The sequence below is a fragment of the Mercenaria mercenaria genome, chromosome 13 (assembly GCF_021730395.1).
Source record: "Mercenaria mercenaria strain notata chromosome 13, MADL_Memer_1, whole genome shotgun sequence".
In the NCBI taxonomy this organism is placed as follows: domain Eukaryota; kingdom Metazoa; phylum Mollusca; class Bivalvia; order Venerida; family Veneridae; genus Mercenaria; species Mercenaria mercenaria.
Genome location: NC_069373.1, coordinates 81,863,405 through 81,935,493, shown reverse-complemented (window position 1 = coordinate 81,935,493; position 72,089 = coordinate 81,863,405). Strand labels below are relative to the sequence as shown.

The window sequence follows — 72,089 nt, the reverse complement described above, 5'->3', positions numbered from 1 at the left end:
AATAAATGTGATTCTGTATTTGTGCATACTTTTATCAGGTCGTTGTAAATAAACCAAATACATGTTGTGGTTTTTTTACACCACCCCTTATTCTAAAAGCTGTATTAATCTGTTTTTGTATCCGTTGATTGCATCATCATTTCCCGAAGGTATGACCATCTTGCTTTTGAAAATCTATCAGCAATTAGATTAAGTCCAAATTTATTGAAAATTAAACGTGGGAAACCCCTAGAATTAAATTTGTTCTACAATTACCCTACCTGGGTCTCCGCCAGCTCTAAAAATTAATTCATCATCATCCGTTAGCTGCAGTGTTATTTGAATTTGACTTGGAGGTAAAATATTAGTTTCTAAACCCTGAAAAAATGAATAATTATTTAATGGAATCTTAGCATTTACCTCTTACCATCTTCGATTAATACCTTTTTATTAGCAAACCCCGAATTATAAACCCTTGACCATCCTGCCCCTCAGCAACCAGTAGTATCTAAATAGATAAATTCATTTGTTCCAGTTGATTTTGCATAATCTTCAGATAGTTCAACCAAACTCTTTACATTTACTACTTTATATTTAAAATTATTACAATCATAAACAATTTTCCATTTTGTTTTAAAAACTAACTGATCAATTAATGAAGCTGCATTATTAATTAAAGCAATTTGATCTCCACCACATAATTATTACCGTTAGCAAGCTTATGTAAATTTAAAACTTACTTTAAAATAAGCATTAAACCAATCAAAAATGAGCTTCTATCATTAATTGTAAAGTGATATTCGTTTTTTTTTTGTTGCTTAACATTATTTCCCAAGACAGAATTAAAGCTGTATCTAATTGAATAGGAGTTAATTCATATCTTTCACAATATGTTTTGTTCTAAACATGTATATATTATATATTATTTTATTTTTTATTAAAGTTAAAACTTTAGTTTTTTTTAAAGTTAAAACTTAGCTTTTTTTAAATTAATCTGTTAATACGTTTACGCGTCCCGATCCTGACAATATTCTATTTATTCTCATATGAATATCCTCCTCTTTATCATTATTATTTTTTATAAATTTTTTCTGTTATTCTTTTCTTGTAATTCCTTAGCAATTAAATTACCAAAATGCCGGAGCAGGTTTTTTTAAATTTTTCAAAAATTTTATTTACCTCTAAATTTCCAACTTCTGTTCCAACCTTTTTTGTTTCCACTTTCTAACGCAGCTTTTCCTGCTGTTTTCCAGAGCTTTTTTTCCAGCTGTGCAATTGAAGATCAACTCCGCTGAAAACAATTTCGTTAAAGTGTCAAAGATACCTGTACCATGTATGATTTCTTCTTCAGTCTGAGCATCAACATAAATAAATATTCCTTTATTTTTGTCATAAACTTTCTTGTACATTATATAAAACTAAAATTTATAATTTCATATTTCTTTTAATATAAGTGTAAAACTTGTTTCAACCTCATTAAAATTAAATTTTTCTACCAAATACATCTGTAATATATATTCTAATTGAATTTTAATATATTTTATTAATTTCAGAATATCCACTCTTTGTGGTTCTTTTGTAAATGGAAAGCTCTTGTTAAATCTGCAGTACTTAAAGCATAGATAATATCACTGAATTACCATCAACAAGTGAATTATCAATAAGATCACAATGAATGTAAATTGTATCCACAGAGTTAGTTATATTTGGTGTTGTAGTCCCCATTCAGTTTGTTTAAAGCTTTTTTCTCAAATCCAAGCAATGTTTTGAAAATTTGACATTCCTAAATCCAACATAAAATTATCTTTAATTGAAATCAAAATCTTAAAACTACTTAAATCAAATTCCAAACTTATTGGAGCAATGTCTGATTTTATCAAATTTTATAATCATCATTACTTATTAATTTTTCCCTAATATAATTATTAATATCTGTGTTAACTGTAAGAGCCATTTGTAAATATATATTCTTTCCAATCCTTACCATTATTTAAAAAGAATTCTTTTATTATCATATTCATCACTAATATTATGCCAAGAATAGGTCTAGTGGGTTTAAAACCCATCCAAACCAACAAAAATAAGTTTTATTTTTCTAAAATTAAAGAACGACTAAATCTATTGTAAAATCACTCGGAGTATTTTTTTATCTTTAACTGTTTCAGAACTTAATACTATTTTTTGTTCCATTTATATATAATTAAAACTAAAGTTTTTAAAAAATTTAATTAAAATTTTAAAATTTAAGAAAAATAATTTTTATATAACATTTCATGTTCTTTTGGTAAGAGTGAATTCATTTTTAATAGTTCATCAATTATTCTAATACCTTCATTTTTTAGTTCTTCATTATTATTTCCAGCATCAATTGAACCACAAATTAACTACAACTTATTAACCAATTCTTTTGGATTACATGGACAAACGTCATAACCTTGTCCTCTAATTACTTTTTTAAATTTCATAGATCTTTTATTGATAGGTAATCCTGACTTTTCTGTTAAAATTTTTTGAATATTTTTCTAGAATGAATTTGAATGATTTTTATTATTGTTATATCTTTTTTAATCAAATCAATCAAATCATTATCTACTTCAGTTTAATTACTTCTTTTCCCGGGTTTTTTGATCCTTAGCAATTAATTTGTTGTGACCATAAAGTTTATTTTAAATTAATAATTAAATTACCATATTGTCCATTTGGTGAAACTTTATATGGGGTTATGATATCTTATTCCTTTTTCCCATATACTTTTTTCCTTGTTTTAAAAAAATTTAATGATTACTCTCTATATTTTTATAATTTTCCGACTTTTTGCTATAATTGCTTCCTTTTTCTTTTAGATCGAAATTTGTTTTTTTTTTTTTCTAGTTATTGCACCAATTCATTACCCATTTTTTTTATATCCTTTGATGCCTTTTCTATTATATTTTCTATTTTTTTTCTCTAGCATTTTTTCATCTGGATCTTTAGATTTGCTGTGAAAAAAAACAAACACTTCTTGTGGCGTATAATATTGTTTTTCATCTAAAAGATCTAAATCAATTTTCTTTATTAAAATTAACTGTAAATTCTTTTGGTCTTGCTCCCAATTCTTTTCTAATTCTTCTGATTCTTCAGGAAATTCTCTAGTGTCTTCAAAACCCTCATCTTCGTCATCCAAACCCATATGATCTTTCGGGCGGTAATAATCGTATTGGTTCTTGGAATAGCTCTTCCAACCCTTTTAGATTTTCTGCTTCTTGTATCTTATCAGCAAACTGTTCTGGAATTAATGCCCGTTGTTCTTTAATTCCAGGAAGCTTTTAACTGACTTGACAATTCTTTTTTTTGACTTTCTATTTTTTCAGTAATTGGCTTTTAAAATTTCAGTATACATATCCCGATTTGTAGCTTTTTTAATTTTTTCTCTCATTATTTTTTTCTCTAAGAGCTCTCATCTTTTGCCCCACTAATTTTTTTTCTTATTCTTATTTTAAATTTAAATTTTTATTGCATTTATATAATAACGTAAATAAATGTAAAATAATGTAAAATAAAGTAAGATAATGTAAGATAATGTATTATTATTATATATAAATGGAATTCCAATTATGATACAAAAAGTGATAAATCCAATAACTTTACACAATTTTATCCTTTTTTGCCAGATTCATGTTTTAGAATGTTAATATGTGGATCGTCTGGATCTGGAAAAACAAAAACACTAATGCTATACTTCGAAAACCTCTTATATTTTTATATAAATTATACTTACATGCTAAAAACCTGAACAATCTAAATATCAGGATTTTAATTAACTTTAAATGGAATTGCAGAAAAAAATAAAATAAATCCAATGAATACTTGAATATTCAGCTGATCCCAACCAAATTGAACCATGCGATAGCCTTGAATCAGAACAACAAAAAGTAGTAATATTTGATGATTGTGTATGTGAAGATAAAAAAATTCAAATGAAATAACAAAATACTTTATTCAAGGACGTTTACAAAAACTGTTGTTTATTTATTTAAGTCAGTCTTACTATAAAACACCAAAAGATATCCGAATTAAAATGTTCACATTATATTTTATTTGAAAGTCCAGGTAAACGAGAAAATGATATGATTTGTAAAGAACAAAATTTAACCCTAAATCTTTTTGCTAATGCAACAAATCAAAAATATGATTTCTTATATATTGACAAACCAAGGAAGTTTTTTTGAAAAAACTTTACTGGGAATATATAATAATTATATAATGGAGTTTTTAATAATATAGAACAAATAAGTGAACCTGGTTTGTATAGGTAAAGTTAAATTTGATAATTGATTTAAGTGATTATGGGTACTAAAAACAATTCAAAAATCTTAAAAAGGAAACGGAATCGTATCTCACAAAAAAAAGGAAGTTGATAAACACAAAACAGAGCATTAGATATGGGAGGGAATGAAAAATCAACCTAGGAGATTCCAGATAAACCCAACGATGCAGTTTCAAGACGATTCATGTTTAAAAAAGTTCAAAGTGTAATAGATAACTATAATCTTGAAGACATCAAATCTATAAAACAAACACTAGAAGCAGAAGTAAAGAATATTGAAGAATTAACAAAAGACTTAAAAAACAATTCATTATTAATTAATCAATTACAAGATAAAATTGAAAAAGAAATGAAAGCTATGGGTTTATTTTTATTAAAGAACTTGAAGAGAAATCTGATTTGACAGATGACAAAAATAAAGAAAGTATTTAGAACCAATTTTGAAAAGTTATACAATCAAGTTCAAGAATTAAAAGATAGTATGATTAAACCCTGAAGAACTAAAAGACAAGATTATTGAGGCTGAGAAAAAGTTACAAAATATGTATCAGTTTGAAATCAGAACAGAAATAAATAAACTAAATACGAAAACTGAAAATAAGCATAAAGATTTATTAAAATTAATTTCAAATAAACTTGCAGAAATAATCTGAACTGGAAAAGGCAGTTTCACAAAGGGGTGATGATCATGACACAGCATTAGATAAACCTTTAAAAAAGAGCTCAACCCCTAAAATAGATGACTTTAAAAAAACAAATTCGAGTTTGGATTAGCACTGTTGACAACCGTCATAATTTTTAAAATATGCAGACTTAAGTAATATTACAAAAAAAAATACAAGAAGATATTAATGAATTTAATGCTAAAGTTGAAAAACATAAAAAGAAAATGGACTTTGTAGTTGAAAAATCATTTAAACAAGGAGAATCAATCACGCTAATGCTAAAACAATTAACACAATTAAAGATCAGCTAGAAAATTTTTAAAAAACAACTTCGGAACTTGATTAGTACTGTTGACACACGCCACAATTTAAAGTACCGGAATTAAGTACACTTACAGGTTTATTACAAAAAGATATTTAAAGAATTTAAAGATAAATTTAATGATAAAATTGAAAAAATAATAAATGATCTGGACTCTGTAGTTGAAATATCAGCTAAACAAGGAGAAAACAATCACTGCTAATACCCAAGTAATTACTGCTAATACTAAAGCAATAACCCCAAAGTTGAAGAAATTACCACAAATACCCAAGAAATTACAAAAGTAAAAAATGTTTTTCTAAAACAAGAAACACAATTAGCTAGAACAAAAGGCGTTGTTGACATTTATCTGGGTTCTGAAGTTGCTACAACAAAACGACTTGATGATTAAGCGAAATAATTCTTCAACTTAAAAAGAAAGATAAAAAAATAAAAGAAGATTGGAAAAATTAAAACGGAATGAGTATTTCTTTTTTTAATACAACAGTGGTTATAACACAGATCCATGGAAATACAGTACTTAAAGGATACTTAAAAATGAAATGTATTTTAAAACCCTATGGGGCCTGGATGTATTCAACATATGAAGTTTTAGTGGTTTTAAAAGAGGCCAATCATATTTGAATACACTTAATTTGAAACATAGCGATGTCATAAATTATGGAGATTTTATACACATAAACCAACAACTTTAAAGTGGTTGTACCCAATGTACTTTTAGAAGGTGTGGGTTTTTAGTCAAAAAGCTGGAATTTATATTTAAAAGATATCATGTTTTTATTATCGGAGCTCGGACCTTTAAATCAACTGAGGAAAAGCTCAATAAAATCATTTTTATATTTAGGTGGTGGGATGATAATGATGAGACCATTCCCTTTATTTCCCATTAACAGTGTAAATATTTGCAGCCGAGGACTATAACATTGGATCAGACGGAGCACTATGTATAAGAAAAAAATTTAAAAAATTTTTCTAACAAAAGGAACAATGTTTTACATTCATCCTTATGACGATTCTCATCTACAGAAATAAATTTTAACCTTTGACGGATAGTTACATCAAATTCTACATATTGGAGGAATTTTACACAAATTATAAAGAAAGCAAACTTTTGAGGTAATCTTTAGTTTTTATTAAAGTTAAAACTTTAGTTTTTTATTAATTACTGTGTTTTTATTTAACTAGAATAATTAATATAATGGGAATATTCCATACTACTCTCAAAGGCGTATGTTCAATCATGCATATGCCTATGGCATACTCAAACGGTTGAGTGATTTTCATAAACATAAAAGTATTATGATATTCAATCATGCATATACCTATAGCATACTCAACGGTTGAGTGATTTCAGTTGTTTGTACTTAAATACTTGTAATACTTGTTTAATAGTTGTTAAAAAATGCAAAAGCCGTGTTGTGTACATTATTTTAACCCCCACGGCCAGGTAGAATTTATTACGTGCACACCCGACGCCGGGTGAACATTAGTCTTTTCCTAAGAGACCTCATCTGTAGGCTCCCATACAGCTGTTTTTTCTTAAATCATCAAACCTGCCCGGTTTTGCAGCCAGAATCACCTTCAACCCCATTGTTCGTTGCCTCTCGAAAACCCTTTGAAACTAGAGACAAGAACGAAGTAAGGGAATTCAGTGCAATACAACATTGACGGAAGAATTCTTTATGTGCACAACCAGTCAATGTCATAACAGCAGGCTGTAACCGTTAACAGACAAGGCGACCCCGTACACAAACCATAAAGCAAGCTACCTTTAAACAGACAAGGAAACTCAGATCGACTTCCGGAACTAAGCGTAACACAACTCACTCAATGATATAAAAGTTGAAAAACCCGGGTTTTTATATAGTGTATATCTTTATTATAATAGTGTTATGGTTTTGAAATTATCATAATTTTATTTTTCATGTGTTATAATTTATTCAATTACTTTTTGTTTTTAAAAAATAACAACTCCTAAAGTAATTTTATCTTCCAATATTAATTAAAAAAAATTTGTATGAATTTCAGTTATCAAAGGGAGATATTACTTGTTTTTTTTTTTTTTAATTTCAATTATTAAAAAGGGGGGTAGATTTGTAAATAACCCGACCTTGTTATATTGCTATATTTAGCTTTGGTTTCCCGGTCTATGTTATTTTTAGTTTGAAATTTTCCCTTTTTTCATGGATAATTATTAATGTATTTATTGGTATTGTGTACATTTTGTGTCATTTCTAATGTCTTTAACAGTTTTTTATCTATGTAGAAGGATTACAAACAAGGAAGTAAAAGAGTGATTTAAACAGAAAATAAATGTGGTCTAAATTCAACCACATTATATTTTACTTCCGTATGTTTTTATTAGGTCAAACTTATTCTACATTTTGTCTCTCGGTGTAGTGTTTAAAGATTATTTAAAAGTTTTAAGTGGAAACTATTTTTAAAAAAAGACATATTTTTCTTCATTTAAATCATCTTTAATTAAATCATCTTTAGTTAAATCAGAGGTTTTTAAATGGGTTTAAAAAACCCGTGGATTTTTAAAATTTTCCAGCATTAGTTGGTTGGAACCGAGGATTAAAGGTCAAATGGGGTTATACTGTTTCAAAAACATCATGTTTCTAACTACTCACCAACGCTAAATGTCGCATTTCAGGTCCTACGGAGTCCTGTTTAACTCAAGTGACATGAATACGAAGCACAACAATGCGACACGTTGTGTCGTTAAAAAAACCGTCAGAATATAGAAATAGGCGTTAAATATTTATATATGTTTAAGTCCAGGTATCCTTTATTATAAATTTATCGCAGTGCCTGACGTAGCAAATCATGTCTTCACACATATTCATTAAAACCTGTATACGATCAACAACTATGGTTTTAGCAATACTTGAACAATCGCAGAAAGTCAAACCCTTTCTATAAGTTAAAAATGCGTTACATGTCCTTTATATGGTGGTATGTTTAGGACACACATATTTTTTAGATAATATGTCGTATGCTCGAGATAATATGTCGTGCTTTTGAGGTAAGATTTCTTGCACTCAAGATAGATGCCGAGCGCTCGAGATTAGATATCGTGCGCTCGAGAAAATAAAACAAAACATAAGGGTCATGATGGTTCTAGATCGATCACTTGGACATATATTAATACTCTTGTTAAAGCAAACCACGGGTACCAGCGGCCAACTCATTTCATATAGTATGAACAGTTGAAGTAAAATGGTTCCATGATGATAAATTGTTTAGACAAAACGTATAGAGAAAATATGTCATGGTCATGGCAACTTGGCTTTTTATAATCATAACATACTGCCTTTAACAACACTGAAAGAAAAAAATATTGTTTGTGATTATTCTTATTTCAAACAAGGTAATTTGGCAGAATGTATTTTTCCCGATGATCAAAATTGTTTAAGTCGGCTCAGCGATGTATGGGCTTATTATTTTTTATGTTAATAAAGTAAATACATCTGGTGTAAATAGATTGTTCGATTTCAGAATACATTATAACTGCAGTCGTTTAATGAACATGGCTATTTTTTGTATATGTTTGGCAAAACACTATGTCATGTGAACATTTAACTAAGACTGCTCACACTTTGACTGGTCGCTAGTAAACGGGACTTGTTTCATATCTTCTTTAACGCAAAAGCTAGTCTAAGACATCTTAGAGTTATCAGTTAGTTACGGGTTGTATTTCTTTCTTGGTTAAGGTTATAAGGCGATTATCCGGTTTTAATTGCGAAGGAAGAGCCTATGTGCCCCTCCATGCTTTATTTTAGGCACGAGCGGTCACCTATGTGCCCCTCCATGCTTTATTTCAGACACGAGCTATCCCCTATGTGCCCCTCCGTGCATTATTTCAGGCACGATCGTCACCTATGTGCCTCTCCGTGCATTATTTCAGACACGAGCTGTCACCTATGTTCCCCTCCGTGCATTATTTCAGGCACGAGCGGTCACCTTAATATTTTTATTTTTACTTAAAGTTTATTGAAATTGTCTCTTTGTTTCACACCATCATTCTCCCTGCCCATATATCCCCTCACTCCTCAGCTTTACCCCCACACATGAACTCCCTCACCCCACCGCATCCCCGAAAATACTAGTCCTATTTCAAAGTAGTTTGTGACCATCTGTCAAAACTCTCCAAGTAAGCTATGAAACTCAGGTGAGCGATCTAGGGCTATCAAAGCCCACTTGTTTCTATATAAATCAGCAAATAGTATAAAGATAATTGTTCGTACAGCATTAACATGTTAGGTGTGCTACCATCAAGAAAGTATACAAGACTGTATAAGTATGATTTCAGTCGGGCTTAAAGCTAACACCATTGTTCTATTGAACATTCACGTTTATTATGAATTGTTAATATATGTTTTAATTTTAGACAGGCAGTGCGACATTTAGCGTTGGAGTTGCGACATATAACGGTGGACACTTTCGTGCGACATTTAGCGTTAAAGGTGCGACATATAGCGGCAGATGATTTTGCGATATTTAGTGGTGGTTGCGACATTTAACGTCAACCTTGCGCCATTTAACGGCGGTTTATTGAAACCACCATTACCAATTAATACTTATCTCTATGATAGAGATTTTTCAAACACTTTCATCTACGTCTGAGATATCTTTTAGGTCAGACCGACACAATTAGATACAACTTTTGGTGATGGAGAAAGACCTAGGTCCCTCCAGCATTATTTCAGGCAAAGACAGGCACCTTGACAAAACCACTGACCTTCCCTAAGCCAATTGGATGGCTTACTCAAATGAAAAGGTTCCACACCCCATGCGAGGTTTCGAACCCAAAGTAGGTTGGTGAAAGTGAATCAAAGTCTACGACCTTAACTACTCGGTCATGGAGGTCCTTTTTATTTATGTAGTAGTATGTAAGTAGATGTAGGTGGCATCAAGTTATTCATAGTGTATTGTTTACATAATTTCATGTATTTTAGTGCTTTAAAACGAAAACGATTCTTTTCGAATTGATATCCCATAACGAAGAAAACTTATTTTAATTAATAGATTTGTTGATTTGCACGTAATGATTTATAACTTTGAGAACTCTTATTCCGACAAATTGTTACAAAAACACAAAAAGCTGTTTATGAAACGTATACAGTCAAAGTTCGGAAACTATTTCCAGTCCTGAAGTAACTATAGCCTTGACAGCAAAACATTTGAAGACATCTACTGACCACATGCCTTTGAAAGTTTTAATGCTTTAGACCCTGATCAATCAGAAATCGTTTGTCTCGAAGTAAGCATGACGTACTGGCCCTACGGAAAGTAGTCAAAGTAATGTTTAGTGTGGTAAATGTAAAATCTGTATTTACCGTCGCTTTGTGAAAGTATCAGCTATGTAGAGGTTTTTGAGCAATCCTATTTTAAGAACAGTTAAAACAGTTACCTTACCCGGTAATTTGTTAGGCAGTGGTGATAAAATGCCTTGCCCAATGACATACCACAATGCAAGAAACCCGGAATAAAATCATTACATTCACGTCATAGAAAAGCGCCTTAACTATCTCGACCAATGAGACCTTACTGAAGACATAAGAAAGGGTCTCAAAGGGTATAACAGGAAATAAACACACAATACATCGTAGAAACTATAGTTTTACTGTCAAGGTACCAAAATAAAATAGGAATCAAACAACGACATCGTCGGGAGTTTTACGTTTGAGTCTTCTTCTTTTTCAGAAGTGAAACAAAATGCTTTCGCTGTAGAGGTTGCCTTAAAAATTTGTCGCTTCGAATAACATAACATTATATTCAAATTAGAATATCACAAAAATTAATGCTCATTAAACATTACTTAAGAAAGAACTACCACCATAAGCGTACAAACATTACACAGACAAGAAGCATTTGCTTTGGTAACTTAATATCCTGAGTATGATAACTAATAGAATAGTCCAAAAACTTAGTGAACAATCACAAATACGAATATTAAAACAGAAAAGCAACGTTCTGCAAACTAAGTACTACGAGTTGACAAAACATTGGTTAAATGCTTGGCATTCACAACAACATTTCCAATCTTCCAATGAAAAAAGTAACCGTTAAGTTCAGTACCAAAGACGTCAAATTTCTTGGCGTTCATGCTTTTGGCAAACATCTGTATGTACTTCTTTTCCGGTAACACCTAATTAAAACCAGCAGAATATCATTGATGTATAAGGAGTATCAACAGCCCTTTCTGTATAGTGGTCCCTGGGTGATTACAACAAATAAAACATTTTCTGTGTTTGCTGTAACGTGGCAGTTAAATTGCCCTCGTAAATGATCTGAGAAGGTTTACTTTACTGTCAAAACGGTGACCTTAGAGAATTTTTTTGACCTTTTTCTCTCTTATTTTTTTTTGTTTCGTTTGAGGCCCCAATGGGAAACCCCTTTTATTTTCCCCATCACATGGTTAGACATGGGTCGGGGAACCATCCCATGCTAACCATAAAATACACACATACAAAGGGAGTTAAATGTAAAATATAAAAACATAGGAAAAAACGATTCCCCCAATAGTAAATTATGTAATTATTTTATGGTCTAAGGCCTCAACACATAGTACAAAACATATACTACTAATAATAAAAAAAGACAAAGCAGTCATATTCACGTACAGAAACGAAATTTTTCATTATAATGGTTTTTATATAATTATATTTATACGCAACTACTCACAAATTAGCTTTTGTATAAGAGACCAGTGAGCTTTATTTTTCCCAGCTTTATCTGTTTTGCTATTAATTTGAAGAGGCAAACTTTAAGCTATTTTCTTAACCCCTTGCAAAAAAATGTATCTTTTTATTTCTAGCTCAAAATGTAAAAAGTTTCTGGCTTTTATTTCGTATATCCTAAAACAAAATATTTATTATCTACGTAAAAATTTAACATCAAAGCGTTTAATTATATTCGTTACATCTCCAAGTAAAGATTGTTATGGGTGCACCCCCAGAACAAATGAAGCATGGTTTCTTTTCCTAATTTGCAAAAAAAACATATTTTCTGTTTTGGATATTTTCATTTAATACAACAGAACGTTTGTTCCTCAAATTCGATGAACAATTCTTGTTTGCACCCCATTGTAAGTAAGGATCATTAAACTAATTTCAAAAACCAAGCCACGAATTACTTCCCATTTGAATTTTATAAATTTCAAAAATATTTCTCTCTTATTTTTAGTTGTCTGTAAACTTTGCCGTAAAATTCAGACCTTATAATAATCAAAATTTCTAATAAAGGCAGGATAGTTTAATAGATCTTACAAATAACAATACTAAAATCTCTAGAGATTAAATTTTTATATTGGTCCTAATCATTTAAAATATCCTTTTTAACGATACAGGTTCAAAAATATAAATACGCAAGTAAATAAAATTTTTAAAAGGGGTATTTTCGTTTTTATGCTGTAAAAAATGATCGATTCTGGAACTTCAATACGGTACCCAATAATTTAAAAAATGTAAATCAGCCTTGGCTACAACAGAATAAATTTCGTTTTTAATCTAAACATTAATGGATTTGTTTTCGGTAACTAGGGTATTTTTATAATTTGCGGTATTTTATTCCCATTACTTAACAAACATACTGTTTCACCTAATTCTTTTTTTCCCAAGTAATTTCCCTTTTTAGGTAAAACAATACTTTAATAATTACTTCCATTTTAATCACACATTAATTATCAGCTGAGGTCTGGCGTTTGGTAACATTATTTTCTGGACAAGGATTTTCAGCTAACTGACGTTTTAACTTGAAATTTGTTTTCACGATTATTTCATTATTCCCCGAAAAATAACACTTCTGGCTAAAATTTGTCATTTGATAGGCAATTTAAGGTTGTTATGCGTATAGATAAAATCTACGCAAAATATACTTGAATTGCGGTGTAATACAGTAAACAGTACTATCAATATGTATACGTAAGAAACAGTCAATACAATCTGAACAATACAGAAAAGAGTTATTCATTTGTTTTGATTTAGATGCTGTAAATAACTTTAAACAAGAGGACCATGATGGTCCTGAATCGCTCACCTATCCCCACATGACCCAGTGTTGAACTGAGTATGACGTCGTTATTTCTATTATTTGACAAAGTGACCAGTTTTTGGCACATGTGACCTAGATATCATCAAGATAAAAAAATTTTTGACCATTTTCATGAAGATCTTTTTGAAAAATAGGTCTCTAGAAAAGGGCACAAGGTTTTTCTATATTTGACCTAAGACTGTTTTTGAAGGCACGTGACCCACTTTAAACTTGACCTAGATATCATCAAGGTGAACATTCTCACCAATTTTCATGAAGATCTCTTAAAAAATATGGCCTCAAGAGAGGTCACAAGGTTTTCTATTTTTTTGACCTACTGACCTAGTTTTTGACTGCACATGAACCCCGTTACGAACTAGATATCATAAAACTGAACATTCTCAGCAATTTTCAAAGAAGATCCATTGAGAAATATGGCCTCTAGAGACATCACAAGGTTTTTCTATTTTAGACTACTGACCTAGTTTTTGACTGCACGTGACCCAGTTTCGAACTTGACCTAGATATCATCAAGATGAACATTCTGACCAATTTTCATGAAGATCTCTTAAAAAAATTTGGCCTCTAGAGAGGTCACAAAGTTTTTCTATTTTTAGATCTACTGACCTAGTTATTGACCGCACGTGACCAAGTTTCAAACTTGACCTAGATATCATCAAGGTGAACATTCTGACCAATTTTCATAAAGATCCCATGAAAAATATGGCCTCTAGAGAGGTCACAAAGTTTTTCTATTTTCAGATCTACTGACCTAGTTTTTGACCGCACGTGACCCAGTTTCAAACTTGACCCAGATATCATCAAGGTGAACATTCTGACCAATTTTCATAAAGATCCATTGAGAAATATGGCCTCTAGAGAGGTCACAAGGTTTTCTATTTTTAGACTACTGACCTAGTTTTTGATCCACGTGACCAGTTTCGAACTTGACTTAGACATCATAAAGTTGAACATTCTGACAAATTTTCATGAAGCCCCATAAAAAATATGGTCTCTAAGGGTCAAAGGTTTTTTTTTTTTAAAACCCATGACCTAGTTTTTGCCCCCACTAAAATTTCAAACTTGCCTAGATTTTATCAGATGAACATTTGCCCAAATTTTTCACAAGATCCATTGAAAATTGGCCTTAGGAGGTCAAGGGTTTTTTTCTATTTTTAGACCACGACTAGTTTTAACCCCAGTGACCCTTTCGAATTTGAACCTGATTATAAAAGGTAAACTTTGCCAATTTCATGAAGATCTCATGCAAAATAGGGTCTAGAGAGGTCACGGGGTTTTTCTATTTTTAGACCCATTTGCCTAGTTTTTGACCCCACTGACCCAGTTTAAACTTGACAGATATTATCAAGATGAAATTCTGACAATTTTCATAAAGATCATAAAAAATATGGTCTAGAGAGGTCAAAAGGGTTTTTTTTTTTAGAATGCCCGTTTTTGATCCCGTGACCAGTTTAAAACTTGCCCTAATATCACAATTTAACATTCTGCCCAATTTTTCATAAAGATTCATGCAAAATATGGCCTCTAGAGAGGTACAAGGTTTTTCTATTTTTAGATTATGACCTTTTTTTTGACCCTGTGCCCCTTTTCGAATTGCCTAAAATATCATCCGTAAAATTTCCCAAACTTTCATAAAGACCCCATAAAAAAATGTACCTCTAGATGGTCACAAGCAAAATTTTAGCACCCGAGGGACCCCGGACGACGGACGAGGGGAGCCACGCGATCCAAAAGTCCCCTTGTACTTTGGACGGTAGCAAAAAGGGGAGAGAATTTCTTAAGCTTAGCTTTCAATCATCCCTTGTCTATATATTAAAAATTATAAAAAATTTTAAATTTTTATTGCTGTGCGATATATATGGGGAAAAAAAAATTTTTAAACCAAAAAAAGTTTTTTTTTTAAATTATGAATTTATTTCAGTGTGATGGTAAATAAAAGTAAAGTCACATTTATTAAACTTTTATCAAATTTTCCCGTTTAGGTGAAAAAAAACACCCATGTCCCGGAGGTTAACATGTACGGAGGTTGAGCTTTCTTCTTGAAACAGCAAAAATTCTAGGAAAATTTTAAGGTAAATTATAAAATATTTAAATTCAATCCCAATTTAACCTTCGTGTGGAAATTTTCTCTTTGCTCAATTTATCATTTTAATTTTATAAATACAAATTATTATCATTTCATTTTATTAAAAGTTTTTAAATAAATGTTTAAAGATTTTAGGTAAATTTTTGGTAACCCCAAAATAAACTTTAGAAACGTGAAATAAAAATAAAATATTTTTTTTTTACAGCGAAAAAAATATTTTATGATCATGAATCTTACTTTTCATTCGTGTGTCCACGGGTGAAAAAATGTGACCCCGCGGGCTAAACCCCGGGGCCTGGAAATCCCTTTCCCGATGCTTCCGACTGAGCTCCCCGCCCGCTACACTTTTTTTCCCCCCCTTTTTTTAATATTCAAGTTATACCGGAATATTTCCCCCCCTTTTTGAAATTCGCCCTCGAATTTCGGGGTTTTTATATAAACAATTACGGCCCCGTCGGAGACAAACCCAGTGTAAAGCCGTCACGGCCCCACTTTGGGGGAAAAAGCCCCGGGGTGAAAAAATGTGCACCCAGCCCGGGACTCAAAACCCGGGGGCTGGGAATACCGTTCCGATTCTAGACTGAGCTACCGCCCCCTAACTTTTTTTCCCCCGTTTTTTAATATTCAAGTGTATACTGTGACGTGGTTACCCACCCGGGGCCCCCACAAACTAAATAATAAGAAAAAAATTTTCAGTCTAACTCATAAACAAAAAAATTTTATTCTTTAAATAATAAAATAAACATAAATATAATCATGTGTTATTCTTATGGAAATAAAGATTTTTTATCCCGTTATTGATGTGTTCAGGGTTTAGATTGTAACAAAATTTATAAGAAACATTTGGGGGACCATTGCTGGCTCCCTGGGCATGTTATTTTTTTATAGATTGCAGGCATATAGAAAATCTTAGCCCTAAAACAATTTTTAAACCGGGGGGTAAACCAACCTGGGAAATTTGGAATGAAACCCCTTAAATTCCCCTTGTAAACTCTTAACTTGAAAACCCCTTCTTTTGCAAGGAAATTTAAACTATCCTACCAATGAAATTCTCCTTCCCAAATTTAAAAGGGGTCATTTGAGAAAAACCCAAAGATGTGTTATTTTGGGAAAAAGTATGATTTTGACCCCATTCCGATTAAACTTTTTAATAGTAAATGCAAGGTGAAAATATTGTTATGGAAAATTATTTAAATTTAAAATAAATCAAGATCTTTTTTTATGATTTTAGGTTTTATTAATTTTTAATTAGGGAAAAATCCCCTAAAAAAAATGTTATGAAAAATTTAAACCCGTACATCAAAATGTTAAAAATTTTCTATGTGCAAAATGAAAGAAAACAGAAAAGAAATTTTTCATGGTCAAAAAAAACAGATTGTGGTACATTTTTTGTTTGTTTTTTTTGGGTTTAAGCCTTTTTTCAACGTTTTCAGTCATTAAAGGCGGGCAGTTAACCCAACCGTTTTCCCGGATTCTGTACCGTCAAACCTTTCCCAATTAACTGCCAAATTCCCCACATGGATCGAGGGGGCAATGATTTAAACACAATGTGTTTATCAATAGTCCGGAGAAAATAATCCCCCGCCCCAGGTCGAACTCACACCCCCTATCTAGACCAAATCTTACCTATGAGCTAAGCGGATTGTGGTAATAAATGAGAAGTTTGGGTTTTAAAAATTTGGAGAGAACAGCAAAATTTTTCTGTGAAATTTTGTAAAAAGCTTTACCCAAGATAAAACATAGTTGATCGCTACTTGCATATAGTTTTAAAAAAAAAATACATTTTTGGGGGATACATTTTAAAATTGAGAAAATATTAACAAACAAAAAATGGGAAAAAAAAAAGCTTTTGTAAGACAGCCCTCCCTATTTTGATTGACTAAAATGAATATATGTCTCAATTAAAACCTCTATTTAAAAAGGAAGATACACCCAAGGGGATAATTCTGTAAGAACCAAAAATTTGGTTATTGGATTGTTACCAACATGGAGATGGGAAATTATTTTAATTTTTAACTTAAAACTTATATTAAGGTTGTGTCCCGAAAACGAAATTTGTCAAAAAATTTAAGTATGAAAGGGGGCATAATTTGTCAAAAAACAAATTCGAGTTTGGAGATTGTTACAAATGCGATGTGAGATAAAAATATAAATTTAAGTTTCAAGTCTATCTTTATTGTACAAAAATATATCCGAAAAACCCGATTTCTTTGGGGTTTAAACTAGTGATAAAAATCAAGTCCCTTTAAATCTTAATGCAAATTTGGCCCAAATTTTTCCCCCCTTTTAATTAGAAAATCCCGGTTTTAAAATTTTTGGGGCAGACAAAGGCTATATTTAAAAGAATAGCTTTTAAATTATGTTTTTGTTTTGTTGGGTTAATTTTCCCAAATCCTGGGTTAACTTAAAAAATTTGGTTAATATAAATTTGGTTAAGTTTGCAATCAAATTTTCTATTCCAAAAAATGCAAAAATGAATTTAAATGAAATTCACATTGCTTTGCAGTTAAAAACTAGTTGATAGCATAAGTCCAAAACTCTGACTTTAAATTTTGGCCAATCATGCCCTTTTGGGACTCAGAAAATCCGGTTAAAGTTTTCATGCAAATAATACATTGGAAATATATAGCTATATAGTTTACTTAAAGGGTTAGATTTTTTAAATTTTTTTTTCTTTTTTTAGTCAATTACAACACACTGGGGGCAAGGGCCCCTGATTGAAGTGTTTTGGGAAAATTTTGCCCCCCTTTTATTAAAAAATACTGGTTAAAGTTTTGGTCTGCAAAAATAAAAGCAGTATTATTAATGAAACTTAATAAAAAAGATGTTGCATGAGTCCATAACTGATTTTATTTTGGCAGATAGCCCTTTTAGCTTAAAAAAATTTGGTTAAAGTTTTGGTTGAAAATTTATTGTTATTTTACAATTAAATTAATATTCCTGTTCTGTGACAAAAGATTTTAACAGTCGGCACTGGTGTTTCGGCAGCTCTTGTTGTAAAAGTAAACTTTTTGATTTATTTTGTTTAATTAAGACCTTTTTGCTTAAATCAAATTGTTTTATTTTACTGCTGTCATTTCATATTCATGATATTGTAATACTTACTATAGAGTACAATTAAAATGTTCTTTGATGTTTCTTTCTGATTATCCTTTTCCTATTATTAATTCAATTTAGCTCAACTTTGCCTTGAAAAAAATCATGACTAAATGATATAAATAATTTCATTCAAGTTACCCCTTTTCTTTCTATGTCACTGCGTGGCTTTTCATAAGATCCACATTGTGTGCTGTCATTATGGAAAAAATCAAATGCAAATAGTTAAGCTTTTGCCACTAAAACATCATTTCCTTTTAAATATCCATTTACAACAGGGCTCTTGGTTTGGTCTTATTTGTTCATATTTTAAACCCATTTCTCCATTAAAAGTGTAGTTTATAATGATTTAATTCTTAAAAATAGATAAAAAAATCCTCTGATATATATGTATCCCTTTTGTATGAAAGCACATTCCTGTTGTCTGATAAGCCATTACAAACTGAGGGCAGGCCATAAATCGGTAAATTAGCTTCGGCTCATTAAATGATGGTTAGCACATGAACCCCTTAGATAACATGTCACAGTGATAGCAGCTGACTATAACTAAAAGATATTAATGGGAATTTGTCTCACAAATTTGTGAGACACTGGTAGCCAACTTTCACCAGTCCCTATGTTCGGAGCCAGGGGCAATAAAAAATCTCAATGTAGAAACAACCTGCTGGAGTTACTTCCCTCCTAATGAATAAACTTATATAGGCCTGTATATGTAAATAAGAACAAACATAGGGATGGGAGCCTGGCTCCCTGGCTGCATGGTTATTTTTTATATAAATACTGCAAGCAAAATTAGAAAATCTTAAGCCTCTAAAATAGCACATTTAATCTGATGGCTGAACCATACAGCCTGGTGAAAGTTGGCCAGTGTAACCCTAGATTACCCCTGTAAACTGTTAACTACTGAAAACCCTATCAATTGTAAGGCAATTAACTATCCTACCTAATGACAAGTTCTCCTTACCAATTAGATAAGGGTCATTTGAGAAAACATCCAAGATGTTGTTATTTTCTGGAAAAGTATAATATTGAGCCCATTCATGATTGAATAGTTTAATAGTAAATGTAAGTGTGAAAATATTGTATGTGGATATTTAGTTGGAATTAACATATACTCTTGGTCTTTTTATGAATTTAAAATTTTATTAATTGTTAATTATGGAAACTCCACTAAATGAAAGTGGTATGGTAAAATTAACTCTTACATCAAAACAATTCAAATGTATTCTATGTGCATAAATGAAAGAAAACGGAAAAGAAAGACAGCGCTTGTTTCATGGTCAAGAAAAAACAGACTTGTGGTACATAATTGAGGAAGTTTGGGTATTAATATTTTGGAAGAGAAGTACAGCGAAATTTGCTGCAGAAATTGTGCTAATGACTCGACTACGTATGACTCGCGCGTTGCATATCCTAAAGTTTTTATATAAAAAAGGTACATTTATATGGGGCATACATTGGAAAATTGTAAGACAGCCAATGCTCGACTATTCGAAGTATTGTCCCAGAAGCAGGAAAATATTACCCTAGATGTTAAAATATATTTAGAGTTTCAATCCAGAGTCTGCATTAGTTTTGGGTAACTTGCATGCAAAACTTTAACCTGATGTTTTATGTTCAAAAGGGGACATAATCTGATGTACATGTCAGAGTTATGGGACTTGTTCCAGTGAGGTTGGTAATTGATTTAGTAAAAGAAAAAAAAGTTTCAAAGCTATATGCCTTTAAGTAATAGCTGTATGTACTTGCATGCAAAACTTTAACCAGGATTTTCTAAGTATAAAGGGGGCATAATTTGGCCAAAATGCAGGTCAGAGTTATGGGACTTGATGCTATCAACTGAAGAACGGCATCGACCGCCATTTTGTTTAACTTCTGGCGCTGTTATGACCTTGAAGCCCCGATGCACACACGGAGATAAGATTAGCTAATATTAGATGGCGTGGTTTAGTTTACTTGACACGGAGATCTCTCGGTAAAATGAAACGGGGCGTTTTAACTATAAGTCGGTTATAGATCACTTATTGATATGCTAATGAATTAAGTAAAGACTCACGCAAAATATTTTTGACACCGTAAGACTGTTAAAGACACAGTAAAACGAGTTTAAGGTGCGCCGTGAAGATTGATAATTTAAATTAATTCCTACAGAGAGTTCCCTAACATATGTTTCACGAGAAGGATGTCTCTTGTGCGGTTTTAGTCTGATACCAGACTGTCTCTCGTCCCTACATTTGTAAGTTTTCTCCAGTAGAAAATGTATATTCAGCCAGAGAGATTCAGACCAGTCAATACACGTAGTTGTTATCGGGATACAGCTCGAAAATAAGTTGCTCCGAAAACATCAACACAATTTTCTAAGTAAGGAGCTTAACTAAGAGTTAACTGACTTGGTTATGTAAGTATACATGACGAGAAGACTTTCAATCCAATATATATAGCTGTTACCATGGTACAGAATGATAGATAGTTGCACACAAACAAATAAAAAAAATGCGCAAAATTACATCAGGATGAAAGCAAACGTTATGGGATCTATGTCATTCAGTTGGTACTACCATGGAAAAGAAGTGTGTGAAGTGTTTTAGTTGTGATATCTACTCACTGAGTTACTAACTTGCTGACAATCGTGAACATAATTTTGTTTTAAATGGCTATATACAACAAGAGGGCCATGAAGGCCCTGTATCGCTCACCTGACCTACTGGCCTAAAGATCATCAAGATTAACATTCTGACCAAGTTTCATTAAGATATGGTCATAAATGTGGCCTTAAAAGTGTTAACTAGCTTTTCCTTTGATTTGACCCGGTGACCTAGTTTTTTACCCCACATGATCCAGATTCGAACTTGACCTAAAGATCATCAAGATTAACATTCTGACTAAGTTTCATGAAGATACAGTCATAAATATGGCCACTAGGCTGTTAACAAGCTTTTCCTTTTATTTGACCCGGTGACCTAGATTTTGACCCCGCATAACCCAGATTCGAACTTGACCTATAGATCTTATGATTAACTTTCTGACCAAGTTTCATAAAGATACAGTCATAAATGTGGTCTCTACAGTGTTAACAAGCTTTTCCTTTGATTTGACCTAGTGACCTAGTTTTTTACCCCACCTGACCTAGATTTAAAAATGAACTTTAGATCATCAAGATTAACATTCTGACCAAGTTTCATTAAGATATGGTCATAAATGTGGCATCTAAAGTGTTCACTAGCTTTTCCTTGATTTGACCCGGTGACCTAGTTTTTGACCCGGTATGACCCAGATTCGAACTTGACCTAAAGAACATCAAGATTAACATTCTGACTAAGTTTCATGAAGATACAGTCATAAATGTGGCCTCTACAGTGTTAACAAGCTTTTCCTTTGATTTGACCTAGTGACCTAGTTTTAGGCCCCATCTGACCCAGATTTAAACATGACCTATAAATCATCAAGATTAACATTCTGACCAAATTTCAGTAAGATATGGTCATAAATATGGCCTCTACAGTGTTAACAAGCTTTTCCTTTGACTTAACCTGGTGACCTGGTTTTTGATCCTACATGACCCAGATTCACATTGGACCTTGAGATCATCAAGATTAACATTCTGACCAGGATTCATGAAGATACAGTCATAAATGTGGCCTCTACAGTGTTAACAAGCTTTTCCTTTGATTTGACCTGGTGACCTAGTTTTTACCCCAGATGACCCAATATCGAACTCGTCCAAGATTTTATTGAGGGTAACATTCTGACCAAGTTTCATTAAGATTGGGCCAAAATTGTGACCTCTAGAATGTTAACAAGCTTTTCCTTTGATTTGACCTGGTGACCTAGTTTTTGACCTCAGATGACCCAATATCAAACTCGTCTAAGATTTTATTGAGGGTAACATTCTGACCAAGTTTCATTAAGATTGGGCCAAAATTGTGACCTCTAGAGTGTTAACAAGCTTTTCCTTTGATTTGACCTGGTGACCTAGTTTTTGACCCAAGGTGATCCAATATCGAAATCATCCAAGATTTAATTGAGAGTAACATTCTGACCAAGTTTCATTAAGATTGGGCCAAAATTGTGACCTCTAGAGTGTTAACAGTCAAATTGTTGACGACGACGACGGACGACGGACAGACGACGGACGACGACGGACGACGGACATAGGGCGATCACAAAAGCTCACCTTTGAGCACTTCGTGCTCAGGTGAGCTAAAAAGGGGCATATATACTCATCAAAATAAAATGGGCGGAAATCTGGTAAACAAACCTACGGCCAATATTAGCGACCAGTATTGATTTGCCGAGTGATTTCCCTTTGACTGTATCAACAGTCAATACACGAACAGGTGACCTTGCACAATGTGTTTGGTACACTGATTATTACATTTTCCAAAGAACAGGACAGCTAACATCCTTTCACATAAATGTGTAACTCTGACAAAAAAATTGTAAGACAACCAAATTGCTTTTTTTCAAAGTATACTGCATGAATTTAACAAACATTCGCATATTAGAAATTATGAAAATCACTTGACTATTTTCAACGGGTAATGTTAGTTATATGTACATAAGATTTAAAACAAACTGTCACTAATAAGACATTGGTGCATTATAATAAAAACTACATTCTGATTTACTACATGCGTATTTCACATGCGTCTAAATGAAGTAAAACAAATCATTTTGTACAAACTTGTTCCAGGAAGGACAAGATTTTCTTTCACTATACTGACTTAAACATACACCAAAACATCATTTTTGGCGTCCTCGCTTTAAAAAAGTTCTTGGCAGGATACTCCGGCCTTCCACCCCCTACGAACTTGGAAACCGGCCCTAGCTACGCGCCTGTGTATGTTGCATCAATACATTTTAAAAATATAAACATTACCAATATAGCAAGTGTTTTGTACAGTTGAACAATTTATTGAATAAAGGAACATACCTTTATACTCCATTTTCAAGCATATTAATTTAAGACAAAATACTTTTAAAATTACTCATGGAAAATTTTCAATTCCATTCAATCTATTCATTTTCTATCAGTACCTAAATAACATACACGTAAGATTGCAGGAGAACAAGTTTAAAACAAGGGGTTTTCTCATTAGATTGTTTTTTAAATTTGGCTTATTTTGAGAACATAGCATAATGCTTTTTCTTTTCTTTTTTTTTCTGAGTTTACGCATTTTAAGTTCTTGCACCACCAATGTTATTTAGAATAAGAGAGTCCAAATTGGAAGCAACATGTATATATTATAGCAGTGTGTAGTAACCTAGGATGGCCCATGAAAGCTAGAAAGCTTATTTCCAATGTCGTCTTTGGCTAAATATACTTACTAAAATGAAAACATATTTAAACACATCAAAGACAAATTTTGAAAAGACTTTGGGATTTGAAAGCTATGTAACTTAAACTGTTTCTGTAATATATTTGTAGATCATAAACACATACAGCTATCCAATGTGATTAATACTCAAACTATGTATTAGACCATGTCGACAATGCTCACTGTTTTTCACTGCTACATCTAATAGATGTTTCTTCACAGAAAGTTTTAATTGACCAAATTTGGTTATTTTCTTCAGTTCATCTGGAAGTGAATTCCAATCTTTTATTGCACTAAAACTGAAAGATACATTTTCTTTCCCAAATGATTTAGGTAGACTAAAATTATACTTAGCCCTTGTAGAATAAGAATAAACAGTTCTGACAGGTACACAATTTTCTTTCATATATGAAGGGCAATATTATTGACAATTTTGAATACATGGTTCAAACGTAACTGCTTATTTCTATTTTGACATTTTAGCCAGGCTAAGTTGATTTACACTTCCACAGGACCCATGCCATTTATGAATCTAACAATCTTGTTTTGACAAATTTGTAAGAATTTGTAAGAAGATATCTCTAAGACCCTTGTTTAAATTTGGGTACCAGGAAGTACAAGCATAATCTAAATGACATTGAATCAAAGCAGAGCATAAATACTTTCTAGTCTTAAAATCTAAACACTTTGCTTGTCGACACAAAAATCTAAGTCGTGAATTTACCTTACTAATAATATTATCAACGATGCTTTTTTCTGATAATGAGCTGTCAATTGTGACACCTAAATATTTTACAGACTCAGAGGTCTCAATCGTAATGTCCATTACAAACAATGTTAATTTTTTTTTACTAGTTTTAATTTGCGTTTTGAGCCATAGATAATGCACTCAGTTTTACCAAGATGAAGCGATAGTTTGTTGTCCACCAGTCAGTTTGAACAAGACTTTACATTTCAATTTCCTCTGTGTAAGATCGAAATATCTTATGTTAAAGAAATTGAAATGTTGTTTCAATGTAAGATCGAAATATCATGAGGAATTTGAACTGTTGTATCAGTGTACGATGGAAATATCTACTCTAGAGGAGACTGAAATGTTGTTTTAGTGTAAGACAGAAATATCTTTCACCGAATGAAAACCAGGTGCAACATTTTCACGAGTGACGAAGTCACGAGCGAAGAAGAAAGATACTTTGTTCATGGGTGAATAACATCTTAGTCATACATATCTGTAAATAAACGCATCTTTTAATTTCATATAAGTTAACTTAATTTTACTCATTTCCTTACCAGTATTTTTCACAATGAAAATACCAGATAGATTTCATTGTAATATTCCTATAATACATTAAAACATGTAACAAAGGTTTAGCATATAATAAAATCTGAAAAGTAGACAACAGGTCAAGTACCCTCATCTGAACAAATTTGCCGGCCTTATACTGTTCTATATACCAAGTTTGATGGAGATCCGTCACGCGATTCATGAGAGAAGTCATTTAACCGTTTGTTGTTGTTTTTTGCGTTTTTTAGGTCTAATGGCCCATTAAAGGGGGAAAGTGTCCCCATTTGAATAAAAAAATGGGATAGTGCATTATAATGATGCTACAGACAAATCTTGATGAAGATCCATCAATGAGAAGAAATGGTTTCAAGGTTTTTTCCTTTTAGCTCTAGCGGCTCATACCCCATTTAAACAAAACTGAGAAAGGGCCTAATAGTGATGCAACAAACCAAATCTGATGAGGCTACATCAAGCTGTTCATGAAAAGAAGATCTTTAAAGGTTTTTTATGTTAACATCTAGCAACCCCTAAAAGGGACGAAGTGCACCTATTTGAACAAAACTGTGAGAGGACATTACACTGATGCAACAGACCAAGTCTGATGAAGACCCATCATCCGATTCATAAAACAAAGTCGTTTAACTGTTTTATGTTTAATTTTTTAGCTCTAGCGGCCCATTAAACCATTAAAATAAATTTGAGAGAAGACATAACAATGATTCTACGGATCAAGTTTGACGAAGATCACCAAGCGGTTCATGAGGAGAATATTAAGTATTTATAGCTTTAGCGGCCCCTAAAAAAGGACAAGCATCCCAATTTGAATTAAAATGAGACAGGACCTTACACTTATGCTACATTACTAGTCTGACGAAGATCCATCACTTGAGTCATGAGGAAACGTTTTTTAAAGGTTACAACACACTAAATAGCTGTTCTAAAACTGACAGATTTCTAACGGCTGCAGCACACACCGGGACCCATTTTAAATGTCTGTAACTTACAATTGTCAGTGCTAAATAAAAATCAAAAGAAAAGTGAGGGTAATGTCTGATGCAAGAAATATATTTTCAGTCAAAAACACAAACTGCAAAATTAGTTAGAAAATAACCCAAATTGTAGTGGTGGGGTATGATCTAAGTTTCCCTGACAAATTCTGTCATGTTATTTTTTTTTCATTATGAAAATGCTACATACATGTCGAGCATAGATCTGTCATGCGATTTCAGCTAAAAAATGCAAGGAAAACAAGGAAAATAGCTCTACCGAGCAAAACAGAAGAAGGACTATTTGAATCCGCGATTACGCGACTACCATTTTCTTTCGCGCCATTTTCCTATTTAGTGTCTGTATACCTAAATGTATTTCTTTTTTTTTTTGGCTCTAGTGGCACATGGAAGGGGCCAAGTGCCCTCATTTGAAGAACTTTGAGAGATGACCTTATGCAGATGCAACAGACAAAGTTTGATGAAGATCAATCACGCGGTATATGAGAGTCTTGAGAAGTCGTTTTTTAGCTCTAGCAGCTCCTAGAAGGAGCCAATTGCCCTTATTTGAAAAAAAAATGAGAAACGATCCTACAATGATTCTACAGACCAATTTGAAGAAGATCAATCAAGCGATTCATGAGGAGAAGTATCTGAAGGTATTTCTATCTATAGCTTTAGCGGCCCCTACAAAGGGCCAAGTACCCTTATTAGCATAAAATTGAGAGCGGACATTACACTGACGCTGCAGATTAAGTTTGATGAAGATCCATAAAGCGGTTCTTGTGGAGAAGTTGTTTAAAAAATATTTCTATTTTCAGCTCTATGAAATGGAAAGTGTTGACAGACAACATCATCACACAGTATGTCCCATCCTTATTTCAGAATGGACGTAATATAACAAGTACAAAAATGGAGATAATTTGAAAATTACGATAGACAAAATTATAGTTGTGCTGTACGCACCTAATCTCACTGACATACATGTATATCATTGTAAAAAGTCAAATTCATTATTATAATCATTATCATTATTCTACAGTCACTGAAAGGAAATAAATTATTAAACTTCATTGCACGCAATGTCATGATCAAGTGTGGACACCCTGCTGTGCTAATAACTAGTATTACGTAATCTCTGATAAGTAGCAGATAATTGTTTACTTGGTTTGAGGGGAGGGGGCACTTATATAGTAATGCAGCTAGGCCTATAAGGATTCTTCTCTACTTTAGCCCTATATATATATATATACATATACGGAAAAGTGATAGCCCTCTCTGTCGGCCTTGTGTCTTCATGATTCAGAATTACTTGACGATCATGTTGGTGGGGTACCCAAGGAACATTTACGTGATAATTTTCTGACAAGAAGAATTGTTAAGGTCCTCACTATAAACATATACGGACAAGTGACCACGGTCCCTGGTGGCAATGTATTTTTACGAATCGGAATAATTTGAAAGCTTCTGGTAGCCTGTCACCCAATGAACATTTCTTTGAAATCATTCTAAAATCAGAACAGCGGGTTCAAGGAAGATGTCGTTATAATATGTTTCTATTTTTTTGCACTGGCCGCCATACATTTTGCCGGATTAAAGTAATTTAAAAAATCTTCGTAAAGGGTTATCCAAGGAACACACGTGTAGTAGGGTCATTTATCCCCATTGGATACCTCTATTCCTAATTGTCCCTCATTTTATAGTTCATTGAATTTTAGTTCACGAAATCTCGTGTTCAGGGAGATTTCGCGGGACTTTCTGAAAGTTGGTTGAATGGAAAAGGCGTTGGATATCGCTTGGTATCAAATGTACTTTTTTACAAGTTTTACTGTTCATCTCAAGCTCTTTTTAGTCTCTGCAATTGGTCATCTTACAAAGGTAACTGCTGGATTGATTTAAACCCCTTTCATAGAAATATCTTTAGATTTTGATAGTTTCGGTGCTGCAGAATTTAAGTATTGTATTGTGAATTCGCGATTAAAGATGGCGGTCTCAAATACAACTTTTCATATCTTCTCATGTTTGGAAATATTTAACAAGCATGTTATTATTAACCAGTTGTTCATTTAACAGCAAGTTCCAGCACAGCACAGTAGAAGTTTGTATGAATGGCAGAGTGTTTTGTGGTTTACAGTTCGGAGTACTTTGTGGTTTACAGTTCTTACAGAACTGGTAAGTGTAACTATTTAGTGTTATTCAGTTACCTTTCTGGATATAGTTGCAGCTGTATTTGTTTGTAACATATACCTTTTATACGTAGGCATTTTAATATGTTTTATTAGTGAATAAGGAATACTCGGACCACTGTGCTTAACTGTTGATTTAATAATACATAAATACAGCCATATTTTGTATATTGATCCTATAAGCCCAGTAACCGGTTCGAACCAGAATACAGGCCGTACCGCTTTATTATGCAACGAACCATGCCGGCTTGAACCGGTGAGCCCGGTTTCTAAGTCTTATGTATATATGTATGTTAAGAGAGACTGAATGCTTTGTGTTTATTAATTAATAATCAGCTCTCTCGCATTATATTATAAGGCTCTTGGTTGTGTATTTTCAGAGCCAGGGTTACGAGGATTATGAGAGCTATGAGGATTATGCTAAGGACAGCTTTGATAGTACTATAAGTGATGAATCTGAAATGACAATGATTGTTGTAGAAGTAAATATAGTTATAGAAGTGAATAAATTAAATCCACGTCTGACATCTCGTTTGTATTTAAATAAAGTAAGGAAAACCAACGAGATTACACACGCAACATGTCCAGATATCATTCCAGATCTGCTAGAATCCCTAACCAACAGTACAACCACATCTCCAGTAGCAAATCTGCCTACCAACACAGACTCTTCCTTGCAACTGTTGTCCTTTGGAACCGCCTGCCTCAATATCAGTAAATCAGTCTACGTTGGACAGCTTGAAGGTTGTTCTAGAAACAATAACACATTCTAAACGCCAGACTTTGTTTTATCAGTTTTTAAACAGTGTAGACCGTTACTCAAGGAACACGTATTTATAATCATTTCAAAATTTGACTAGCGCTTGAAGATTTTTTCAAATATTTTAGCTTTGGCGAGCCCTATCTGCAACCAGTTGCACTCATAAATCGTAGTAAAAAGCCCATAAAATCATGTATACTTTCTGGTGTTTTTGTCTCTTTGGTGTATATATTGGTCTTGCAAGTACTTTAATTTTATTGTGGTCACGTGATTATCAGAAGTGTATGACGTCATTCTCCAAAGGAGCTGACATGCTGAACTTTGCGTGACAAATGTTTTAGTCATAGTGATACCATTTCTTTATCTGCTTTCTGTGTAACTGCAGTTCATGCATTTACTAGAGATTTCTGAGGCTGGAATGATTATTTATTAATTTTCGTGCAATAATGAATATAATGATTTAGTGCGCTACCTTTGTGTTCCAAAATGGCGTCATGTATATATCTTCTGAACTTCACAGTATCAGCATCACGTGTACCAGGTGTGTTGTGAGAAACGGTGCAGACCAGTGTCACTGTGTGTATAAAGGGTTAAGATCCACTAGATCTGTAAGTAAACCTTTTTGTAATCTTTGTGAACATCGTACATGTATTGTATACATTATGTCATGACATGGACATTTTAGGTATTAGACCACTGTGATTTTATACATATAAATGAGATATTTATCAGAACACAATGTTTTATTGAGAACATTCAATTTACAAAGCTACAGGATTATCGATTTTTCAAATAAGGCTTATCAGATGTCGCGTATAGGCTAGTACAGAAAGTTCGATATGACCAATTTACTAAGTATGTAAAGGTATTTAATTGTTAATTTGGTGATGTTTGTCATTTCAGTGCCTGGAATGTATACATCACCTTAAAAGACATCTGATGAATGATAGATAAATATATACCATATGGACTGATAGATGAAGTATTGTTATTATTGAGATTGTTGAATAATGACAATAAAAGACAGAATACAATATATTAGTAACACCAACTAGTGTCCTGTTTTCAGCATTCGCATGCTTACAATGGAACCAGTTGAGGCCACGACGTATTTAAAACTTTAATCAACACTATTAAAACAATTACACCCCAGTGACCTTGACATTTGAATTACATTACCCTAAACCAAATGACATCCGTCCCCTTAACAAGATCAATCCTCAATTATAAGAGCAGTTGTTAAGAAGAAATTGAGAAGTTCACCATATAACATTAACCATTCTGACCCTAGTTACCCTTATGCAAAAATGTGTCAGTAGTTCAGAAGATTTAGTGCCCGGTCTGGTATAAAACTTCAAATAACTCTAACCCGGTATTATATATAAGTTCAAATGGTCACGAACTTATAGATTTTATACGTTATGTAAGATCAATACTCATGTAGATATATACTATGATATAACATTCCTATACAACCTTCCCAGGTGAGTTTATAGATATTTATACGTAACATGTTTACTAGCTAATTTTCTATATAAGCAGAAAACTATCAGTCCATCTATATACACTTGAGATTGATAAAAGTATTGAATACATAAACTGGTCATTTAAGGTATTAACTCTTGCCGCACCAGATACATGTGTCAGAGTATTTTGAGTTACTTCAATGGAATACCTCGTGACAACAAGAGCGCCGCCAAGCGGGGCAATATACGCCCGAAGGCTTACATCATAGGATGGGAGCAAAATTTTAAGAACTTGACTGTTAAAGCCCCAAAGGAACAACAAAAGGAAAACTTCAAAAAACAAATCTAAGTCCACAAAAAAAAATTCAAAGTCTACAAAAAAATCCTTATCAGGCACAGGTATGTAAAAATACACCTTAAAATTGGAGGTACCATCCATGTTGTACCACAGAAAAGTGGTCTCGGTTTTTCCCTACGGCCAATAATAAAAAAGTTTCAAAATAAGCTATTTATAGTAACATAAAAGGGAAGTAATTCAAAAAAAAATTATTGTAAGTACAAAAAAAGAGATCTGCCAAATAAAAACAAGAGCACTGCAATGCAGAGCAATATACACAAAGCAAAGTCATATATGACCTTTGACCCTTAAGTGTGACCTTGACCTTGAAGCTAGTCATCCGGAACATGCGCTCTGCACATCGTTGCAATGTGGTGAACATTTCTGCCAAGTTTCTTTGAAATCCTTCCAGCAGTTCAAGAGTTACAGAGCGGACACGAAACAAACTGATATGACTTTTGACCCCTAAGTGTGACCTTGACCTTGAAGTAAGTCATCCGGAACATGCGCTCTGCACGTCGTCTTGGTGTGGTGAACATTTGTGTCAAGTTTCTTTGAAATCCTTCAAGGGGTTCAAGAGTTACAGAGCGGACACGAAACAAACTGATATGACCTTTGACTCCTAAGTGTGACCTTGACCTTGAAGCGAGACATCCGGAACATGCGCTCTGCACGTCGTCTGGGTGTGGTGAACATTTGTGTCAAGTTTCCTTGAAATCCTTCAAGGGGTTCAAGAGTTACAGAGCGGACACGAAATTGCTAACGGACAGACGGACGGACAGACGGACACCAGCGTCATAACATAATACGTCCCTTCGGGCGTATAAAAACTGATGCATTATTAGAACTTGCTTTAATATTAACTTTAACTGACCATATCTTTTGAGGTACCTAACCCTAAACCAAAAGTTGTCTGTCTCTTACTAGGATCTCTCTCAAATTGAGATTTGATTATTACAGGGACAGGAGTTAAGAAGATATAGTGAAATTGAAAAGCCTGTCATAAAACGTTAACCAGCCCTGCTACAATATTTGATCCAAATGACCTTGAGCTTTAGGTTACACGACTCTAAACTTTCAGATGTCTGCACCTTACAAAGACCGACTCGTATGTGACGTTTGATGATAATAGGGGCAGTAGTTAAGATAAAATGAAAGTGAGAAATTTGCAATAAAACGTTACCAGTACTATTACAATGTAGACCTTACTGCCCTTGACCTTTAGGACGTCTGGCCTTACGCTATCAAATGTCTGTCTACCTTATGTGAACTTTGATGACAATAAGGAGAGTAGTTTGCCATAAAACTTAAACCTGAATGCAACGCCGACCTCTGAGTACAATAGCCCTCCTTATTATTCGAATAGCAGTCGGCTAAAATGGTAGCTATCGTATGCAGATCATTAACTGTGCTTGACATGACATTTCATTAAGTATATTACAAAATGACTTACGAGTTCCAAAGAAAAAGTTAAAGTTTCCAAAGAAAAATCGAAATACGTTCAGTGTTAAAGTATTATATTTCACTTATATTTCTTATACAGATACGCGTCTGTTCTTGGTTTCCCTATTGCATGTATATTTCAGCAAGTCAACAGGTGTACGACTCCAAAGTAGTCGCGCTCGTTTTATGACAAAACGCTCGTTTTTTACAAATTAATTATTGGTATCCCGTTGATTGGACCAAATTCTATCAGCGTACACCAAAAAAACAAAATGTTTCTGCAAGAAATACCATAAATTCTGTCGATGTTTTCAAACCACTGCGAATTTGCTGTTTTTCCCGTCGATCGCCATTTTTGGAATGGATTCCGTAAACCACCTGACTGATTTTTGGTTTCCCAAGTTTTTCCGTTGCAGAAGTTTAATACTACGATAAACGTGAAGTGTGTGTTGTTTTTTCTACAGGGACCATGGTAACGGTATATATAAAGGTAGATAAAGGTTTTATTTATTTGCAAGTGTTACATTTTCCACATGTTTCATTCAACTCTAATTAAAATTTATTGACCTGAAGTATTGATTCATCTATTTCTAATCAAGGATTTTCCGAAAAGGCGCGTGCGCGCATCTGCGAGATTCTCGTCGGCGACAGTAAATAGATAACAAGAGGGTCATGATGACCCTATATCGCTCACCTGTTAAACTTGGCCTTGGAATCATCAAGATAAACATTCTGACCAAGTTTCTTGAAGATAGGGTCATAAACATGGCCTCTAGAGTGATAACAAGCTTTCACTTTGATTTGAGCGGGTTACCTAGTTTTTGACCCCACATGACCTAATTTCAAACTTGGCCTAGGAATCATCAAGCTAAACATTCTGACCAAGTTTCATGAAGATAGGATCATAAATATGGCTTCAAGAGTGTTTACAAGCTTTTCTTTTGATTTGAGTGGTGACCTAGTTTTTGATCCCACATGACCCAGTTTCGAACTTGGCCTATGAATCATCAAGATAAACATTCTGACCAAGTTCCATGAAGATAGGATCATAAATATGGCATCAAGAGCGTTAACAAGCTTTTCCTTTGATTTGACCAGATGACCTAGTTTTTGACCCCATATGATCCAGTTTTGAATCTGGCATAAGAATCATCAAGATAAACATGCTGACTAAGTTTCATGAAGATAGAGTCATAAATGTGGCATATAGGGTGTTAACAAGCTTTTCCTTTTATTTGACCTGGTGACCTAGTTTTTGACCACATATGACCCAGTTGCGAAACTGGCCTAGAGATCATCAAGATAAACATTCTGTGCAAGTTTGTATCAAATCAAAGCATAAATGAAACCTCTATATGACTGAAAGGGCCAAAATAGAAAATTAGTAACTCTAGAACCCATGATGGAAACTCTGGAACCCATGATGAAATCTGGCCAGTTTTCGAAAGGAACCGAGATATTATGCCAATAAAAGTTGTGTGCAAGTTTTATTAAAATCAATTGCAAAATGTGGTCTCTATCGTGTTCACAAGCCAAAAATAGCAAAAACAAGGAGCTGCGTTCAATAAACGCTTGATGCCCCCGGTGGCATCCTTGTCGATACAAAGCAACCTAAGTCCAAAACGAGGTCAAGATCAAACTGATGTCAGGTGAAGTCCAAAATGAGGTCAAGGTCAAGGTCAAACTGAGGTCAGGTGATGTTTGAAGATGAGGAATGGTCACCGGTTACATCTGTATTAGTATCAATTCATTCTTGTAAGCGGTATTGATGCTAGACGAAACGGTCCCATTTGGTTAACCAAGAGACGGCCCATATAAAGCAACCTAAGTCCAAAATGAGGTCAAGGTCAAGGTCAAACTGAGGTCAGGTGATGTCTGAAGATGAGGAATGGTCACAGGTTACATCTGCATAAGTATCAAGTCATTCTAGTAAGCGGTATTGATGCTAGATGAAACGGTCCCATTTGGTTAACCAAGAGATGGCCCATATAAAGCAACCTAAGTCCAAAATGAGGTGAAGGTCAAGGTCAAACTGAGGTCAGGTGATGTCTGAAGATGAGGAATGGTCACAGGTTACACCTGCATAAGTATCAAGTCATTCTAGTAAGGGGTATTGATGCTAGACGAAACGGTCCCATTTGGTTTACAAGAGATGGCCCATATAAAGCAGCCTAAGTCCAAAATGAGGTCAAGGTCAAACTGAGGTCAGGTGATGTTTGAAGATGAGGAATGGTCACAGGTTACATCTGTATTAGTATCAATTCATTCTTGTAAGCGGTATTGATGCTAGACGAAACGGTCCCATTTGGTTAACCAAGAGATGGCCCATATAAAGCAACCTAAGTCCAAAATGAGGTCAAGGTCAAGGTCAAACTGAGGTCAGGTGATGTCTGAAGATGAGGAATGGTCACAGGTTACATCTGCATAAGTATCAAGTCATTCTAGTAAGGGGTATTGATGCTAGACGAAACGGTCCCATTTGGTTAACCTCGTACGGACGGACGGACGAACGAACGGACGGAACGGACAGGACGATCACTATATGCCTCCTGCATCAGTAGATGCCGGGGGCATAAAAATTCTGCAATACAAAATGTGCAGTTGGAGTGTTTTTGTATGTGTACAAACTGAGAGTTGAATGAAATAAACTTTGAACTTTGGAGTGTCCTGAATATGGTTTCCCGACAAAATTAAAAAATTATAACACATTGTTTGTATTGGTTATTTACAAAAATTACTTTTATAACATGCAGAGTAGCCATAAAATATATTCCAAATTCAATTTTACTGTTTATGCACTTAATACGTGACAGAGGTTTACGTTAAGGTAGTAGAATCAAAATATCTTTAATAATGTACGCATGTTTTTTCGTGTTATAACATCTGCAGAATCCCAAGGGATTAGCCCGGTAGGGCGAGGGTACCAACGATTCCCGAGGGATTCTGAAGATGTTATGACACGAAAAGAACATACGCTAAGGCTATTCTAGCATAAAACGCGTAAAAATCAAGTAAATGAATATATTGCTTCCTCAACGTCATTAAATTTCTATGAAATGCGCGGTAAAGTCTACGTTGTTTTTTTTTTCACGTTGACGTCATTTCCTTTAGAATTATCCGTTTTGGGGCCGTAATACGTTTTACGCTTTGTCACGGAACGCGCATATATGAAAATGTGTTTCACCATCATTTTAATTATTTTGCAACAAAGACTGCCTGGAAAAAATGAATTTCAAAAGTATATAATATATACGCAGTCTTAAAACTTTTCTTTTGGTTCACACTATTGAATTGTCGAAATAACCCGAAATCCATCAAATGGAAATTTAACAGTCTATACAAAAAAGAACTCAAAGCCTTGAGACGCCTGGTGGGGCGGATTTGATAAATTTATTTTCTGTTTCACGAGCTAGGATAAAACAAAATATACCTAATTTACATTTTGTCTATTAAAATGTCATGCCACGTGTACAAAATATAACTTCTTAAAAAACAAACAGTGTGCATGCAAATCAAAAACAAAACTTCACTGTGAAATACCAACATTCTATACCTTAACTTTATAAAGATCTCACTTATAAATTCGCTATAAATAATACATCAGAAGTGTATCACATGAATAAGGATGTGATTAGCCGATCGGTTAAAGTCTTCTATAGGTAGAGAAGTGCCTTCCGGACCACAGTAAAGTAAACGAAACAAAATGGCACACCTAGTGTCCTACGAAACATTTGTGAAAAATTAATGGTTTTTGCTATTTACAAAATGTTAGGTAAATATTAGAATAACACCATCAAAAACTTCTCATTCTACAATTCGCCGACCATCTTTTTAAAAGATATTTCTTGTTTTGCTCTGCAGAGCTATTTTCCATATTTTCTTTGCAATTTATTTGACATGTAAGTAGCATTTTGAAATAATAACATGACAGAAATTGTCATGGAAACTTAGATGATACACCACCACTACAATTTGGGGTCTCATTTTTAGCTGATTTTGCAGTTTGTGTGTTTGACTGAAAATATTTTTTCCTGCTTCAAACATGAGCCCCACTTTTCTTTTGATTTTTATTCAGCACTGATAATATTCTTCGTAACAAAAAGTTACATAATATTATTCACTAAAGCAACATATAATTTCTTTAGTGTTATAAGTGTTACTTACAGGAAATAATTAACTCTAAAATATAGACACAGCGATTGCAGTTAATGAAATTCAGCATCACATTCTTCAAAATTCAAAACTTTCGAAAATGTTACCGTCTTTCAAAAAGTGTAATGTTACAGTCTTTCAGTGTTTACATGAAAATAACAATTGATATATATATGTTACATCTTGGACTTTGGTACGAAGAATGTATTGAATGTTGAAAGCAAAAATATCGCCTTTTTGCAGGCGTCGCTAATAATTTTAAATGAACACACGGTTGCAAAAAAATCTTAAAAGTTTTGTTCTATTTGATTTCTGTTAAATATTTGTTACTATGATCACAATACTGTACATTCTAGTCGTTCATTCTAGTCGTAAGAGGGCCCCATGGAAGATTAGCTTTGCTAAATGGGTTACCCTCTTTAAATAAAGAATTTATTTACTTACTTACTTACTTACTTACTTACTTCTATTTGCTTACATTATAATAACACAATTACTGTGAGAATGTGATGCAGTTAGTCAGTGTAAAGGCAAAGTTCTGTTTCTTACTGGTAACATAGCAACTGCAATATTGTTATAACGTTGTCAGTCTTGCAGAAAATGCAGATAACAGTCACACGGTACTTCAAGTAATATTTGTAAACCTATTTAATTTTTTTTTTGCAACTGTCAGATTGTTACAGTGCTTGATATACATACTCTACAGAAAATTAATTGTTGTTATACATGAACGTGTTGCTTACTACACATTACTGTTAATTAATAAAGGCATTTTCGATTGAAAATTGAAACAGTGTTCAGAAAGTAAAATGTGGCCTGTTGTTTAAACTGTCATGATTCATAAATGCAAAATAAAGATATTTTATAAATACCACAGTTATATCCTTTTTTTTAACTTTAATTATATACTGTCAATGAATTACATTTTGTTTATAAATGCTATTACATGAATAAATATTTAAAGAACACGTGTGCATTATAATGCAACACAATTAACTGATTTTTAAATCTGCCGTTGATACTGTCAGAACATTTGCATAAAACCCGGTCAATGTCCATGAGACCGTTTACATGGGGTAAAGGGTCACAATTAGGTCAATATCATTGTTTGTTGCACCGGTGCATGCATGGTATAAAATAAAGTAACAAACATTTAGTCATGAAACTGCAAAAAAAATAAGTTAAAAGCATGTTACCTCGTTAGTTTGTATCAGTGTGCATTGTATCAGTGTGCAAGCTCAGACCAAATGCGGGTTTCCCCTACACAATGCGTTGGATCTATATTTAGAAATTAGGCCATTTAGGCCATAACAAATTAAAATTGGGTCTATGTGTAGCGTCAACCAACAAACCAGGCAGTAAGAAAAGGTTTTGTTTTAACAACATCTTACGTGACACAAAGGTGTTCATTGACAATACATTACACAAACTCTTAATTTACAAAACATAAAAAAGTAACAAAGGAAAAGGTGAGACTTTTTATACAACCATTTTTTTACCTTTTCAAAACCACATTTTTTTCTGACATTCTCTAACTGAAAATTAAGCATGACATTCAATAACATAGTGTATTTTAAGAGAATTTATCATGTGGTTTCGGTAGTAAATTATAAATGGAACAACGCAAATATAAAGCAATGGAAAACTAATTGAATACTTCAGTCGTTAATAAGGTTCATCAGGATAGTATATGTAGTTTATGTAAACGTTTATCATGACATCCAGAAAATTATATACCTGGTTGACAGTTTCAGTGTATAGGAAGAAGACTCACACTGACCAATTTATCTTCAGTTTGATTCTCACCATCCTTTACAACACAAATATAGTGCTGGACAGATGTAACAGTGTGGTCACTCGAGAGGAGGACAAAATCAGAGAAAAAGAACTTATAACATCAGCTTTAGTGAAATGTGGGTACCCGAAATGGGCCATAGAAAAGGTGTAGAAAGATATTAAAAATAAACCGGAAAAGAAGAAGGGAAAGGGTAAAAAGGACTCGGAGGAATAGAGCAGAGGGATGGTAGTTCTGCCCTATGTACAAACAGTGTCAGAGACAGTGAGTAGAATATATAGGAAATATGGCATATCAACAGCCATGCGCCCCCACCAAACTCTTAGAAATTTATTAGTGCATCCCAAGGACAAAGTCAGCCCAGAAAACATCTGTGGGTGTGTATACAGCATCAGTTACAAGAATTGTGAAAGTGTATATATTGGAGAGACTGGTAGAAAGTTTGGAACAAGATTATCAGAGCACAAGAAAGACTCTTTAAACATACCAGCTATTTACATTAGATCAGAAAGAAAGAACTCAGAGAACACTTTTAACAAGAGTGCAATAACTGACCACACATCAAGAACCAATCATATAATTAACTGGGAGGGGGCGAAAGTAATTGATAGGGAGGACAACCAGAGAGTTAGGCAAGTAAAGGAAGCCATCGCGAGCAGCAAACCAGTGATGAACAGGGACCAGGGGGCATACTCCCTCAGCACCATTTACGGATAATTAGTTCACTCTGACCTGTCCAGCAGTGAACCAGTCCGTAACCGGAAGTCGTCACAGTTCTGAGGAAGGTCGGTGAAATCGACCGAAACTGTCAACCAGGTATATACTTTTCTGGATATGTCATGATAAACGTTTACATAGAATACTTCAGTCTTTTTAATGCATTATTCTTTTGTTCAAACGGTTGAAAAGACGCTGAACATAGATCCTCAGGTAAATTGCCCACATCTCAAAGTTACATGAGAATAGTATATTATCGTACCGTTAACAGGTTGGTCAGTTACATGTATTTGAAGACAACCCTAACTCATACGACCGTTCTCATCTATTTGACAGATATCCGCTGAAATCATAACTAGGAATAATTTATTGTGTTGCATTCTTAATTCTACAAAATGAAGTGTGTCTGAGCAGTATTTTTAATTGTCAAACTTAACTGTAATAAGTACAGTAGAAGAATGGACGCTATGTGCCCTTATTTCAGTGGTTACTCTACTTTCATAACTTAATACCTCAGTAAGTTCCATTTTAAAACACAGTTGAAGAAAAATGATGTTTTGTTCAATCACATATGACTGAATGCAAGGATTGTGTAAAATACAATACGAATTAATCAAATTGTTGATGATCTTGATTCTAATAACCAAGTTATCCCTTTTTCATATTACCTTTGCGTAAACAAGTTTGAATACAGTTCTTTTGAGGCGGGTCTTTAAACCTGTATTACCGGTTTGTTAGCGCTGTATTTATTTTTAAAGAGGGCGAATTTATTACACTTGTTTTATAGCATTAATTAACCATGACAAGGATTTATGAAACTGTTCAACGTGACTGAAAGATCTATGGCTTTGACAATTTTGTTTACACTGAGTAACGGCATTTACTTTGATGACAAAGAATGGTATGTTGATAAAAACAATAACAATTATAGAGCTACCAGTCTTCAAAAAGCGTCATTCCTACAATTTTCACAGATCTAGCGACATAAATTTAAATCTAACTTTCAGCTACTTTTAACTGCCAGTTCTGCAATCAAAGTCGAATAGATTTGCACGATTTCCGCAGCGGAAATATTGCACGACTTTTGGACCGCAATATAATGCAGCTAAAGAATGAGTGCATAAGTGAAAATCCAAAAAAAACTTTTTATTACATACACGTGCTAAATATACGCTTATAATTATTATAATATAATTGATATAGATCTACATTTGTTCTTTAGCCTGAGTAAAATGGAAAATATCGTCGTTAAGGTAGTTCTGCACGTTTGAAAAACCGGAAGTGATGGCGTAACGTCATTTATCCGGAAAACGTAGAATAAAGCCTGGATTCGGCATACGGAGATGAAAATCATTTTATGAATTAATGACGACCTGTGAGTAAATTTATTAAAATGACACTGTTACTATATTTCTAAAGTCAAAATATGATATTAAAACACATGTCACGTTAAATAATTCAAAATAATGTCTTAAAATTAGCGTGAAATATTAGGTTCACTATAATCATGGTCAAATATCTCAAAAATAAGTATATGGACCATACATTTTATTTCACCTCATTATAGGCCTTATGTTTATTTACAACTGTGAGAAGTTTCATAAAAATCTACATTGTAGAAAAATTTCTATCCGCGAAAATGTTTTGAAAGTTATGATTTTCCCATAGACTCCAATTATGAAAAATTGCGTGAGGTTCAAATTTTTCAAATCAGTCTAGCAAAAAGTCAAGCACACGATCCTATCCTTTTTATTTGCTAAATTTTCTAGGTATAATATGAAGTTTTGAAAAATCAGAGTTCAATCAAATTCTACATTGTAGATTTTTTTTTAATCCAAACGTGCAGAACTGCCTTAAAGAACTTTTAACGCAACAACACACATGAAACTGACGTCACAAATGACGTCACGCTTTCGATATGAAATTTGAACGTCAATATGGAAAAATATTCTGGTTTCAGGTTCCAGTGTAAGTTAACAGAGTTTAAACTGAATATGTAATAAAGTGTAATACATGTACCACGCCATATCATCGATAGAAAACAACCTTCTTTTAGAAAGAACATATGTCTTGAAGACGTCCACGTGTAGTCTGGGAGAACGTTCCTTAGATAACGTCACAGTCGTTCAGTCTAGACAGTGAACAGAACGACCGGGAAGCTGATTATAGTGTTAGAAACAACAAAATATGTGCAATTTGTAATAAAACCTTATTTTAATTCGGAAAGGTATATATTAGATATTAATTTATTTCATGCGAAATGAACGACAGCATAGGATCGGCAACACGATTCATGGATTTCGTTCATTTCGCAATGTCGCATGATGTCTAATTATAGGATGATTTTATTTCAAAGCCACATCAACAGGATCCGCTATTGAAAAATATGGCAGCTTAAAAATGCTAACAACGGGGAATTAGATTTTTGGGTTTATGATGTAAATCATGGTATTTTCTTACGTTCTAGTAGAAAAATATGAGAACTTATTTTTCAGAACTAAGCATTTTCATTATTTAGTGCCGAAGACTGAAAAAGATAATATTTAACTTCTTTTACAATACAGTTATGTGTTTATTTTTACCAGGGTTAACTTCTGTCATATAAAAATTTAAATTTTGAAACATAAACACCTTTTTCCGTTTCAAAACACAAAATTTTGAAATACGTTGCGAACGTTGGAAACAACACCATCTAACTGAATATCATAATTACTTGAAACATTTTGTTCAAAAATCTGCACAAATTAAAACCATTTTCTGTATAAATCTTATAATTATAGGCATAAAAGTCATATGAGAATACATGTATGTCAAACATTATGTACGCCATGTAAACCTACATTCAGTTAACACTTGCACAGTGGTATTGGCATGTCGGAAGAAATTTCATTTCTTATATCAGCCTATTGTTACCCACTGTACTGAATTCCTACCAATATAAATGGACTCACTTGAGTCTCACTCTACCGGGGTTGACGAACATGGGCTGTGAAAAGGAAGAAAAAATATTCAGTGTTCTTGAATAAATACAGTGGAACCTCTCTAATCCGAACATACTCGTACCAGAAAAAAGTTCGGATTACGGGGGTTTTCGGATTAGAAAGATTTCTGTGTTAGACTGAAAAATTTCTTTGTTACACATGATGCGTATATCCATCTACTTTTAAACGGATTCATAGAATATAATTAAACTATAAGCATTTTGAAGTTTTAAGAACACCAGATTTGGTTTCACAAAGTAAATGTGTTTTTTTATGTCACAAGTGGCATGTCAGACCATTCTTCTTTTTTTAAATGGAAATTGGATACTGATGTTTATATTCAGCGTCAGAAAGGTGTCTATTCTCGAAGTGTGCAAAATGACATAAAAAGGCTAGCAGATACAAATTGTAATGATTTTTGGAAAAAGATTACGAATATCGTTCTTGGTAACGAGAGTCGTAAAAATGTTCCGTTTGAGGTTGTTGTTGATGATATGGTTAGTAAAGATCCAGAAATTGTCCTAGAGAAATGAAATGGAAGTCTGATTTCTGCACTCTGTTAAACCCGACATATACTGTGAATGAGGAATATGAAGCGGGTAGTCCGGCAACTACATGTCTTGAGCCGGGTGATGCCTCTGAGGAAATGTTTGATTGTATTATTACTCACGGGGAGGTGTTGTATGTCTTGAGAACGGCAAAATGTGGTAAAACACCCGAGTCTGATGGCATTCCTGTGGAGTTACTGAAAAATGAAACAGCCTTGGTAATGTTGATAAACCTTTTCAATCATTGCTTTACCAATGGAATGGTGCCGTCTGATTGGTCAAAAGGGGTCATAACGCCTGTTCCGAAGAATTCTACAGCAGATCCTCGTGACCCACTTCCCTACAGGGGCATTACCCTGGCCCCAGTCATGTATACATTGTATGCCAGTGTACTAAAATGAAAGAATTTACAAATGGTGTGAAGAAAATAACATGATAAATGATGAGCAAAATAGTTTTGTCAAGGGCAGGAATACCATAGACCATGTTTCTTCGATTACTAATATAACAGAGACAAGAAAACTTAAAAAAAAAAAGCGTACGTTCGTGGCATTCATAGATTTCCGAAACGCGTTTGATTTTATTAATCGAAGCAAACTGTGGGATAAATTACAGAAATCAGGTCTGAATGGTAGACTTCTACAAGCAGTACGTTCTCTTTATAAAGATGTAAAATGATGTATTAATTAGAGTGAATGGTTTTGATACATCATTGTTCAATGAAAACTGTGGCTTGAAACATGGTTGTTCATTATCACCTATTTTATTTAACATGTACATCAATGACCTTGCAGTCTATCTGAAAGAGCTATTCTAACTATAATAATGCTTTTCTTTGTTAGAATCGAAATAATTCATAGCATATGAGTGCTTTAACACTATTTATACACTCGTGCGGTAATACGCCCGACGTATAACCGCCCATCGTGCATAAACAGTGTTAAAGCACTCTTTTGCTATAATTTTTTTCTTAAATAGATGTTGGTATAAAGATAGATGATGAAATTGCATGAATAAAACTATATGCGGATGATGTTGTCCTACTGGCTGAAAAAGGCAGAAGACCTGCAAATTTCACTTGATAGCCTTTAAGTTAGTATATGGTGTGATACAAATATTATGTCTGTAAATTGTGACAAGTCAAAGGTTTACATCATTTTACGTAAATACTTTATCTGTAGAACATTATCACTTTGTAAACTGTGAATACGTAAATACTAATCTTTCTCTGTAAAACATTATCACTCAGTAAGCTGTGAGTCATATGTTCTTACATTACATGATTGTTGTAACTGTATTGGATATAAATGTGTATTTGTCATTTTATGCCAAATAAGTTATGCTATGTTATGTTATGTTATGTTATGTTATTAATAATTAAAATACTACTCCTCCCGCACGGTAATTTAAACGGCAGCATGTTTATATCATGGTTGAACTCAAAAAGCTTGTCAATGATAGAAGTTAAATGCATATCGTAATGTTATACAAAAATAGTTCTTGTACTGACACGTTTTAATGAAGAAAACATATAATTATCAAACATGTTATCGTTTGAGTTATCGTGCGGGATTTATACTAGGATTGTCCTGTAAAAACAACGAATAATCGGAGAGATTTTCATCTTGTTTTAAGCCTACAGCACATTCAAAATACTCTGAGTAAGAGTTACATCCCTTTACACATACTTTGACTTGAGCATACATATCTTCTCTAACAATTCTTAACATTTTCCCATACATATCTCTAACAATTCTCAACATTTTCCCATACATATCTCTAACAATTCTCAACATTTCCCTTACATATCTCTAACAATTCTCAACATTTTCCCTTACATATCTCTAACAATTCTCAACATTTTCCCTTACATATCTCTAACAATTCTCAACATTTTCCCATACATATCTCTAACAATTCTCAACATTTTCCCTTACATATCTCTAACAATTCTCAACATTTTCCCATCAATGCCGGATTTATATCATTTAAGCCAAGGGACATTCAAAGACACACTATCAAAGGCACGTTTCATGTCAACCACAGCACATTTTTTTAAAAACCTTATGAATAATAGCATTTAGTACAAAGATGGCATCTGCAGTAGACCGACCGAATTGAGCATCGCTCAAAATATCGTTATTCTCAGGCCAATGATTCATTCTTTTATTTAAAACACTTGTAAAATGTTTTGATAAACAGCTCACCAGAGTTATACCCCTGTAATTACTAGCTTCACAAGGATCTTTTTTTTAAAAAAAAAACAGGTAAAATAACGCTTTTGACCATTGGACGGGAAAATGGCCAGAAATGGGAATCGCATTAAACAAGTCACACAAGTGAGATGACAAAATATCAAAACTTGCAATAAAATATTCATTTATCAAATTATCAACTCCATGTGCCTTGTTAGATTTTATTTTTTTAATAACTAACTGCAATTCTTCTATTGAAATAGGACGATCTAATTCATCAAGTCTGCAGCCATAGTCATTAAGATTATGATCCTTACCAAATGGTTCTGCTTCTTCATTAATCAAGTTTATTAAGTCATTTTGTAGGCTACAAAAGTAGTTATAAAAAGCTGTAACAGGTTTAATTAACCTCAGAATCATTGATAATCATGGCTAAGGTTCGGATTAGAGAAGTAGAATTTAAAGCGATTTGATATGAAAATCTCAAATGTTTGTTCGCTTTTCGAAGTAGAGAGGTTTCAGATAACACGGGTATTTTTGCAAATGAAAGTATCGAATGTGGAAGTTTTCACTTGCTGGCCTCAGAAGCAAAATATGTTTCCCTCTCAATAAGACAAACTTAAACTGAAAGCAACCGCAACGCGGACGCCTGGGAGAGTACATTAACTTTCGAGTGTTTTTTTTTTATTTCGATTCGTCGAGCTAAAATGAATATTCTAATATGACAAGGCAATGCTTAAATCATGTTGACGTGATATTTAGCGCCATGTAACAACGGGAAATAGTGCTTTCAAATTTGATCAAATAATTTACTTAAAAACATGTTTAAAACGGAATGTCACATAACACAACTGTCTTAATTTACACACACATGCTGTGTAGAAAAACTAGATGCCCACGGGCAACATGTCGAGCCCGCCAGCTGTCGAAAGGACTAGGAGTTGCACATGACACCCTGTCTCATTGAGGCAAACACTAATGCCAAATAAAAATTGATTGCAAAAAGTTACAATATAAGTTATTTATAGTAACAACAAAGGGAAGTAAATCTTTATAAAAAACCTCTAAGTCCACACAAAAATCCTTATCAGTAGAGATAGGTTAGAAAACACCTCAAAATTGGATGTAACATGCATATTGTGCTACAGAAAAGTTGTCTTGATGTTTCCCAATGACCAGTAATAAAAAAGTTACAATATAAGCTATTTATAATAACAACAAAGGGAAGTAATTCTAGGTTCTTGCACATGACACTCCGTCTCATGATGGTGAACAATTGTGCCAAGTTACATCAAAATCCCTCCATGCATGAAAAAGAAATGCTCCGGACAAAGTCATTCTTGTATCTGACCTTTGACCTCTAAGTGTGACCTTGACCTTAGACCTAGGATCCTGGTTCTTGCGCATGACACTCCGTCACATGGTTGTGAACATTTTTGCAAAGTTACATCAAAATCCCTCCATGAATGAAGAAGAAATGCTCCGGACAAAGTCATTATTGAATTTAACATTTGACCTCCAAGTGTGACCTTGACCTTTGAGATAGGAACCTGCGGTTTGCGCATGACACTCCGTCTCACTGAGGTTAACATTCATGCCAAATATAAACGAGATTGCTCCATGCATGTCAAAGTTATGGTCCGGACAAACAAATCCGGACGGACGCACGCACGCACGCACATACACCGAACAGCCATTCGGACAACTATGTCTTCGCTTCCGCAAGCGGGCTCGACAAAAATCGCCATCAATTTGCGCTCTGATGGAACTATTCCGCAAGACGTATTACCATTTCCGGTCCATGATTGTATAAACAAAAGAGTGATGACCTACCACCATTTGGCGCCATACATGCGCGAAGAAACAGTTCTATCATATTTGGTCTAACTTTTACAATAAAAGACATATAAGAATCGAATAGTTTATAGCAAAACTGTGTTTGAACACTAATTAATAAATAAAATAATCAATAACTACATTTTTTTAAAGTTTTATAAAGTTTTTACTGGCGAAGCTCTAATTCATAGTCAAGCACTGAAAAGTCGAGCAAGCTGTTTATTGAAATGTTTATACATGAATGAGACGGCGTAATTTTAGGTTGCCTGTTTAACTGGTAGATTTTTAGCTAATTCTTAACATTCCCAACAGGATGTCTAATTATAATGTTTTGGGAGACACCATATTTCTGAAATTTTGTCATAATGCTAAAGAATTGATTGATTTCTTCTATGCAGTTTACGCATGTATATTGTTTTTCGAAACCACAAGCAAAGTCATAAAATGTGTATGTTCTAGTCTCCTATAAGGTAGCAGGGTACACTTAGATTCAAAAATTTGGGGGCACGGACAGTCTTACATGTAGCGAGTCGCAATATTGCACTTCCCTTATGAGCAGAATCAGGGTGGCCATTTTATAAATTGCGCGCATGTTTTGTGCTTTTAATTAATGGCAAGATCAGGATTCTCATACAAGAATAAAGAAAGTTATCAAAACGAAAGTTTTACACCATCCATGAAAAATAGCATGCCAAAATCATCAATTTTGCACTTTTTGAACAGCCTGCAATGGTCCCGCGGCAAGAACAATGCCCAATTTTATTGCATTTCTCTATTTAATAGTACATACTACTAAAATACATTTATAATGATTTGTTTAACAAATGCTTAAATGGTAAAGCTAACTGGGCCAGTAAAGTTAAGCATTTGCTATGTCAGTATGGGTTTCCTGACGTCTGGATTTATCAAGACAGTGTAGATTCCATAACATTCTTGCCCATTTTTAAACAAAGGCTTATAGACTGTTACGTCCAACAATGGCGGGCAGATTTACAAAGTAACTATGTTCTTAACAACTTATATTTTTATGTAAAAGGCGACTTTGTCTCAAGTGACTATCTTCACGTTCTTAATACAAAAACCTTACGTCAGGCACTAGCCAAATTGCGTGTTTCAGTCCATAACTTGCGAATTGAAACAGGTAGGCACGGTAGAAATCGTATCGAAAGGGTCGAACGAACCTGTCAGCTGTGTGAGTCGCGTGACATAGAAGACGAGTATCACTTTGTCATTAAATGTCTAAAAGTATATGAGCAGTTACGACACCAATTCATAAAATCGTATTTTTATAGACGTCCCAGTATGCACAAATTCATTCAGTTACTCAAGTCAGAAAATAAAGTTGTTATTAGAAATCTCGCTAAATACATTCTTCAAGCTAATAAGAAAAGAAATGAATTATTGAATCTTGAAGCTTAGTACGTAGTATGTTTGCGTGTGTATGTGTTTTATAATTACATGAGTCAGTAAAATAGCTCTTTAAACGAGAAAATACATACTATTCAATTTTTGACCTTACAGTTCATTCTCCAAATCCTAACTATTCTATTTTGAGTTTGCAAGTTAATTATTTTTCTTAACACTGTGCTTGTGACAACAAGAGACATTAACTATTTAAACAAATACTGATATAATGAAAGATCGTATATGTAATAGAAAAATATTGTTTATAAAGACTTATCGATATAACATATATTTTGAAATGACCATGTACATTATGAATATTGTATGAATGTTTTGTACAACGAGGTGCCTGTATATGTGTTCAAGTTGAATAAACTATATTCTGTTCTGTTCTGTTCTATTTAATAGTCCTTGCTGAAATTCTGGATATAAACGGAATGGGGGCCCATCCAGCTCGTTTTTTCACAAAATAGCGAAAATGTTCCTGAGTATCAATCAACAAGCACAGAACCCTTCCGTGATTTGAATTTTCCGCGAAAAGGTGCCTCATTGATTCATACAAAGCTACCAACAGTTAGTTTTACAACTGACATCAGAATTTTACATGTGTCGGCTGTATAAATTTTCTAAAGAATCTCTCACCTTAATTTACAGACATCCAAAATCACGAAGTTCTAATTATAACAAATATTGACGGGGGCCAAAATTCGAAGTGTACCCTGCTACCTAAATCTTTATAGATTGGTCATGTATATGTTGTCTTAATGTTTTTATTGTAAGTGTCAATGTTTGTTTTATACATAAATGAGACTTAAATAAACTAATAAACTAAACTAAACTATTTATACAATCCGGCGGTAATACATCGTACTAAATAATTTCCCTCGTGAAATTATTACGCTCGACGTATAACCGCCCATCGTGTGTAAATAGTGTTATAACACGGTTTTGCTATAAATTATTTAGAATATTCCACATCAAAATTGTCCATGATTTCCGTACTTGTATATTTCGATAACGGTTAATAATTTTAATAATTCTGCCGAACAAATTAAACATGCGAGGACATATCTCGAAATACGTCTCATAATCGAGGAAAGTTCTTTCTTTCCACTCAGTATTGAAAAATTATAAGCAAAACACCACCTACCTGAATCAAGAGACCCAGTTGCTATAATTAGTAAAATGTAACCGTCGCCACTTGTCGCGCGGGTTTTTCACCGTGATTTAACAGCACGGGAGTTGTCTGCCGTGCGTTGCAAGATAAGCATTGCAAACATGAGTAAAAATCACCTAAAAAGCAAATAAATTTCATGTTTCGGTGAAAAAAAGCAAAACTATTTCGTGTAAGACTAGCTCATAGACTGATGTATTTTGCAGTCATAATTTCTGTTAAATTTCAAAAGTGGTGGATGAAACCAGTCTATCTCCTGTGTTCTATTATCTAAAAAGATCTAGTACGTTGTTTTTTTTACTTAATTTCCAATGAAATTACATTGAAAGTAAGATTCAAAATTTTCTCGTATATCTTATCCGTCTAGTGGCTAGTCTAATTATTTGCCGCGGATCTTATATTATTATTTCTTTCAAGAATGATTACATACACTTATAAATAGATGTATTCAAAGTAAATACAAAAAATATTAAAATTACTGCATGTGACATGTTTTATTGTTACAGTGATTCGGTAGTCTTATGTAGAATAAAATTAATGAAGTTTGCAATTTAATGGCGTGTTAAAGTATGTAACATAAAGGAACTTCAAGGGTTCAAATTACTGCCATTCCTGTGAAATTTTTATAGAAACATATACGCTAGATCAAGACTATTAAATTACATTAAATATGATTGTGCGTCAAAGATATTTGGAATTTGTGCACATGACTTGGTGTCATATGCACTGAATTGTATTATCATATGCACTGAAAAGTTGAATTATTTTCCTCATATGATGAATATATTACAAGTTGTCTGTAATTTTTGTTTCAAAATAATAAAGGATTTAATTGGAACTATTTTCTTTTCCTAACGTAATGATAACACACACGGCATTAAATATAAAAGATAATCTGAGAGAAATTGTGACGGATAACACAATTTGAACAGTTGCTTAATTAGAATTCATACACATTATAGTAATACAAAAAGGAAAGAGACCCCCCCCCCCCCGCACACACAAAAGAAAAAAAAAATTGTAAGAAAATGTATTTCAGATAGACTATAAAGTATTAAATATGGCGACTTTCAATTTTAATAGTGAAGGAAGATTTCTAGTGCCCGTCCGGTCATTATTTCAAGCACACGCTGGCGCCTTGGTAGAGAGCCTGCCAACTGTACAGTTTCCTCACATGACCACTGTCCTTATTATGGTTTCTGACATCATCGGATACCCCAAGTATGACAGGTAGTGTAGCGGAATAACGTGCTATCCGACGATCAGTTACATGATGTAGTATAGAAGTTATCGTCTTTTTAAAACCTTACCTGAAATAAAAAGTTATCCTGCGAAAATGAAACGGAGCTTTGATCAGTTTTGCACTAAATTGCGCTAAATCCCAGTATTTGATATTTAATTAACTACTGCACTATTTTTGGAGAACATGTCAACATTTTTGGGGGTTTCCATTTATTACAATCTTTATAACTTCAATCTAGAGCAGCCACGCGAGCCTGAATACATTCGGCATCACACCTTATCTATCTGTATTCAGATTTTAATTTTATTTCTTAGTTGTGATTTTATTGGTTTATTTTCGTTTCTAATTCTGTTGAGAAACATATATACACTTTCATATATGGGGAATTTATTGAACTTTATGTATGTCAGTGTTGACTGGTCATTGACATAATTCATTAGTATTATCGATCTCATCTTACACAGCGAACCAAGATCAGGGGTCGTGACGGAGGTATCTGTAGATTAACATTAATAATTATTGTCTGAACAAGAACAAGAAGCTACTTTCGGGCAGATCATTAAAATATTTATGTTTTCTTGGACCCCGCATTTCCTCTTATTACGGTGTTCCGTTTGGACCATCGATATTTCTTATTTCTGTACCCCATATCTCGAAAGTCGAAATCACGAAACTACGATGGTGAAAGTCGAAGTCACGAAACCACGATGATATAAACGCGATATCATTTCGCGTTTGCAACATCTAATCGTGGATTCGTGTTTTCATCATCGTGGTTTCGACTTTCGTCATCGTAGTTTCGACTTTCAACATCGTAGTCTCGACTTTCACAAATGTTTCTTAACTAGAGATCAACCATTCTCGACAGAGTTACGGTTCTTATGCTCTAACCCTCCTATCATTAAAACAATCATTCGGAATGAAACTGCATTCTATATTCTGCGATAAACAACGGTTGACGCGCGGACGTCAATTTTGTTGTCAGATTACCACATGACGTCCGTTTCATTATTATTCGTATGCTGAAGTCCAGCATAACTTTATATATAACATATTATGAATAAGCATGTTAGCATGAAAGTCATTCTTAATTATTCTATAAATATAGAGGGTTAAATCCTGAAACAATTGCAGTTTATTTTTGTCCGTTAAAAAATAAGTACAACATGGGAGATAGATAAAATAAAGTTATTACACAGCTTCCATTGAGGGATATTGACTTTAGGCTAGCCACTAGACTGTTAGATTGTTATTACACAGTCCATTGAGGGATATTGACTTTAGGCTAGCCACTAGACTGTTAGATTGTTATTACACAGCTTCCATTGAGGGATATTGACTTTAGGCTAGCCACTAGACTGTTAGATTGTTATTACACAGCTTCCATTGAGGGATATTGACTTTAGGCTAGCCACTAGACTGTTATTACACAGCTTCCATTGAGGGATATTTATTTTAGGCTAGCCACTAGACTGTTAGATTGTTATTACACAGCTTCCATTGAGGGATATTGACTTTAGGCTAGCCACTAGACTGTTAGATTGTTATTACACAGCTTCCATTGAGGGATATTGACTTTAGGCTAGCCACTAGACTGTTAGATTGTTATTACACAGTCCATTGAGGGATATTGACTTTAGGCTAGCCACTAGACTGTTAGATTGTTATTACACAGCTTCCATTGAGGGATATTGACTTTAGGCTAGCCACTAGACTGTTAGGTTGTTATTACATAGCTTCCATTGAGGGATATTGACTTTAGGCTAGCCACTAGACTGTTAGATTGCTATTACACAGTCCATTGAGGGATATTGACTTTAGGCTAGCCACTAGACTGTTAGAAAATGACAGATTTACGTTTTTGTCTAACTCCGTTTCTTAGAGACAACAGTCAGTATATTCTAGAGATTTTCTCATAGAAGTAATTTTAAGGTAAGATACTGGACAAAGGATATAGACTGGCTCAATTCACCACATGGAATCATAAAAATGTTAAACAAATAACAAAACTTATATAGTCTACATTGGTCTTATTCCAGCACTGCCAGGATTAAACTCGATCCAGGGATTCAAAACATACCTAGCAAACACAGGAATAGCGCAGTTTTTGAACAGTATTTCAGTTATTTAATGACAGAAAGTCAGTTTAACTAGTGTTCCTTTATTCTGTACCATTACTAACCTGTTCTCCGCAAGTAAATACAAACTTCTCTACAGGAGACCTATCCTGGGTATCGAGGTCGCAACCCAACCCATAGATCTGCGCCCTCCTTATTGAGCTAATCGGTTATGAATTGACCGAGTTTGAATCCATCATTTATGATGCCTTCAACACTACATATCAAAATGACTATATCATAATATGATGTACTAAACACCTATTCATAAATGTGACAATTTTATCAAAGCAAAGAAGTATAAAATATATTTTTATAGCACTTTGATCAAAGCAATAATGTAAGTAGTTATCTGCAGTATTATTCACTAAAATAGTATTTTTCAGTCATTACTTAATCTCATAGAAACAAATGACTTAGTGATACAAAGATCATTAATCCAACTCATATGCGTATCATTATGCGTCTGGTACTGGTCGTGAAAACAAGCTTATAGTGATATCTAAAGGCTTCGCAAATATAACCTCCCTTGTAATAAAAAGAAACCAAAAACAATTCTACTCTCGGCAAGTGTTGTCATTCTTTGCGACCACTGCTGAACAAGTATTGTTATAAGCAAAATTTTCATAAATTCCCCTACATGTCACCGGGGCCTTTGAATAGGAAAAACCAAGCCACTAAAATAGGAGCGGCCTTTTGTGTGCAAGCCACTATATGGGACCGCAAGCCACTATATAGGATTTTACGTTAAAGGCCTGGCCTTTGTATAGGAAACTCGAGGGCCTCTATACGGGATAACGCGGACCCTAACCCTAACCCTAACCCCTAACCCTAACCCTAACCCTAACCCTAACCCTAACCCTAACCCTAACCCTAACCCTAACCCTAACCCTAACCCTAACCCTAACCCTAAACCCTAACCCTAACCCTAACCCTAACCCTAACCCTAACCCTAACCCTAACCCTAACCCTAACCCTAACCCTAACCCTAACCCTAACCCTAACCCTAACCCTAACCCTAACCCTAACCCTAAACCCTAACCCTAACCCAAACCCTAACCCTAAACCCTAACCCTAACCCTAACCCTAACCCTAACCCTAACCCAAACCCTAACCCTAACCCTAACCCTAACCCTAACCCTAACCCTAACCCTAACCCTAACCCTAACCCTAACCCTAACCCTACCCCTAACCCTAACCCTAACCCTAACCCTAACCCTAACCCTAACCCTAACCCTAACCCTAACCCTAACCCTAACCCTAACCCTAACCCTAACCCTAACCCTAACCCTAACCCTAACCCTAACCCTAACCCTAAACCCTAACCCTAAACCCTAACCCTAACCCTAACCCTAAACCCTAACCCTAACCCTAACCCTAAACCCTAACCCTAACCCTAACCCTAACCCTAACCCTAACCCTAACCCTAACCCTAACCCTAACCCTAACCCTAACCCTAACCCTAACCCTAACCCTAACCCTAAACCCTAACCCTAACCCTAACCATTTCTTCGCGACAAAGTCCTTTGCACGGGACTGTATTTGTTCCCGTGTAAAGGCCTTCAAGGCCTACATCCGGAAAACTTAGACATTTCGTTTGCATATACATAGGCTAGGTGCCGTGCAAAGGCCCGTGGGTTCTGCACTTTGACGCATTTCTACGAAGCTGTACGAGCAGGTTCGAGGTCAAAGGCGACCACCTTTGACCCCTCGCACAGACTTGCACTTGTGTGACCTCAGACCCACTACTCCTGGGTCTCGTCCTGTGTGTTGACCTTGACCTTGACCTGTCCCCTTTATCTAATATTGCCGGTCAAAGTCGGGTAAAATCACGCCTTTCTGACCTTCAAGCGACCCGTAGAGTGTCAAGGTCAAATATTTCGAAGGTCGTATCACCACTGTAGGTTGCCCGAGCTTAGACCTTCCGCCCGGTAGTGTTGGCATTTGGATTGGTGACCGTGACCTCTACCACCGGGGGTTCGAACCTTGAATTTCAAAAACAGGTATATACGGTGGTCTCCAACCAGAACCTGGGGCAATAGGGATCATGGGTTAGGGATTCTATACGATGGCAATACCAAACAATGTTTTCACTAAGTCCGAAACCCAGACTTGGGTCATACTATACAAAGGTATCTTCATATAACGAAAAATGTCAATGTTCACTGACACTTCATGTGCAAGGTCATTGGTGCGGGCTACGCCCTTAGGGACACACTCTCAAGCAGTAACAAGCACCCTTCACTTGGCACTGTACTTAGAAAAAAAGCTAAGCCTAAGTTTAAAGGCCTTTGTATAGAAGCAATTCGACACTTGGAAAAAAAAATTCACTGAAAAACTAATGTGCACTGACACCTCATGTGCTGACACCTCATGTGCAAAATGACGGGTGCCTGGTACGCCATTAGGGACACACTCTCAAGCCGTAACAAACACCCTTCACTTGGCACTGTACTTAGAAAAAAAATCACTGAAAAGGCTAAGCCTAAGTTTAAAGGCCTTTGTATATGAAAAGTAAATGTGCACTGACACCTATGTGCTGACACTTCATGTGCAAAGTGATGGAAGCGTGGCACGCCATTAGGGACACACTCTCAAGCCGTAACAAGCACACTTCACTTGGCACTGTACTTAGAAAAAAATTTACTGAAAATGCTAAGCCTAAGTTTAAAGGCCTTTGTATATAAACTATTCGACACTTGTAAAAAAATTCACTGTAAAGCTAAGCCTAAGTTTAAAGGCCTTTGTATATAAACTATTCGACACTTGGAAAAAATTTCACTGTAAAGCTAAGCCTAAGTTTAAAGGCCTTTGTATATAAACTGTTCGACACTTGGAAAAAATTTCACTGTAAAGCTAAGCCTAAGTTTAAAGGCCTTTGTATATAAACTATTCGACACTTGGAAAAAAATTCACTGAATAGTAAATGTGCACTGACACCTTATGTGCAAAGTGATGGGTGCGTGGCATGCCATTAGGGACACACTCTCAAGCCGTAACAAGCACACTTCACTTGGTACTTAGAAAATATTTCACTGAAAATGCTAAGCCTAAGTTTAAAGGCCTTTGTATATAAACTATTCGACACTTAGAGAAAAGTTTCACTGAAAAGCTAAGCCTAAGTTAAAAGGCCTTTGTATAGAAACAATTCGACACTTTGAAGTTATGCTCAGCCTAAGTTAAAAGGCCTTTGTATATAAGCAATTCGACAGTTCTAGCAGTTCTACCCGTCCTAGAAAAAAAGGCCTTTGTCCAAGCTTTAACTAAAGAGCCTTCATATAGCAGCATTTTTGCCCTAGCCTTAGAGCCTTTGTCCAAGTTCTAACCCTAACCCAAGAAATTCTCTAGGTATTTGAAGGCCTTTACATGTGACTGGTGGGCGACGAGACGACAGAGGCCTTACGGCCTTTGTCGACCCACCGTTGTAGCCTTGGTAGCGGAGTATATAGCCTATGTATAAGAATTTAACTACAAGGCCTTCGTATAAGGAAAAGGCCTTCGTATAGCGGCCTATATATAGTATTACCCTGTCCCTAACCCTAACCCTAACCCTAAACCCTAACCCTAACCCTAACCCTAACCCTAACCCTAACCCTAACCCTAACTAATACATAATAAAAGCAAACCTTACAAAAACAATCCTCTTCATCCGAATCCTGAATGAATAATGAAAAGACCTAACTTCACACAATAATAGCGCATGCGCAAACAACCACGTGATACTTCGACCAATCAGATTGATGTTCCCTACCACGTGGTTGTTCATCTCAGACTGTTCATCTTTCGTAAAAACCTTAGACCCTAACCCTAACCCTAACCCTAACCCTAACCCTAACCCTAACCCTAACCCTAACCCTAACCCTAACCCTAACCCTAACCCTAAACCCTAAACCCTAACCCTAACCCTAACCCTAACCCTAACCCTAACCCTAACCCTAACCCTAACCCTAACCCTAACCCTAACCCTAACCCTAACTAATACATAATAAAAGCAAACCTTACAAAAACAATCCTCTTCATCCGAATCCTGAATGAATAATGAAAAGACCTAACTTCACACAATAATAGCGCATGCGCAAACAACCACGTGATACTTCGACCAATCAGATTGATGTTCCCTACCACGTGGTTGTTCATCTCAGACTGTTCATCTTTCGTAAAAACCTTAGACCCTAAACCCTAACCCTAAACCCTAACCCTAACCCTAACCCTAACCCTAACCCTAACCCTAACCCTAACCCTAACCCTAACCCTAACCCTAACCCTAAACCCTAACCCTAACCCTAACCCTAACCCTAACCCTAACCCTAACCCTAACCCTAACCCTAACCCTAACCCTAACCCTAACCCTTAGGGACACACTCTCAAGCAGTAACAAGCACCCTTCACTTGGCACTGTACTTAGAAAAAAAGCTAAGCCTAAGTTTAAAGGCCTTTGTATAGAAGCAATTCGACACTTGGAAAAAAAAATCACTGAAAAACTAATGTGCACTGACACCTCATGTGCTGACACCTCATGTGCAAAATGACGGGTGCCTGGTACGCCATTAGGGACACACTCTCAAGCCGTAACAAACACCCTTCACTTGGCACTGTACTTAGAAAAAAAATCACTGAAAAGGCTAAGCCTAAGTTTAAAGGCCTTTGTATATGAAAAGTAAATGTGCACTGACACCTATGTGCTGACACTTCATGTGCAAAGTGATGGAAGCGTGGCACGCCATTAGGGACACACTCTCAAGCCGTAACAAGCACACTTCACTTGGCACTGTACTTAGAAAAAAATTTACTGAAAATGCTAAGCCTAAGTTTAAAGGCCTTTGTATATAAACTATTCGACACTTGTAAAAAAATTCACTGTAAAGCTAAGCCTAAGTTTAAAGGCCTTTGTATATAAACTATTCGACACTTGGAAAAAATTTCACTGTAAAGCTAAGCCTAAGTTTAAAGGCCTTTGTATATAAACTGTTCGACACTTGGAAAAAATTTCACTGTAAAGCTAAGCCTAAGTTTAAAGGCCTTTGTATATAAACTATTCGACACTTGGAAAAAAATTCACTGAATAGTAAATGTGCACTGACACCTTATGTGCAAAGTGATGGGTGCGTGGCACGCCATTAGGGACACACTCTCAAGCCGTAACAAGCACACTTCACTTGGTACTTAGAAAATATTTCACTGAAAATGCTAAGCCTAAGTTTAAAGGCCTTTGTATATAAACTATTCGACACTTAGAGAAAAATTTCACTGAAAAGCTAAGCCTAAGTTAAAAGGCCTTTGTATAGAAACAATTCGACACTTTGAAGTTATGCTCAGCCTAAGATAAAAGGCCTTTGTATATAAGCAATTTGACAGTTCTAGCAGTTCTAGCCGTCCTAGAAAAAAAGGCCTTTGTCCAAGCTTTAACTAAAGAGCCTTCATATAGCACCCTAACCCTAACCCTAACCCTAACCCTAACCCTAACCCTAACCCTTAGGGACACACTCTCAAGCAGTAACAAGCACCCTTCACTTGGCACTGTACTTAGAAAAAAAGCTAAGCCTAAGTTTAAAGGCCTTTGTATAGAAGCAATTCGACACTTGGAAAAAAAAAATCACTGAAAAACTAATGTGCACTGACACCTCATGTGCTGACACCTCATGTGCAAAATGACGGGTGCCTGGTACGCCATTAGGGACACACTCTCAAGCCGTAACAAACACCCTTCACTTGGCACTGTACTTAGAAAAAAAATCACTGAAAAGGCTAAGCCTAAGTTTAAAGGCCTTTGTATATGAAAAGTAAATGTGCACTGACACCTATGTGCTGACACTTCATGTGCAAAGTGATGGAAGCGTGGCACGCCATTAGGGACACACTCTCAAGCCGTAACAAGCACACTTCACTTGGCACTGTACTTAGAAAAAAATTTACTGAAAATGCTAAGCCTAAGTTTAAAGGCCTTTGTATATAAACTATTCGACACTTGTAAAAAAATTCACTGTAAAGCTAAGCCTAAGTTTAAAGGCCTTTGTATATAAACTATTCGACACTTGGAAAAAATTTCACTGTAAAGCTAAGCCTAAGTTTAAAGGCCTTTGTATATAAACTGTTCGACACTTGGAAAAAATTTCACTGTAAAGCTAAGCCTAAGTTTAAAGGCCTTTGTATATAAACTATTCGACACTTGGAAAAAAAATTCACTGAATAGTAAATGTGCACTGACACCTTATGTGCAAAGTGATGGGTGCGTGGCACGCCATTAGGGACACACTCTCAAGCCGTAACAAGCACACTTCACTTGGTACTTAGAAAATATTTCACTGAAAATGCTAAGCCTAAGTTTAAAGGCCTTTGTATATAAACTATTCGACACTTAGAGAAAAATTTCACTGAAAAGCTAAGCCTAAGTTAAAAGGCCTTTGTATAGAAACAATTCGACACTTTGAAGTTATGCTCAGCCTAAGATAAAAGGCCTTTGTATATAAGCAATTTGACAGTTCTAGCAGTTCTAGCCGTCCTAGAAAAAAAGGCCTTTGTCCAAGCTTTAACTAAAGAGCCTTCATATAGCAGCATTTTTGCCCTAGCCTTAAAGCCTTTGTCCAAGTTCTAACCCTAACCCAAGAAATTCTCTAGGTATTTGAAGGCCTTTACATGTGACTGGTGGGCGACGAGACGACAGAGGCCTTACGGCCTTTGTCGACCCACCGTTGTAGCCTTGGTAGCGGAGTATATAGCCTATGTATAAGAATTTAACTACAAGGCCTTCGTATAAGGAAAAGGCCTTCGTATAGCGGCCTATATATAGTATTATCCTGTCCCTAACCCTAACCCTAACCCTAACCCTAACCCTAACCCTAACCCTAACCTAACCCTAAACCCTAAACCCTAGCACCAAGTGTCCAGGCAGTTCAAACATGATATATGTATAGTAGGACACACTTAGAAATTTCACAATGTCAAGTTTCGCCTAAAATGAAACGCAACTCAATGTTTACCACAGTATATCTTAACAACGGTCACTTATACGATTAATGTCATCTCAGCAAACTTCTTCCAAAATGTTACAGCTACAAAATGAAGGTAGAAGCGTCTCCATATCTTTATCAATGACCAAATGACGGCTAAGTGTCCAGGCAGTTCAAACATACATGCATCGTACGACACGATTGATTTCACCGTTTCAAATGTCAACCAAAATATTTAGTACATAATATCTTACAACCGATAACTTATACGATTAATGTCATCTCAAGACAGTTCTTCAAAAATGTTACAGCTACAAAATGATGGTAAAAGCATCTCCGTATATTTACAAATGATCAAATGACGGCTTTCCAAAAGCATGTCAAATAGCAAAAATTACAATTTTGAAATTTTTCTACAAGTCATAAAAACTGTCAATGCGCATGTCCAATCTATATCACGTGATATTTGTTTACATTTTTCCTCAAAACTCATTCCCCAGGTAGTCATTTTGCTCCTACCCTAACCCTAACCCTAACCCTAACCAATATCTCAATAAGACTGCATCATTATAATAAGCCGTCATCATAATCAACTGCATCATCATCATCATAATCAATAACATCATCGTCAAAAACAACAACTTTAACATCATAAGGGATATCATCGTACTAATTAACATCTTTATCTTCACTTGCAAAAAACACAAAAATAACAACTGTATCACAAACAAATTACATTAGGAATAAAAAAAACTTACTTCAAATTACTAAATCCAATAATCAAAAACAGTTGTTCAGAAATTTAAGTAAAATAAATGAAACAATATTTATCAAAAGCTCGCAAACGAATGCAAGTTGTCACAACGGCATAAAGCGCCTGAGTGAAACGTTAGAGTAATTCAAATAACAGGATGGGCGCACGCAGCATGATCAACAGGTGACACGTTCAACCAATGAGAAGCTTTCTACAGCCAAAGTACCATAATTTCAAATATGGTCCGATAATATTTGCGCATGTCCAACGTCATACAACATTTCTTTCGACCAATCAAATTGAAGCGGGCGGAGCGAGGACCATCTAAGTAGGCTATAGACCGGTATTATACACGGTTATGTAGGTATATGTCCTGGCAACGTTTTCGCATTAAGTTCGAATACCTGGTACAACCCTACGGCTCAGCACACAGCATGCAATAAGTCCGGGTAGTGTTCATACTTGCGACTTTGATGACAATTTTTTACATGTTTTCCGCATGGTCTAAACTCTAAGGTCATTGCGTTAACCAATATAATACATCATTCTATAGGTATGCCACCTGGCTATTCGTTCCCACCAATTTCGATATTCTACACCAACCCTGTGTCAAGGCATCCCGCTGAAGGTGACCAGTAAGTGCAAACACTATGAAAATAACATTATTTTCACGTGTTTCCTATGTTCTGCACCTAGTTCGAATACGTACGACTACATCATCTTCTCAAGTGATACATGCTTAAGTACATGTTGTTCCCTGCTATCATTTCATACCAAGTTCGACACCCTGCAATAGCACCAAGTGTCCAGGCAGTTCAAACATATTCTAACCTTAACCCTATTTTGTACGATTTTTTTTAAATATGGAACTTTGCAAGAGCTTCACAGGGCCGAACCGACTTTGCATGGTCCACACCCCTGAATGTATCGTTTAACACAAAGCTACCGAACCATAAGTAAAGATGCTATATTTTGAAAGATCTCAAAATAGCTTGGCCGACCCGGTTGGGTCCGCACCTTGGAAACCAAGACGAAAAGACGTTTGTTGAAAAACTTAATACGTATATTTTTTCTCCAGGTTCGAGTAACACGTTTACTATTCTTTACGATTTTTTTTAATACGGAACTTTGCAAGAGCTTTATAGCGCTGAACCGACTTGGCAGGGTACACACTCCTTGATGTATTGTTTAACACAAAGCTGCTGAACCAATAGGCAAAATGCTATATTTTGAAAGATCTAAAAATGGCTTGGCCGGCCCGGTTGGGTCCGCACCTTGGAACCCAAGACGAAAACAACGTTTGTTTAAAAACTTAATATGTATTTTTTCTCCAGATTGGTGTGTCACGTTTTTTTTTGTTTTAAATGTCGAACTTTGCAAGACGATTATAAGCTTGAACCAGCTTGGCAGGGTCCAAACTTAGTAGACGTAAAGAAGAAAAAAAGAAGAGAAATAAAACATGTAACTTACATTTTATTTTATGCTCTTCAGTGAAATACTGAAATTTATCAGTGAAATAAAATTGATATTTTCACTGTTTAAGACAGTGAAAATATCATTTTTATTTTTCACTGGCACGGAACTACACTTGAATGCGAAAGAATATGAATGATAAATAATAGAAAATTCCTTTCAAAATATACTTCAGTAAAGATATAGATGTATAAAAATACTAGCAGGATTATAAATATATACGTTATATCACAATTAAATGTAGGCCTAAAAGAAACCAGGAAACGTAATAGAACTATTTAAAGTTTTTTCTACAAAGATATCCTGACGTCACGACATTATGACCTCATGATGCCATGCACATGACGTTGCGCGGACAAACTGGACATAATTTGGTTAAAACTACTAAAAAACACATAAAATAAACAGAAAATTTGTTTGTTTCAGGAGATCAAAATATATTTCACTCGTGAACACCATAATTTACATTTTCACTCGTGGCTGTGCCACTCGTGAAAATATTGCATTATAGTGTTCACTCGATGAAATATATTTCGATCTTACACTGAAACAAACAAATATCCCCTATATCCTTGTATCCTAAAACCAAAGATATAAACAAATGAATTAGCACAATAACTGTCCTTCTTTACTGTTCGAATGCCCTTACTGTACTGATTTTTATGAAGAGGTTATGCCTTTACACAGGAAAGATATTGCAACATCCCTAAAAATAGACCCTTAGCCTGCACCCTGCCGAGTCCAACGGTACCTCAATCATACATCTAGCACAACCGGTTGTGAAGTTAGATCCTTCTCAACATGCCCTCCTACATAGCTTAATGTAGACACATTAACGCCAAGTCCGGTAAGAAGGTTTCAAGTTTGAGCCTATTTTTTGAGACGGACTGACCGGAGGATCCGGATCTATATTTTTTCCTTTCTCCAAAGGCCAAAGCTATAATATACAAGTATTTTATATTAATATCTGTATTAGAACTATTTCTACAGCCTGCAAAAGTTAACAAAAAACAGGCATTTTGACCCGTTGAAATAGACCCCTGTATGACTGTTGACCCTTGACACGTACAAACGGACAGTCGTATAATGTGGTATGATGCATTATTCTTTAGCTACTATCCTAGGCTACACGAATCATGCATTTAAAGCGTTATAACTAATGTATCTAATGTACACAAATAAAAATTAAACAGTTTACGGCATTTTACGGAATTTTTTTAAAGGCAAAAGTACCAGTATTGTGGCATGTATTTCCGACTAGTTTGCCGTCGGATGATAATCGAATTCGTTTTATTCATCCATGCGAATGTTTAAACTACATGTTTATTTGGAGTTAATATCGCACTCAAGAAATTTTTGAAAGCTTGTTGAAGTTGACAAAAAAACAGTGCAAATCAAAAGAATTTAGTGTTCTACAGCATTTGTACCTTATCTAGAACGCGTATGGACGGACGGATTTTCCTCAAAGTGGTTTAATTCGATAGAAATAATGCCTAGCTACAATTACAGCCTTTCTCAGGTCTTATTCCATATATTTTCTTTTAAAATATATATGAAAACGGAGGTCTTACCGGCATTTCTTGGCCTGCGAGATGGTACCGACGTTAGAGCCGGTCCAACCCAAGGAGCGACTGGGTTCGATCCCGCCTTAAGCACAGGGCTATAGCAATGACCCTTCTGAGTCCAAAGGTACCTCAATCATACCTCTAGCACAACGGGTTGTGAAGTTAGAGCCTTCCCAACATGCCCCTCTATTTAGTATAATATAGCCAAATTAACGCTAAGTCCGATAAAAAGGTGCAAAGTTCGAGCATATTTCTTGGACGGACGGACCGGAGGATCCGGGCCGATTTTTCTTTCGTCCTTTTTCGAAACGCCTAAACTATAATATACAAGTTATTTAATATTCATATCTCCGTTACAACTATTTCTACAGCCTGCAGAATTCAAGAAAAATCAGGCATTTTGACCCGTGGAAATAGACCCAATGTAAGACTTTTGACCCTTGACACGTACAGACGGACGGTGCTATAATGTCTTATGATACAGGATTCTTTAGCTAATTTCTCATGATACACAAATGAAGCATTTTAAGCGTCATAACTTATGCATTTAAGTGTACACAAATAAAAAACGGACAGTTTACGGCACTTAACGGACTTTTTCAAAAGGCAAAAATACCCATATTTGGGCATGTATTTCCGACTGGTTTGCCGCCGGATAAGAAATGGATCTGTTTTATTCATTCATGCAAAGGCTGAAACTACATGTTGAAAGTTATTTCCTGTTAATACCTCACTGGACACATTTTTTACAGCTTGTTGGAGTTGAATAAATTCGCAAGAAAAAACCCGTGAAAATCACAAGAATTTAGTGTTCTGCAGCACTTATGACTTATTTAGAACGCGCAAGGACGGACGGATGTTACTCAAAGTGGTTGGGTTGAATAGAGATAATGTCTAGGTACAATTACAGGCTTTCCCAGTTGTTATTTCATATATGTTCTGCCAAGAAATATATGAAATCGAAGGTCTTACCGGCATTTCTTGTCCGATAAAATGGTTCAAAGTTCGAGCGTACATTTTGGACTGACATACCGGAGGATCCTGACCGATTTTTTTTTCTTCCTTTTTCGAATCACCTAAACTATGATATACAAGTTATTTAATATTCATATCTCCGTTACAACTATTTCTACAGCATGCAGGATTCAAGAAAAATCAGGCATTTTGACCCGTGGAAATAGACCCCATGTATGACTTTTGACCCTTGACACGTACAGACGGACGGTGCTACAATGTCTGATGAATCAGGATTCTTTAGCTACTATCTCTTCCCACACGAATAAAGCATTTGAAGCGTTATAACTTATGCATTTAAGTGTACACAAATAAAAAACGGACAGTTTACGGCACATAGCGGACTTTTTCAAAAGGCAAAAATACCCTTATTTGGGCATGTATTTCCGACGAGTTTGCCGCCGGATAAGAAATGAATTTGTTTTATTCATTCATGCGAAGGCTGAAACTACATGTTGAAAGTTATTTCCTGTTAATACCTTGCTGGATACATTTTTACAGCTTGTTGGAGTTGAATAAATTCGCAAGAAAAAAACCGTGAAAATCACAAGAATTTAGTGCTCAGCGGCACTTATGCCTTATCTAGAACGAGTACGGACGGACGGATGATACTCAAAGTGGTTGTATTCAATAGAGATACTGTCTAGCTACAATTACAGGCTTTCCCAGTTGTTATTTCGTATATTGTTTGCCAAAACATATATGAAATCGAAGGTCATACCGGCATTTCTTGTCCGATAAAATGGTTCAATGTCCGAGCGTATATTTTGGACTGACCTACCGCAGAATCCCGACCGAATTCTCTTTCGTCCTTTTTCGGAAGGCCTAAACTATTACATACAAGTTATTTCATATTAATCTCTCCGTTATAACTATTTCTACAGCATGCAGAATTTAACAAAAAAAACAGGCATTTTGACCCGTGGAAATAGACCCCATGTATGACTATTGACCGTTGACACGTACAGACGGGCGGTTATATAATGTCTTATAATACATGATTCCTTAGCTACTATCCTATGCTACACGAATAAAGCATTTAAGGATATATATCATATAGCAATGTATCATCACCAGACTGCCGGCAATGTTCGTTTCATGTGCTTTAAAAATGGATAAACTAAGCGTGTTCGCAAATTGGACTAAGGTAGATAAGCCACCGGGTAAGCAAAATCATTCCTTGCTAACTACAATGTGTAACCCTCACGATTTCGCTTACCCACTGGCAGATGCATCATATCTATAAAATCCACTTGGCTTAACCACATTATATTTGCTAACTGCGGTCTTACCAATGACAGTTTGCAAACCACAGTGAATATATGGCATATTACTGTTTAATGAGTTCACAGTATATGATATTTCTGCAAGCAAAACAGCTAACTCACCATGTTGACGTGGTTAGCAAAACTATGGTTGAAAAGCAACCGGGTAAATAAAATCATACTTTGCTTACTACATCAGTCAGTAACCATCCTAATTTCGCTTTCCACGTTCCTTACACAGCATACAGTTGCTGCAAACCACAAATCTTACTCAACACATTTGCTAACTACGGCGCTTATTAATACGAATGATGGATTGGCGACGTGGTTGGCTGAACTACGGTGGATAAGCAAATAGTTAACAAACTAATATTTGGTTAACCCACTTTGAGTGACCATCATTATTTCGCTTTCCCATTTCCTTATACAGCATACACTTCTGCAAACCACGGGACTTGCCCAGCACATAATTGCTAACCACTGCGATTATCCATTATGAATGATACGCGGCGACGTTAGCAAAACGGTAAGCAAACATTTATCAAAATAATAATTTGGCTAGCCACAGCGGGTTACCATCAGATGGTCGCTCACCCAGTCCCTGATACATCATTTATCTGCAAACCACGGGATAGACCGACTTAATATTTGATAACCACGGAGCTTAGCCATTATGAATGATAGAATGGCGACCTGGTTAGCAAAGCTACGATAGATACGCAAACAGGTAACAAAATGGTGAATAAGCAATTGGGAAAACAATAATAGTTTGCTAACTACAGTGAGTTACCGTCAGAATTTTGCTCACCCAGTTCCTGAAACATCATACTTTGCAAACCACAATGAATAAACATCATAATTACTTCCTTATAATCATTCTTCTGCAAACCATGAAGCTTACCCGCCACATACTTGCTTTGCTTATACAGGATATATCTGCAAACCACAAGACTATATTTTTTTTGGCTAACCACGGCGGTTAAAAGCAATATTTTGCAATTCAGAGTTAATATAACTCATATTTCTGCTAACTATAGCGAGTGGCCATCATATTTTCGCTTACCCAGTTGCTTATACAGGATTTTTCTGCCAACCACGGGGCTTAAAGTCTAATTCTTTGCTAACCACGGAGGTTAAAAAACAATATTTTGATACTAAAAGTTAATACAAGTCATATTTCTGCTAACCACAGCGAGTGGCCATCATAATTTTACTTAATAGATTGGCAACTTGGTTAGCAAAACAGACAGATAATCAAACAGATAACAAAATAATAATTTTGATAACCTCAGTGGGTAACCAACAGAATGTCGCTCACCAAGTTCTTAATACATCATATTTCTGCAAACCAAGGGGCTAACCGATCTCATAATTGCTAACCACGGCGATTATCCATTATGAATGATAGTTTGGCGACGTGCTTAGCAAATCTATGGTGAATAACCAAACGGGTAAACAATAATAGTTTGCTAACGGCAGTGAGTTTCCGTCAGAATTTCACTCAACCAATTCCTGATACATCATATTTACGCAAACCACTGGGCTTACCCACCATATATATTTGCTAACCATGGCGATTATCCATTATACTTGATGGATTGGCGACGTTGTTGGCTAAATAACGGTGGATAAGCAATTATACTTGCTATATTAATACTATAATATATAATATACTTCCACTATATACTTGCTATCCACGGGGCTCAACGACAAGAGTTTGCAAACCACAGTGATGAAACATCATATTTTTGCTTACCAAGTTCCTCAAACATCATAAATTTCTGCAATCTACGGAGCTAATACAAACCCAAATGTTTGATTACCACGGCGATTATCTATTACATATGAAGGATAGGCTACGTGGTTAGCAAAGCTATGGTGGATAAGCAACCGGGTGAACAACAATGATGGGTACGCACCGCGGTTAGTAAACATGTGCTGGATAAGCAACGTAGTTACCAAATAATAAGTTTAAACATATTTATTCCCAAGAGTACTAACTACTTGTTAAAAGAAATTTTAGTCTGATATGTTACTCCAAACTGTTTATATAATAAGATAAACTTGATGAAATTTTTGGAAAAATGCGTCAAAATTTTCCGTTTTACGGTCCCTATAGCAAGTCTATAGATCGTACAGACGGACAAAACTTACACAAAAGAACCCATTTCCGTAGAAATTAAAGTTATGCACCAACGCGTATTACTTTTGAGCCTTAGTTGATGTAAAATAACATTTATTTGGACAAATAAGGTGCATTTTGGGGCTTTTTATGCCTTTGGACATGTTACCAATGTTCGAGCGCGGACGACCCTTAGGATCGGCTTTGAAACCTAAATTATACATATATTAAAAAAAAACTTGAATAGTTCGACAAAGACATGCAACTTTTATTTAGATATCTTTAAAGCTTTTGTCGTAATTGTTGAATGACCAATTTAAAAAAAAATAAGAATAATAAAATTCGGTCTTGGGACTCTAACCCTTTGGGAGGTCTATCTGACCTTTCTAGGGGGTCCTCAACAGGTGCGGAACAACTGCAGGCTTTTGCCCAAATACTGCCCAAATCCATGACCCTATTTGGTATACCTGTACACCTGTTGAAGTTGATAATATCCCTCAAAGTAGAGGTGGATAAGCACCGTGGTAAGCAAGAGTAAGGTGGGTAAGTACCTGGGTTAGCAAAAGTAAGGTGGATAAGCACAGTGTTTAGCAAAAGTAAGTTGGTAAGCACCGTGGTTAGCGAAAGTAAAGTGGATAAGCACCGTGGTAAGCAAAGTAAGGTGCATAAGCATCTGGGTAAGCAAAGGTAAGGTGGTTTGCAAAAGTAAGGTAGATACGCAACTTGGTTAGCAAAAGTAATGTGGATAAGCACCGTGGTGAGCAAAAGTAAGGTGGATAAGGACCGTAGCTAGCAGAGGTAAGGTGGATAAGTACCGTGCTTAGTAAGTAAAATATCTCTGTTTTCCACTCGTTTCCAGCTCTTATAAACTACGCTATATACCGGTATTATACACGGTTCTGTAGGTATCTGTTCTGGGAACATTTTCGCACTAAGTTCGAATACCTGGTATGACTCTACGGCTCAGCACACAGCATGCAAGAAGCCCGGATGTGTTCATACTTGCGACTTTGATGACAATTGTTTACATGTTTTCCGCATGGTCTAAGCTCTATGGCCATTGCATTTACCAATATAATACATCGTTCTATAGCTATGCCTCCTGGCTATTCGTTCCCACCAAGTTCGATATTCTACACCATCCCTATGTGTTAAGGCATCCCGCTGAAGGTGACCTGCAAGTACCGACACTATGAAAATAACACTATTTCCACGTGTTTCCTATGTTCTGCACCTAGTTCGAGCACGTACGACTACGTCATCTTCTCATGTGATACATGCTTAAGTACATGTTGTTCCCTGCTATCATTTCATACCAAGTTCGACACCCTGCAATAGCACCAAGTGTCCAGGCAGTTCAAACATATATGTATAGTATGACACACTTAGAAATTTCACAATGTCAAGTTTCTCCTAAAATGAAACGCAACTCAATGTTTACCACAGTATATCTTAACAACGGTCACTTATACGATTAATGTCATCTCAGCAAACTTCTTCAAAAATGTTACAGCTACAAAATGAAGGTAGAAGCATCTCCATTTCTTTATCAATGACCAAATAACGGCTAAGTGTCCAGGCAGTTCAAACATACATGCATCGTACGACACGATTTCACCGTTTCAAATGTCAGAAAATAAAATGCAACTCAATGTTTAGTACATAATATCTTACAACCGTTAACTTATACGATTAATGTCATCTCAAGAAAGTTCTTCAAAAATGTTACAGCTACAAATTGATGGTAAAAGCATCTCCATATCTTTACAAATTCACAAATGATGGCTTTCCAAAGACATTTCAAATAGCAAAAATTACAACATTTTTGAAATTTTTCTACAAGTCATAAAAACTGCGCAAGTCCAATCTATATTACGTGATATTTGTTTACATTTTTCCTCAAAACGCTTTCCTCAAGTAAATACAAAATAAAGAATGAATGAAATCAAAGCAAGTTCAGAAGAGTTAGTTGATAACTTTATAACTCAGTACATAAATCCTCTTGTAAGTCACTTTAGGAACCTGTCAGACAAAGTGAACCTGTTATCAACTTCTTTGGACGTATCAGACTTGAAAAAATTAGTAGGTACAATTAAAGTAGATGTCACAACAGTATCAGCAGATCTGGATACACTGTCTAAGAGGTTAAAGAACCTGAAAAAGGATTTAAAGAAAGAAGTGATTAAGTTGAAAACACAGTCAGCAGCCATGAATGTACAAGTAACTCAGAATACTAACACTATAAACGGTTTGCAACAGGATGTATCAGTATTTAAAGTTGACATTCCTACTACTCAAGCCAGAGCCGACCAAGCATTTAATAAAGGTGTACAAGCATTGAACAAAGCTGATCAAGCATTCAGAGGGTTTGGTTCTATATCTAGGGAAGTAGGCGATATAGAAATGAATCTAAAAACACACGATCATGCAATACTGGCTTTTGCTAAGATTACTACAGGAATGATAGCTAACTTTCAAAACAAAGTTAAAGGACTACAAAATCAAATTGATGCTTTGGAAAAGGGGTCTGCTGTAGACAGTATGCCATTTAAGAGACAGTTATTAGAGGACGATGTTGAGATTGTTCAGTTTTATAGATTATTAGGAAATATGGTTGAAAAATCAAAAGATCCTTTGAGTGTTTCTGTTTATACACAGTTACCTAATAACACAGTGTTAACTGTAGGACATAGCTACGTATTTGTCTTCAACTATCAGTACAATCGTACTGTGATATTTCGTAAGACATATGTATTTACCAATTACAATGGATGGGTGGGAACCAAAAGCATTCAGAATCCTCTGAAGTCTTTAGGAAGTGCTGGTGACGGAAAAAACCATCCACCTATCAATGTCATGCACGTGGTACCCTGAGAAGGAAACATTTAGTGCATTCTTCTTGGACTACAACTGTTGTCCACCTCATTCAGATGGGAATTAAAAAGAAAGACAGTTAAAAAACATACATTGTATTTATCAAAATGTGTTCACTGTTTCCAATCTATAGTCTAATCCATTAAAGAGTTGGATGCATCCGCCTCCGAGAAATCGAGGACATTACATTTCGAAGCAGAGTAACACATTTCTTTAGTGTCAGATTTACTCTGTTTCTTCATCAGTTTTTTTTTTTCATTTCTTAATCTCATCCAAGAGATATGTTTCGAAGTTCGAACCATCTCCAACAGTCATATCCCGTGTCCATATTTTTCGGGTGCAACCTTCAGTTATAATCTGTTGTGCTAACACCGGACAAATAGATTCTTTTGTAAGAATTAATGTAGACGCCCTGTACTTAACAAAAGCCCTCTGAACGTCATTTAGAAAATCCGATGTGGCCTTCTTGTCCACTTTGTAAAAGGGTTCTATAATTTCCCTAAACTTGGGTTCTATATCTTCCAAGCTTTCGTGCAATCTGAAAAGACAATAGAACATTAGGGTCATAATGATCCTGAATCGCTCACTTGAGTAATATGAGCCACATGACTCAAATGACAAACTGAACCTAAACTATAAAGAAAGTAGGTCAGTAGATCACATTCATGGTCACTGAAATTCAGTTTAAAGATCTGTGTGCTTAACTGTACATGTCATCCAAATTTCAATGTTGTATCTTAAAAAACAAGAAAGTAGGTCAGTAGGTCAAGGTCACAGTCAGGTGACCCCTAATCACTTCGGGTCATCAGGTAATTATAATTAAACAGTCTAGGAAATATATACTAATAATTTTTAAGTACTGTTTCCTATATAACTCATATAACAAGAGACCCCACACCCCCCCCCCCCCCCCCCCCGGGCCAGGGCCTCTTTTCAACCCAGCGTAATAATTTGAACAATTTTGGTAGGGGACCACAAGGCAATGCAACAAACCAAATATCAAAAGCCTAGGCTTTGCAGTTTCAGAAAAGAAGATTTTTAAAAAAAAATCCTATATAAGTCTATGTAAAATTTAAGACCCCCCGGGGCAGGGCCTCTTTTCACTCCAGGGTTATGATTTGAACAATTTTGGTAGAGGACTACAAGGCAATGCAACATACAAAGGCCTAGGTCTTGTGGTTTTAGGCGAGAAGGTTTTTTTTCCTATATAAGTCTATGCAAAAATTTTGACCCCCGGGTGGGGCCTCTTTTCACCCCAGGGGCATAATTTGATAACTTTTCATAGAGGACCATTAGATGATGTCAAATTCTAAATATCAAGGCTCTAGGCTATGCGGTTTTGGACAAGAAGATTTTTAAAGTTTTTCCTTTCGGTTGCCATGGCAACCAGAGTTTTGCAAGGAATTCAATTCTTTGGACAATTTTGAAAGGGGACCACCCAAAGATTATTCCTGTGAAGTTTGGTGTAATTCTGGCCAGTGTTTTTTAAGAAGAAGAGTTTTTTTTTAGAAATTGTTCACGGACGGACGGACGACGCACGACGTACATTGAACGGTCACAAATGCTCACCATGAGCCTTTAGCTCATGGTGAGCTAAAAAGTCCAGAATATTTAGAGGTT

General features: G+C 35.0%; 1 protein-coding gene and 1 long non-coding RNA gene across 2 annotated transcripts; one reads left to right on the top strand and one right to left on the bottom strand.

Annotated features, from left to right (window-relative positions):
• Positions 1-22,218: 22,218 nt before the first annotated feature.
• On the bottom strand, positions 22,219-22,617 carry LOC128547682 (uncharacterized). Its single transcript, XR_008366634.1, has 2 exons — positions 22,586-22,617; positions 22,219-22,295 (listed from the first exon to the last, which is right to left on the bottom strand). It is a non-coding gene; the product is annotated as an uncharacterized LOC128547682 (long non-coding RNA).
• Positions 22,618-27,826: 5,209 nt separating this feature from the next.
• Positions 27,827-29,092, top strand: LOC123546189 (uncharacterized). The gene is made up of 3 exons (XM_053520762.1): positions 27,827-27,979; positions 28,175-28,273; positions 28,668-29,092. Exons 1-3 carry the CDS (start codon positions 27,875-27,877, stop codon positions 29,058-29,060), a joined length of 597 nt encoding a protein of 198 aa, XP_053376737.1. The 5' UTR covers positions 27,827-27,874; the 3' UTR covers positions 29,061-29,092.
• The last annotated feature ends 42,997 nt before the right edge of the window (positions 29,093-72,089 follow it).

Bases quoted from the DNA above. Each gene is read 5' to 3' on its own strand.
- LOC123546189 (XM_053520762.1), top strand. From the start codon at position 27,875: ATGGAAAAGGCGTTGGATATCGCTTGGTATCAAATGTACTTTTTTACA. The intron at 27,980-28,174 runs GTAACTGCTGGA...TTCATTTAACAG, and splicing joins CAATTGGTCATCTTACAAAG to CAAGTTCCAGCACAGCACAG. The intron at 28,274-28,667 runs GTAAGTGTAACT...GTGTATTTTCAG, and splicing joins TTACAGTTCTTACAGAACTG to AGCCAGGGTTACGAGGATTA.